Source organism: Vulpes lagopus, chromosome 16, assembly GCF_018345385.1.
Source record: "Vulpes lagopus strain Blue_001 chromosome 16, ASM1834538v1, whole genome shotgun sequence".
Lineage (NCBI taxonomy): Eukaryota > Metazoa > Chordata > Mammalia > Carnivora > Canidae > Vulpes > Vulpes lagopus.
In genome coordinates, this window is record NC_054839.1 from 35,103,015 (window position 1) to 35,175,103 (window position 72,089).

The window sequence follows — 72,089 nt, forward strand, 5'->3', positions numbered from 1 at the left end:
GGGAATAGTGAGAATAGCAAAACGTAATCAGTAAAGAAACAGCAGGATAGTGAGTGACTGACACAGGGTCAGAGAGATTTGTTACCTCCTTTTCAATTAAGGTGGGCTTTGTGGAAGAGGCCAAAATTAAGAAGTAACAAATGTCTTCCAAGAAAGGTGAAATCCAGCACCCAGATTTTTCTTATGTTTTTCTTTTTGGATATTTGTCTCACTATTCCTTTTTAATTCCTTAAAAATTGTTCTTTTCCATTCTCCTACCTGATACTTTTAGAAATAAGAATATGGCTTCTATTTAGCCCATCCCCCCCTTTATCCCTTCAGTTTGGTGTTGTGCCTAAGTGTGTTTATCATCCTTTTTCCATGCTCAATCAAGTGCAAGAGTGATAATGGCAAAAGCAACTACCACCATCATGCTGGAACCAGCTTTGACGAGCCCTTAAGTTATAAACTATTTCTTCCTACCCTATTTCACTTGTCTTCCCCCAAATTCTGTGATAGGGCTGATGTTGCTATCTGTTTTTTAAAATATGGAATTTAGATTGAGACAAGTTAAATGACCTTGGCCAAGGTTATAGGATTAGTCAAGTAAGGTATGGGAGCTGAAGTTCCAAGTGGGTTCTCTAAAGAGAGGGCAAATCGGAGATGGTGTGGAATGGGCTAGACCCAGAGCCAGTACTAAGCCTTCTCCTGTCACCATCCTTGGAGCTGTGCACATACTCTTCCTTGACTAAAATGACTGTTGGGTGGCTGGAGGGTATGGCATTGAGAGAATTCAGAAGAACTGAGCCCCCATAATGTAATTTACTATTTTGTCATGTATCTCCATCGTCTCGACTAGTTATAGGCATTAGTGTGGAGAGTTTTGCTATGCAGAGTTGTATTCATTGATCTGTATAAATATATCATGTGTATTGACATACATTTTTTGGCCTGTGAATCAATCTTGTCATAGTATTTTTTGAATTTCAAGAATACATAGGCTCACACCAAAGTATCATAGATTCACTTGCTAGTGTGATCTTTGATACAGCCTCAACAGAAATGAAGATTATTCTGCCTTAAGTGGAGAGTTTTGGGTGTTTATTAGGACATGACTACACAGGCAAAATGACACGGAGAGTAAAGAAACCCTAAATATCATTCCTACTTAGTAGCTTCTCCCATGCCCAGAAGAATATACTCAATACTTTACATCTTTACTCTTTTATCACTTCGGTTGGTCCATGCATCATGTTATTTTACAGGTAGATGTTCATATATTTACATATACTTTCTATGTTACTATTTAAAAATACCATCCTCAGTGTTCCAGTGCTTCCCTTTTATACTCTTGTCTTGGTTCCCCTAATTGTCTTACTAAAATGTTATTTACAAATGAAGCTCTCACTTTCACCTCTCTGATATAGAAGAGTTTGAGATATTCTTGAATAATTGAGGTACTTAACTCTTGAACATGAGCTGTCATTGAGGATAGTCTTATTTTATATTAACTTCTTGAATTTTAGTATATTGTTTTTCTTCCAACAAACTGTGATAAAATATAAACATTTTCTACAATTTTAAGTGACCTTTCAGTCATCCAGTATAGGAGAAATTATTTCATATTTTCCCATTGTAGAAGTAGTTTCCAGTAGGATACACTGTAAAGGAAGCACTGTTATCTGCATTCACTTTAAAAAGAATTACTTGGTAAGTACAAAGCAATTAAGCAATACAACATGACAGGCATTGCATTTGCGGGGGGGGGGGAATTATTATACATTTCAGATGTCTTGAGAGGTTTGGGCCAAAGGCTGAGTGGCTTCAACCACCCAAGAAGTATAATAAACCCTCAAGAACTGCACCACCTGTCATATCTTATTGCTATTATGAAATGGAAATCACAAAACCAAAACAGGGGGAAAAGGTTAGATCTGTGCCCTTGCTGGGGATTACTTACATGCCTATGACATCACTGACAGTTCTATCTGTGTCCAGAGAATTCTAAAGCCATTGCATAATTATTGCACAAACAACACAACTCATTTGAAACTGCTGCTTCAGCATTCTACAATGCCAACTTTGTCATATACCAGTCCCCCAATGCCCTCTTCTTGCAGAAATCATATTGGTGCTCTTAATCCCTAGCTCTTCTCTTTCACTGATCATAGAACTTCAGGGGCAGGGAAGGGTAAGTGGGAGGAGATGGAGATTGTTATGTAGAAATAATCTTGCCCCCTAGAGGATCGGAGGCATTTGGTTCCTTGTATGCCTTGCAACACCCCAAGGTCATTATCTCATGATAATCACATCTCCTGGAGTTGCCTTATTGCTTAAGTGTAACACTAAATTTTAATTACAATGAAATAGAGCTCTTCTGGTAGTTTATACAACATCTTGTGTTCTCATTGCCAGATGGAAATAATGCAGAGCTTTTACTGTAATCGTATGTAGTGGTCCTGGGCTCCAATGCAATAAACACATATTGTTGGTTTGTTGAGAAAAGCACTTTTCTTTGCGGAATGATCTCCTTTCTTTTGGAGTATTTCAAGTCGACAGTTTATGAAAAAATTTCCTCTTTGTTTAAAAATATTGAAAGTCAGCCACACTTTTTCCTCCTGAATTTGACTGTAATGGGTGAACTTAATTAGGAGAATCAAAATAGAGTGTTGCCTATTGATAGACGAGACAGATTGTTTTACATGTAGGATTTTATTTTCATGGTTTCTTTTTAGTCGTTTGTGTCATTTTGACAGTTGATGTGCCTGAATGCACTTTTTTTTTTCTTACAACCACGTATTTTCTCATGGATTTACCACATTTTTTCTAGTGATGACTATGCATATTTTTGTTCTAGCATTTGGTCAGCTTCTTGGGCTTCCCTATCATTCTGGCAGATGGTAAAGAAACAATTATTTAAGGCACTTGTTATAGGACAGCAAGGCAGATTTTTATCCAAGTGATGGTCATCATGATAGACGTAGCAACTGTGGTAATGGGGTCTTGTAGTAGGGAAGAGAGATGGGACTCAACTCTGAAGATGACAAGGAAAAGTGGAATTTATAGCCAAGGAGCAGGGAGGGGGGTCAGTGGATGGAAAAGGACTCAGAGGAAGTGTCTGGGGAAGGCAGGATTCTGGCTCACAGACAGGATCCTTGCTGAAGGCAGGTCATTGTGATCAACACATTGGGGGATGGTGGAGGATGGAGAACCTGCTTTGGTCTCCAGAATGATCAGATCTGGAAGATGAGGGATTCTGGCCAACTTATCTTATCAGGTCTTGGACTAAAACTAGACAATGCAGGCAGCCTGGGTGGCTCAGTGGTTTAGCGCCACCTTCACTCCAGGGCGTGATCCTGGAGACCCAGGATGGAGTTCCATGTTGGGGCTCCCTGCAGGGAGCCTGCTTCTCCCTCCTCTGCCTAAGTCTCTGCTTCTCTCTGTCTCTCTCTGTGTCTCTCATGAATAAATAAATAAAATATTTTTTAAAAAACTGGACAAGGCAAAGATGAAAAAGGAAGGCCAAAAGTTGAGGACTAGGTTGAAAAAATTCTTTCAGAAGCCGGTTAGAGATTGGTCAAGGAGAGAATCTTTGTCATTGTCTGTTGACCAGTTTTGGCTTGTTAGATGGAGGCACGGTCCTTGGAAACCAAGCCTGAGCACTTCAGGGTTGCTGGGGAGGTGGTGATATAACCATCTTTAAATAATAATAATAATAATAATAATGATAATAATAATATGAATTCGGAATAAAAGAATCTTTAGAATATTTTTATATTTTTCTTGATCTGTGACAAAAATTTTAAGTAAATCACCATGCTTGCTGTCAGTATGCAAATTCAAAGTAAGTCTCCCAACCACCATTCTTTCTTTCTCTGTTGCTGCTCTGAATTTTCCTTTATTAAAAGCTTCTACTTCATGGGCCCCAGAAAGTATGAAATTATTCTTTCCCTTGCTCATGCTTCCCCTGCCACTCAAGCCCCTTGCTGTTCTTCCAAAATACCAGGCCTACTTTCCTTAGGGCCTGGCTTGGAGTGCTCTCCCCTCAGATGCTTGACAAAACTCACCAATTTCCAGTCAAGTCTTTGCTTAGAAGTCATCCTTCCAAGGGGGCTCCTGCTGATCATTCTACTTAAAATTGTAACCTGCTCCATGCCTCACTCCTGGGGGTCCCTTACCTTGCTCTGCTTTGTCTTTCTCCTATGGCATTTACTATTTCTAAACTGCCATATCACTTATTTATTTCGTCTAACTCTTAGTTTGTCTCATATGGATAGACAGGAAACACTCTGAAGGCAGCTACATTCTGTTGTTTTGTTGACTGATGAATATCAAGTGTCTAAGACAGTGCTTGGTATACAGTAAGTGCTCAATAAAGAACTTTTGAATGAATGAACATATAAACAAGGAGACTGGAAGTGAAATGTCCTAGGGCTTTTGGCATTCTCTAGGACTTCAAAGTAGAACCGAGGCTGGCCTTTTCACTGCTGAGGCTTGTCTTAAACAATGTATGGGGAAAGGTGAGTCTGATTCTTGTTTCTTACTTCAAAATAGTAAGAGCTCTGGCAAGTGGAATCAGAGGGTTGGGACAAGTAAGCTTATTTGAGAAAGAGGAAAGAGGTCCAAATCATTATGCCCTCAATATTTGCTTATCACAAAATACTTTAAAATATCAATATCATATCTATAATATTGTTTTGCATTCAAGTATTTAAATATTTACCATTTCACCCACTTTCCTGAATGCTGGTTATTTTCTCAGATCCTCTTGCATACGTAAAAACACACTACTGCAGTATTACTGTAAGAATTTCTATAAATCTGTAATAATTCTATTCCAGGCTAACCTATACTTGAAAGATGTTTTTGTATTAAGTTATTCACTTCAGATGTTGAATACAGGTATAGACACCCAAATATTTATTAAGCAGTATGGAAAATAAACACCATTTTATTCTTACAGTGTGAATAAAATATTAACAGTATGTCTGAAAGCAGCGATTTAAAAAATTCATTTAATAGTTCAAAACAAATAAAGAGATTATATACAACATGTTGTGTTAGCATCCAATTTCATTCCCTTGAAGGTGGAATTTCAGTTGTTTTATCAAAGCTGTGATCGTGACAAAACTGTCTTGGAATGTTTAGGATTGCATGTTTTTAATCTTACCGCATGTATGAATATGATTGAAACTGCAATTTTTTGTATTATTGTTATGTGCCCAGTGTTTTTTATTTTTATTATTATTATTATTGTTATCATTATTATTATTACTGTGGGCATTTTCCATGACAAGTTAGTAATATTTGCTACAGGGATAATCTACCAAGTTTCCAAGATACAGGTTTGGTTTTCACTTTTTTAAGATTCACACACACTATATATATATGTATATATATATATATATATATATTTAAAAATATTCTTTTACTTTGAATTGTTTTTTCTCTTAAGCACTTCCTTGTTTAGTGTTTTGCAATTGGACTTACTCTTATCACATGCCATCCTAGACTGCTTATAACTCTTGATGACTTTAGAATAAAATCAGACTCTTCCCAGGACTTTAAGGCCTAAGCATTTGGGATAATTCTCCCATTTCATTTTGTGCACCTTGTCTTTGTCATTAAGTGCTCAGCTGCACCGGCTTTTTCTAAATTTCTAAACTTCTAGAATTTTCCAAGTACTTGCTGCTTCCTCAGCAAGAAACACCTTTCTCCTGGTTTTCAGATAATCAGCCAATCCATTCTCTTTCTAGGTATTAGCTTAATATCATCTCCTCAGAGAAACCTGCCCTAATTTGTTTGTTTCATTATGACATCAAGTAAATTTTATGCCTGTCATTGTTTCACATTTAATTTTTGTTCATTATTTTTCTGTCCCATCATAATATAAGCTCCTTGAAGGTAGGGCCTTGTCTGTCTTGTTGATCAGTGTTTCTCCAACAACTCATATATATCAGGAGTTCAGTGCTTGGTGAATGAATGAATGAACGTGGATTAAAAGTTGGGATAGATTTACTAAATATACAGATTGCTGTGAAATCTTTTTGTAGATTATGAACAGTACTTTCTTCCCCCAGGACCATTGTTTATATTACAAGCTAGACAAGGACAGGATATCTGGGCAATATATGTATGTGGAACATAGAGGTTTAAGATTCAGTAGGATTTTTTTTAGTACTGTCTAACCCCTTCCTGGCAACCACCTACCTCCTTAACTGTCCCTCATCCCAAACAGTAGGGTCAAAATTTGGTGCTTTTAAATGCCCTATACTAATTTCACTGATAATAATATTTTGATATATTTTGGGTTATATAGGGTTTTGTTAATATAGTTAAGGCAAACAACAGAATTTAAAGAAATTATCTCTTAGCTATTGCTTCAATCAGTGCACAATAGGATTTATGCAAAGGGATTCTTCAGACACTAGCTTCAGTGAGAAATCATTTTGGTCCTTGCCCAGCTTAATAGTGCTTAATACTGTCTTTAAAGCTGTCATTTGTAGCATGAGAACCGGGATTACCACGCTATCTGACACCGTGAAATTTGATCAACTTTGTTTTTCTAATTGGCCATATGAAATAATACAGGGTGTGTAGGATGCCTCAAATTTATTGTTTCATCCTTGGTAGTTCAATATTAACTAAACTGGATTCTCCCCTTAGCATGACCAAGTGAAAACATAAAGAAAACATTCAACCTCATTTAGTAATTGTCTGGAAACAGGAAGCCAAACCATGATCTATAGTACAGGGCGATCCCATTGTGGAAATTTCACCCTGGCTGTAACCTCTTATCTTGTTCTGCTCTTACATGTGGGTCATATTATGCACTGCTTTGTGCTAGTTTGACAAGAACTAATGTGGATGCTTAAATATTTTAAAGGCTGAACGCTTCAGAATGATAAAATACAGAGCTGATCAACCCTTCCTGTTGCGTTTGTGGTTAATGATAAAGTAATTTAATACTTTCTTTCTTTCTTTTTTTTTTGAGGGGGTCTATTAGTAGTTTCAATAACAAACATTAAAGTTCCTTGAAGGAAAAATCTTCAAATAAGGCCATGCAATGACACTTTTTAACTACAGTTGTTTTTTATTCAGCCATAAAATCTATCTTTCATAAAGAAACCCACTTACATGTCTTACTTCACTGAAGGTTATTTGTAGACTGAAGGTCTTTTCTTGTCAAGATATGATGAATACCATGTGTGAAGACAGAAGAGCATCAGACCTGTATTAGCTGGAAAACCTACTGATCTGTGAATAACCTAAAAAAGAAAACCTGAAGATTAGCAACGTCGCTTTTAAGAATGATCCATCAAATTCAACAAGCAGATTCACAGAGATGAATCATCTGGCTCCTTTTATACCTACTATACAGTAAAGGTTATTTCCTTTCCCTACAAATAGAAGTTTGAGAATAAAGGGAAGGGAGACTTTTGAACATCACTTGGTATAAGTCAATAATCTTAAAGTGTTTCTGATTTTTTTTAGATGTAAATCCTTACTAATGACAATTAAAATGCTGTAGTCAGTTATTTCAGTATGGGGTTCAATATTTTGGGAACTCAGTCTTTATCCTTTTATGAGTGTGTTGCAAGGAGGACAAATTCTCAAATTCTTCGCATCAGACTTGAATTTTATGGCATGTTGGAATATCTTTTTGAGTTCTTTTTAGGAGTTTCCTACATAGCTTGCATAGTAAAGTAGTATTTAGGTAAATGAAAATAATTATTTTAGGTAAGTTATTCTTTTGCATGTTAAGTTGGGTGGTTAAAAGAATAAAAGATTCAAAGCATCTGCAATCAATACATGACCCACAGAGTTGTTAAAAGTAAATGCTTTGTTTTCTAATTTTTTAAATTTCAAAATAGGTTAAGAGTGTAGGTTAACAAGACACACTTCACAGTCTAATTTTTCTCAGTATTAAAGTATTATGTTTGTAGTATTTTCATTTGCTTCCTTCCACATTGAACTTGAATGGTCAGAGTGACTGAAAAATATAAAACACTAAAGAGGAATCAGTGTAAGGATTTTTCAGATTTCATTCAAATCAGTGTTTTCAGTAGATAAACAAATCCTAATACAATTAAAAAGCAATTAATTTTTTTATTGAGATATGTTAGCATTAGGCAACAAAAAGGGATCCTGACATGGTAACATAGTTACAGAAATGGAATTTTTATGCCTTCCTAAAGAAGATTTCTGGCAAAATATGCCTTAATAATTCAGATTAGCCATTGGGTGATTTGTTGTTGTTAAATTAGCAGTAATTTAGATTTCAAATTTATTTTCTTTAAAAATATAGGTCTCATTTGGGGAGGATGTCTTTTGGTAAAATTTTGCCTATTTAATTAGTTTCCAACATGCCCAAAATAATGAAAAATAATTTTTATAGTGAGTGAATGACAAACTTTCTCTGTGGTTAAGCAATTAATAATCATTTAGGCTTTGATATTAAGTACTCCGATAATGTTATTTATAACTATTTTCATTATGTAAATTAAATAGGAAAACAGAAACACCATTCCTTAAAGAGTGAGTTATAGTTTCATGAATGAGAAGTTTGCTGCTAGAAAAATTTTAATGTTTGAAACCACTTAAAGGCATTCAAAGTCTTCATCTCTCATCAGATTATCTCAGAGTAATGAAGACATAAGGAAGAGCTAAAACTCTTTATTCAAGGACTACGCTGATTTTGGTTTATATGAAATTTGAGAGCATATTTTCTAGAACTACATTTCCCCCCCTAAAAGTCAGATATTAACTATTTTAGAAAACAGGATAAGCTCTGAACTTCTTAAAATTCTATTTTTTTTCTGACTTTCTGAAATTGAGAATGGCAGTCTCCATTCAAAAAGAGTAGGAAGAGAAAACTCCTCTGATTATTAGAAGCTTAAACACTGCAAGAGGCCTTGAAGCCTCGTCCCACCTACTAGAACAGCCATAAATCATAGATGAACACAGGAGAGAAAACCGTCAGTGATGTTTAGATATGGGGCTGCAGCAAAGTGAAAAACATGGAGTTTCAGAATTTAGCATCTAAGGCCCAGCTAAATATTATTGATTTTAACTTGAACTGAAATAGTCACCCATTCAATTTAATAATCCTTTTTGCAGATGATAAAACAAACTTTAACTAAATAAAACATGGCTTTAAAGAGATGTGGCATTTATGATAGTCAAAGAGTGAAACAATTTAATTAAGCGATAATGTTCATGGCGCTGGAGCAATAAACAACATATGCAGTTGATTAAATGCAGGAGGGAGTTCAGGGTGAAATCCTCCTTTTGGAAATTGCTGTCCGCAGATCCTCCTCATCCTCTCTTCTGGAAGAGCAAGGAAAATGTGGCTGCAAGAGAACCTTTCTCATTTGCTTTTTCTCCTTTTCCCTCTGCTGTGCTTCCTGGTCCTGTCTAGCCACTGTCTGAACTTAAGCTTGAGTTTTAGACTAGAAAATGACTGTTCCTTTCATTCAAAACTGAAAATTCATCCTTCTGCTTCTCTTTAAAAAAAGTCTACTGATTCTCCTATGGGAGCTGCTGGCTTTACATGGCATTGTCAGTGGCCACTGGGGAATTAATATTTTATTGCTTAGACGGTTTTAGGGTTTCTGTAGGAATTCATCTCTGTATGCCAGTTGCTTCCAAAAAACGACTTGAGTAATCTGGGACAGGAACTAGTATGCAAGTGTATCAGTAATGGAGTTCAATTCCAGAAAGAACACTAGCTTATGGCAAATTTCAGAAGGCAAGAAAAGAAACTGGGTGACTTTAAGACCAAAGGACTATGTGCTGATGCAGTAGCAGAAGGTGAGAGCAATTAGAGAAAGCTCTTTTTTGCTTTTCATAATCTCCCCTTAAATTTTGCTTTTGGAAATGTGGAGGTATTGTGTTGGCCGGTGAGTGGACATTTCAAAAAGCAGTTTTTTTTTGTTCAAAAATATGTGTATTTGCTGGTGTGTATAAATGTCTGTATTAGTTCAGGAAAACACAGCAGAAAGATTAGAATGCTGTGCAGCGAAATCTTAAGAGCAGTAGACTGGCCAATTCTCATTTAAATTGTGAATAATGTAGCAGCCCGAGTGGCTCAGCGGTTTAGCGCCACCTTCAGTCCAGGGCCTAAGCCTGGAGATTCGGGATCGAGTCCCACGACGGGCTCCCTGCATGGAGCCTGCTTCTCCCTCTGCGTGTCTCTGCCTCTCTCTCTCTGTGTCTCTATGAATAACTAAATAAAATCTTAAAAAAAAATGTAAATAACGTAAGTAAGTTATGGGTAATTTTTATACATGTGTGTTTTTTATACATGTTTTCAAATAATGGATATTTACATGCTTGAAAATAGTTTATAATGAATAGTATATATATTTTATATTTAAAATGTATATTTTATTATAAAATAAAAAAGTGAAAAAAAATCCACACAAAAAAACTCTTCCGAGTTTTGCCACTGCAATCAACACTAAATGGTATAAAATTTGAATTTTTATTTTTATTTTTACAAAAATATACATACAAATAAGCTAAAAATAAAAATTAGAAATATTTACTGTTTATAAACACTTATTTTGGTCTAGCAATTTAAAATTATCAATTAGGGATCCCTGGGTGGCGCAGCGGTTTGGCGCCTGCCTTTGGCCCAGGGCGCGATCCTGGAGACCCGGGATCGAATCCCACATCAGGCTTCCAGTGCATGGAGCCTGCTTCTCCCTCTGCCTGTGTCTCTGCCTCTCTCTCTCTCTCTCTGTGACTATCATAAATAAATAAAAATTTAAAAAAAAAATAAAATTATCAATTAAATTTGAAGAGGTACCTGGGTGGCTCAGTCAGTTAAGTTCTGGACTCAGTTTTGGCTCAGGTCATGATTTTAGAGTCCTGGGTTCAAGCCCCACCTTGGGCTCTCAGCAAAATGCAGCATCTGCTTGAGATTCTCTCTTTCTCTCCCTTTGCCTCTCCTCCTATCCACTTGCTCACTCTCTCTAAAATAAATAAATAATTCTTAAGTAATTGAAACTAAGAATACAAATTATTCATGAATATCAATAAAAACATTTAAACAAAGGGGATCCCTGGGTGGCTCAGTGGTTTAGGGCCTGCCTTCGGCCCAGGGCCTGATCCTGGAGTCCCGGGATCAAGTCCCACATTAGGCTTCTTGCATGGAGCCTGCTTCTCCTTCTGCCTGTGCCTCTGGCACTCTCTTTCTCTGTGTATCATGAATAAATAAATAAAATATTAAAAAAATAAATAAAAATATTTAAACAAAGCTGAAAATTTCAATTTAATATTTTACAATATTGATTTAAATCTTATTATTTTTATTCAAATAAAATAATTTCTAATTCTAGTGTTCAATGATCATTTTATAACCAGTGTAAATAATTGGTATGTTTACTGTGACCTCTAAAGTATTAATTGTCATATGAGTTTCTTAATATGGCAAAATATTTTTCAAGGGCCAACTATTGCAAACTCTATGCTAATTTATGAAAGTCCTCAACTTTAGTGTAAAGAAAAACAAGGAAAAGGCTGATGGACAGTATAGGAAACAATACTTCTCACTCAAGTATCTGTTGTATTCATGTTTTTTGAGAGGAATAATTTAATTTAATTAATATGTCTTCTTTCTAAATGTAAGTGCTTCTGCAGCACAACCTACAAAATTTAGGACATTGTAAGACAGTGTCTTATCTTCAGGACACTGGGCAAAGAGACACAGGGAAGTATTTCTGTGGAGCCTGAACTGTATTAGACACAGAGCAGATGTTTAAGGCTAGAAGTTATGTTGTGCTAACCCTAAGTGATGGATCCTAATGATAAAAGTACCTGCATAGGTTTTTATTTTAATACATTTACTTTTGCATGTGTGTTTGGGATATACAGGGACCCCTAAAGCATGACATCTACCTAGGGGACAGTGCTGTCCCTCTTACCTGTGTCTAGTGGACACACAGTCTATTGACTATCTCAAATCTGTAAATATTTATCAAGTACCTGCTATGTCCAAGGCACTGAGCTATAGAGAAAACCTGAAAGCATATTTTAAATTATGTTCCTACTGAACAGATTTTTAATATCTTAGATATGGTGTGAATGGAGAAGAAAGAACTTGTATAAATTGTCGCATAAACAGGTGGACTGGAAAAGGAGCTACATGAAAGATCCAAAAGTGAATTCTAGTTGGGGATATCTTGGATTAAACTGCATTTAAATGAGACTTTGTAGAACTGGTATAAATTAAGTAAATAAGGAGAAGAGAGCATTCTAGGAAGAGATAGCTGCTTCTGAGAAGGGTAAACATGGGGTGTGGGTTTAGGGGATGGTAGACTAGACCAGCACGCTAGGCTGAAGAATTTATGTTTTGTCCTATATGTTGTGAGGAATAGAGCAGGTTTCTGAGATCACTTGACCAATTTAAGTATACATTTAATTGAAAGTGTCCTGCTTGTTTAAATAATACCTACCTACTAAAGGGCTTGTCAAAGCACTGAATACGGATGGATTTTGATGAAATTAAATATTCAGTAGTCACAGGTCTAACGCCATACTGATTTAAGTATAGGCATTTCCCAGAACAAAAGATGAATTATAAAAGCCAGGTATTTTATTCCTTAATTGCTATGGAAGCTAGTCTCCAGTTACAGCTCTAAGCTTTAGCTGATGTAAGAGTGTTTCAGCAAAAGTTAAATTTAATAGAATGCACTAATTCTTCCCCATAACAACCAGAACCTAGCACAAGTTTTAGAATGCATTTACAGCATGTTAAAAGGGCAGACATTTATAAGGATATAACAAACCACCTTGCTAAGTTTTAGCTAGATTATAGGAATATAGGCTACTGTACTATAAAATAATTGACTTCATAGCTCTTTGAAAAAATAAATGGCAAGTGCACTTATAAGTAACCCATTTTATGGAGAAATTTTCAAAAAGTGTTGGCGACTGCTAATTGAGTCATATTTAGGATTTTACTCTTTAACAAGTTTTATATTTTGAGGCACAGAAGATAGACTCCTGGCAAGAATTATTTTTTCCTTATATAAGGGGTATTAAATACCCAGGTTAAAACTCTTAGATGATAAACACAAGAAAGAAAAATAACCACAAAGACTTAACCAATACAAAATGAGAAACTGGACAAACTTTGAGAAAAGAACTTGAGATACAGTTTTGTTTATTTCAGTTGTTTTCTTTACATGTTCAAGAAATACCTGGAAGGTCACCAAACACTTCTCACTCTTCCAGCTTACTTCCCCTGTTGCAGATCAGCTAGTTAACATATTCCTCAGATGAACCCTACCATCCAGAGTGGTCACCCATTCAGTTTCAAGGAGTTTGGAGACTAGGATTTGTCTCAGATGGAACAGGAGACATTGAGATGAAGCAGCTTTGGGCTCTCTGCCATTGGTCTGCCTCAGGCCCACAGAAGTAACTTTGTTGTGCCTTGAAAATAAGTTCTTTTCTTCAAACTATGTGAGAGGGAAAGTTCTCACAGGGAGTGCGGGGCCAGCCATGAGTTCCATCTCGTATGTGGATTGAGGAGGATTTATAGGGACATCTGTGATGCATCTTGCTGAACGAACAGGGTAGAAACATATGGCAATAATAAATATTGTTATACACTGTATGATCATACTTTAATATAATTTTAGTAATCTGCTTTCCTTATCCAATGTTTGCCATTCTGAGGTGAACTCTCACTGCTCTGCCCTTATTTTCTTTTAAAAAGATTAATTTTCTTAATTGCTTATTGCTGTGGTATTTAGCCCCTTGTCATAGCTCTTTAACTAGAGTATATAAAACTATACTGCATTCAGAACCAGGAAATATTAAATGAGATCCAGACCTCAGCAAATCAGAAAACTAATTAGGAATTTATCTCATTCTATGAAGAAAAACATCTTATTTTTATTGTTCTCATTAAATGAATAATTTATTCTTTAAAAAAGCTTTTATTTGAAGGCATTCATAAACACAGAAAGAGTGGGACTTTAAGCTAAGTAATGATCACCTTGATGATCTTAAGTTTTTCCAATTTCTGTCTAACTGAAAATTCAAAAGTGATTTATGAATATTCTAGATAAAATCTGATAAACTGTCTCATGTAAAGAAGAGATCCATGACTGTGGGAGTATACTTCCTCATCTTGGATATATGTGTTACCAGAAAATATACAAAATTTATTTTGTGTCACATAACTTACCTAAAACAAAACCTGCATAAGGCATTAAGTGAGTAGTTAATACCAAAGTCTTATTTTAATAAACATTACATTATAAATTAACTCTATTGAGTCAATTATATAATCACTGGCTATGTAACAAATGATATAAAAACATATATCCTGGTTCTTACTGTGTCCTGGTAATTCACAATTGTGTGGACATGCCATTGTATACATACAAAAATCAGGTCAACAGGATGAACTAAGTTTAAATCAGCTTGAAAAAGACCAAAGGCTGATACCAGACCATGCTGCTATATCATCGGAGATCTTAAAAAGTAATTGAAAACACTCACCTTGTTTTGCTACTTTGGAGGTATACTGGCAGATTATATAGCTATCACTGGAACATTAAACTGAAGTATGAGAGCCAATGTATCCCTTAGGAGAGAAAGATTTGTTAGAAGGTGTTAATGGTTTAGCATAAAACCTCAAGGTAAGTCAAGCAAGTCAGTGGCTCTGAAGCATGGCTTTGCTCCCTGTGTTATCCTGCTGTTTTCTTAGTGGTGTCACCAAAATTCTTTATATTGATTGAGAAGGTTCCATAAAGTTTGAATGTATGAGATCTCCAGCCTTAGGTCACTGATATTCACACTCCTAAGTTCAAGGTACAAAAATACCATAAAAACAGCAACTTAGAGGGAGATTGCAGATATAGTAAGAGAACGGAATAGCTTCTGAAAGAGTATTTGTAACAAAGTTTAAACATTAATTCATTGACTGATTAGGTCAGTGTAATAGACCAATCAGTCAGCATTAGCTGGTCAGTAGTATGGTGGTTTCCTCCACAGGTCCATGATCTTTTTCTCTCTGAGTTTTATTCATTTTGCTAATACACAAACTACACAGGTTTTTAATACATCATTCTTTAATGAAATATCTGGAGATTAGAGCCCTTCTGCTTTATAGTATTTGTTTGGTATGTAGGTTATTTTATTGGCTGTTATTTGTCTCTTGTAATATACCTACTCTTCTGGTTTCATTTTTCTTTTCTATACTGTAATCTTCTTCAGGGGAGAAAAAAAAAAAAACTTCTAATACCAAGGAAAGCATTGAATAAAGAATTTCATTGCTTCAGATTTCGAGATAAACTTTCACCATCATTTAATGATGACTATTTGAGATATAGCCCTGAAATAATATTTATATCCTTTTTTTTTGGAAAATATATATACTCTTTTCTAATGATAATAGTATATTTCATACTATGTTGAAATTATTTTTCTATTGTTTAAAAGTTCTATCAGAAAATCATTATAGTAAATAGAAACTCATATTTCAATCTGATCTTCCTTCCTTCCTTCCTTCCTTCCTTCCTTCCTTCCTTCCTTCCTTCCATCCCCCTTTCCTCCCTCTTTCCCTCTCTTCCTTATTTCTTGCTCATTTTCTTTGTAATACATTGAAAAATTACTTAAGTAATATACTTTCTTTTTTGGATCTAAATGAATGATCCTGTAAAATATAGGCTAAAGAGCTGTGCTGGGATTTTCAATTTCTCTATTGAAGATTTCCTGAGATTTGCAAGAAGTAGGACAAGGGTGCTATAAAAAGTTAATCTAGAGTGGTCTGAATGGAAAAAGACTTAAAGTGATTCAATTGTGTCAAATAAGCATCTGAGATTTTTTTAAAGGATAAAATGTTAGATTTTTCAAGACCGAAATTAGTTGAAATTCTCCTCTTCCTCTATAATTAAGTAATAATATGTGACAAAGCATGAGTTATTACATAATAATTCATACCTTTTGCTTTGCTAAGAATGAGGCCATAGGATGAGTGCTTGTTTAAATGCACAAGTTATGAGTTATTATATCATAATTCACACCTTGAAGTACCATATTGTGATTATAAAATGGCCCTGTGCAAATATTATTAATTTTTAAAGTTCAGAAATAAATTATTAAAAATAACACATTATGACTTCAAAAGAACCTTTCTAATGTGAATTCATTAAAAATGGAATGAAAAATAAATTAGTGTACATTGGACCAGAATTATATATAACCTTTCTTGATGAACTATTTCCATTGACATAGCATTGTGAAGCATCTACTTTATAATTTGTAGCTGTTGTGAAGCTGTTTATTTATTTCTTTTTTTTTTTTAACGTCCCAACAAATAATGCATTCTAACTTGATTTTTTTCTCTCAAGGCCATAACATAATGGTGGGTGTAAGTCAGACTTCGCAGTCAATTTTAGTACCATGTATTTTATCAGAGTTGTTCGTAGAAATCACAAAGGGCAACTCTCTTCAGCCGTGTAGTGCTGACCTCCAGTCTTTGCAGCCAGTCCTTCAATGGTTTCTAGGACAATGCCTAGAAATGCCTAGACCTTCCTGGACTTCCCCTCCCGTTTTTCCATATCTTCCACTAGTTTCTGTTTATTTTTCTCCTCACTGGCTAGTGGAGGTAGTCTCCAAAATGCTTACTATATCTATTTTTTTTCTCTGTTTAGTCCTACTCCAGCAAAATATTATCTACTCCAATGATTCCCTCTCTGTAGATAACAATGTAGCTAGCTCAGTTTCTAGAATTTCACTCATACTTCAGATTAACATATCCTGTTATTATCCCAGTTAATCCAGTTATTATTCCATATTTTGAAACACAATATATCAAAAATGGACTGCTGTCACCTCCTTTCCAAGCCTGCTCCCTTTCTCATTTCTCTCAGTGCTGCTACCTGCTTCCTGCTCTGAGATTAGAAGCCCTTCTATCACTTTACCCTTTTTGTCATTTTTCAACTGTTGAGCATCTATTTTGTGCCAGCTATTCAATGAGGAATAATGTAAGGTGAATATTCTTTAAAAACCTTCATTGCAACAAAATAACCAATCATACAAGTAGATAAATTTAATATGAGAAAGAATGTGATAAACACAAAAGGGCAGGTAAGCACATTCCACTGTTACTACACATTTACCATGAAACCCTTCATGGAGAAGTGGTCCTGGAGGTGGTCCTGAAGGATGAATGGAGTTTCAGAGGATGTGAATCACTCCAGGGCAACCAAAATCATGAGCAGACACCTGTAGCAGAGAATGTAGAAAAATCTTCACTACCTTTTAGTGTCAAAATATCTTCTCTTTTATGAAAACCTGGCAATGGTAAGTATTGCCTTATTATTTTAATGTTCTTACTTGGTAAAATAAGATTTCACAAAACTGTATCAGTCCTGTAAAAACTTTACATGATAATAAATTTGAAAGAAAGGGAATCACTGCTCTATATACAAAGAATTACCAAGTCCTTATCTGATATGCTTATCTCATATTCCATTTATCTCATATGTTTCAGATTCATCTCTAAAGTCTCCATTTATATGGCTGTGACCCTCATTTAGAAACTCACTATTTCATTCTTAATTACTATGGTGCCTTTTTAGCTAGTCTTATCCAATCTCTTCTTTATTCTGGGACATACTCTGCTGCTAGATTAAGCTCCCTAAAAATCCTAACTTCTTTCTTTCTCTCCTCTGATCCCGAGACTACTGTATTTTCCTATTACGTCCCTGTTCAAAGCTCTATGCTCAACTATCTGGCTCCTGACATATCTTTCACCCCATCTCCCAATCATATTTCCAGTGCCTTTCCCAAATGCAACATTAAATGATGTTGGCCTTCCAGTTCCCTGAACACATAATTTCTTGCCTTCATACTTTTGCAAGTCTTGTTTATTATTCCTCAAATCACTCTCTATAGCCTCTCCTCTTCCTTCAATTCCAGCTGAGGTTGAATTTTCTCTATGAAATGATCTTTGATCACTACAACTCCCATCTTTGTCCTCCATATTATTTTTCACACTTGGATTATACCCAGTATGACTGGTTATGTCTTCCAATATCAAGTATTTAAAAATGCCTACGAAGTTAGGAGCAAAGACAAGAAATAAGAAAAGGAGAAGGACAAAAATTGTTATCGAGTATTTTTTAGGTGTCAGACACTGCTCAGAATTTTCACATACCTAAGTTCTGGTCCTTAAGGAACTTTCAGTCTGATATGAAGGGTCTGTGAAAACGTGTTATGTAAAGGAGACTATGCAGTGTCAAACAGTAGGTCAAAGAGTAATGACGTTATGGAGAAAGGACACAGTGATTCTTAGAGGTGTAAGAATGGCTCAGAACAATGTGACATGAACTGGCACAGGAGCAAGAATAGACTTTGGAATGTGCAGTAATGGGTGCAAGTGTAGGGAGGCAGGAAAATGATCAGTCCCATTTGGTATATCATGGTGTTATCTATCATTGATCTCTAACTGCTTCATTGGATTGTTTACTTATAGCTGCATTAAAAACCTCCAGAAACACAGAATGCCATATCATCTTTTAAAAATGTTCCAAAGAATGTAGCACAGGTCAAAGCTATAATATTCACTCAACAAATGCATATGTGATTTATTTAATTTTATTAAGCACAAAAAGTATTCCCAATCATGTTTAGCATTTATGTGACATTTTTATTCTTCAAATCTTTATGTAAAGTCATTTGCCCGTTTAGTCTTGCATAGGGATTGCTGAAATTTGGAGTCTTTTTAACTACTATATTTTAAAAGATTTTATTTATTTATTTATTTATTTATTTATTTATTTATTTATTTATGAGAGAGAGAGAGAGAGAGAAAGAGAGCATGAGCAAGGGGAAGGGGCATAAGGAAAGGGAGATGCAGACTCCCCACTGAGCAGAGAGCCCTAAGTGGGGCTCAATCCCAGTACCCTGGGATCATGACCTGAGCAGAAGGCAGATGCTTAACAGACTGAGCCACCAAGGTGTCCCTTTTAAATCTACCTTTAAAGGTTGTTTAAGCAATTAGCTAAATGAGCAATTATTAGGATTTCATGCTTCAAATGAAGACATTTACATTTTACATATACATTTACATATTCATTTTACGTTGTGTAATTCTCCAACACTCAACTTAAGATTTCTGATACTTTATGGCTGCCAAATGTTTCACATTTATTCTTCTTTGTTTAGCAAACAATTATATAATGCCAATTTTATGCCAAGTTCTAGAATAGGAATTGGAAAATCTAGGGGGAACCAATTTCTGTGATGACTAATGTGGAGGACAACTCAGACTGAGAAAATAGCTTGTTCACTAGGTAAGAATGTGCATTGAGAATTTAACAAGCACTAGGGAAAACATTCCATCACATAAAACAAATTTCCCAAAGTTCAGTCCAGTCCTGTTCAATATACATACATTGAAAATCAAGTGGGTGCCAACCATTATAATGCATGAGACATAATTTCTTGTCCTCAAGCAATGAACAGTTTTGAAAGGGCCTAGTAGTGTAATGTTAGTCTAATTCTCTCAATGTAGATTTGAGATTGCTCTTACTAGGTTCAATTCTACTTCTTAATATAAAACCTGAAGCTTCCCACAACATAAAAGCCATAATGGTCTATATTAAATGATTTTCTAGCATTTATACAAGGACAAAAAAGTAAACCTTTATAATTCCTGACATATTTTAGCTGGACATAATGCACAAGAGGCAACCAGCAGCAGCATTATTGGAATCAGCAGAGGATCATCACTAGAGTTGGACTCCTGTGACTGTAATCTACAGCTTCCAAAATACATGTCAAATTTTGCGTGCATCAATTAACTGCTTCATTATCAAACTTTGGCTAGATAGCAGATCAAATGTCACTCAATGTTATGGAGAAAAAATCCCTGACTCTTGGAACTGCCTTTATGGTTTAGTGAAATGTATCTAGCAAGACTCTTTTTATTTCAGCCACTAAAAGTAGGTCCTTGCTGAATTACTTTTCCTGCCTTTAAACTCTTTTTCTAGATAAGATGATGGAGGAAGGGCAAGAGAAAATCAAAAAACAAACTTAATAACACCATACCTTCGAAGCAGCTTGATTTATAATGAGTTTGTGGGAACATTCTGAACCTATTTCATGTTGAATTACAGTCCACCTTTACAAGTGGCTGCTAAAGGAGTTCATGAACATACTCCTTGTACTACTTCAATCCTCTTCCTGCTCAGCCACTAAAATTTAAAATGCGATACAAACAAAATGCATCTATAAATTTATATAGTAACTACACAAACAAATGCAAACTCATTCTTAGTAACCATAAAATTACCTTCTGTTATCTATCACTTTGTGAATTATAGTTTCATCGTGGGGAACAGCCAACAGCACAGAATTACACTGCTTCTCTTCTTACCCCTGTGTCACTGCGGTTCTCTTTGCTGGAGCAGCAATCAATAGTCTCGTGGATAAACAAATGATTAAAGGCCAAGATGAACTACTGTAAATAGGGATCACATTATCTATTTTTGCGCTGAATATAATTAACAAAAAATCAGTGTCTACTTTTGGGCACCTGGCTTGAATAATAATCTAATCAATGTCCTTTTGTTTCTCTGATTTTGCATTCAAAATCTCTAGAAAGAACAAGTTTGTAAACAGGTACAAAATAGACAGTGAAATAAAGATAGATTTCAATGAATTTCTTATTGTAGAGTATAAACTGGATATATGCAACCATATGATGAAACATCATGGAAATTTTAGCTCCAAAGTCAATAGAATTTTAAAGCCTTTTTAAACTTAATACTAGTTGAATATCCAAACAGTGTCACTGTTTAAGTGAGGTCTATAAAATTTCATAAGCTTGGTAATTTTCTGATAATATATTTCAAGTGAAATAAAGATGAAGACAAATTTTTTTATCTTTAATTCCTCATAAATATAAGTAAATTGATTTTCCATAGGTTATGAGCTATGCAATATTTGTCATTTTTTAGATGAAGAAAATAAATCCAAGAGTAGAAGCATATTCCCAATGTATTTTCTTCGTTAAAATTTGGATTGTAAAGATAAACTTTTCTGATTTTATTTTTATTTCATCAGTCCATTGCTGTGTAGTGTAGTGAAATAAAAGTAATCAGAATGGTTGATGACCATTCTACTTATGCTTTACTTGAAATTTGAAAAGTTGTCTTTTGCTATATAAAATATTGTAATGTTTATTACACTCTAATGCTAACATTTATCTAGATTCATTCTTTGATTATTTATTATTTAGTCAACTGCTGGCTCTAAATGAAGAGACCTTGGAAATGCAATATGATTGCAGAAGTTGGAATTTTAACATACACTTTGACAAAGTCAAAAAGGCAAGGACATCATTCAAGAAGTAGGTTAAAATGGCAGAGAGAAGAAGGATATTAGGAAAGAGATAAAATATCTACAAAATCCATGCAGGTGAGCCAATATATAACTAATAGTACCATCAAAGATATAAGATACAGTTTCCTTAAACAGAAGCATCAATGCTCGACATAATGTGTGTGTGGTTGGGGGGAGGAGATAGCTACAGCTCTAGACCTTCATAATTGTGAAGTTTTTACAACACCAACAATAATGTAATGACTTAAAAGATTTCTTAAAAGAAACAGTTAATTTATAAAATAACAAATTAGCATCAATTGTATATCTGTATAATTGGATGCTAGAAATTAATACAGGATTGCATTTGAAGCTTTGAGAAATAATTATTCAATCCAGAATTACATACCCAGCTAATCTCTTGATCAAACCTGAGTCCAGAAGAGACATATTTTCATAAGTGAAAGACATGCAGATTTATCTTCCTTTCTTTAGATGCTACTGGAGGATAGATTCTAGGCACTTAAACCAGAAAAGTGGAAGACATGGAATCTAGGAGCATGTTGAAGGATTGACTCAAGATTTACTGGTGCAGTAGTCCTGGAGAGCAATGAGTTCAGATGAGAATAGGACTGGGAGGCAGGTATGGAGGAAAAAGGAGAACCCCAGAGATTTAATGTTATCCTTGAAAAGATGGACCAATTTAAGGAAGCAATAAAGACAGTTAATACAAGAAAAAAATTTCATGTAGAAACTCAAGAAACAAAACAAAACCCAGCAAAACAAAGCAAAACAATAAATCTGTGTACAAGAGGAAATGCAATTACAGTGTAGTATTGGTTACACAGTACATAATATTTACATAGTCATAACAATAGAGCCATTGATTTTTGTGTATACAAAAATTATGCTGAAGGACATAATTATGCTTTACAGTACAGAACATAAATGCCATTACTCTTATTAAAAGAGAAGTCCATATGGCTGAATTTGGAAGTTGAAAGGAGGAAAGGAAAGTTACAGGTAAAGAAAGGAGGTCTGGTATCCTTATTTTTCACTGCAGGGAGTCAGGAAATTGGCTTACTGATGACTCAAGAAGTAAGGCCATTTACATATTATTTAACGTTATAAAAGTAACCAATAAAAAGACTAAAAATGAGTGCTATGGGGGAAAGAATGTAGAAGTGGTACAAAGGGTTTAAATACCAATCAATTATATAAGAAATAAATATTCTTCATAAGTTTTCACTCAATACATATTTGCTGACTGAAGGAAGAGAGGAACAAAGAACGATGACTTGGCAGCAGATTTTGTGGTCTACAAATGATGTTGGCATGCCAGATTCATACTCTCCACCAGGAGCTGAGTGGCTATTATGTGCCATGCACCGTTCTAGCTGCTGAAGCAATATAGGTGAACAACTTACCAGAGATAATTGTAAGATAGAAGAGAAGGACATGCTAAATAATTGCAATCAAAATTCCAAGAAGCACAACAGAAGTATGTATGCATTGATGCAAGGCTACCAAGGGTGGAAAGAGGTTCTGCAGCTTGTGGAGAAGTATCAGTTAACATTGCCGATGGCTAGTGAACTTTGAGTGGAATCTGCAGGTTAATCCTTGTAAACTATCTACAACATCATGATATGATGGTAAGGACGGAGTTTAGGGAGAGCATTCCACAGAGAAAAAAATAGCATATAGGAATATGGCCTGGAGTGCCATAATTTGAAGTGGCTGCAAATAGTAAGTTATGGAAATTAAGATGCAAACAGAAATGATTGTACAGAGTAAATCAGGAGTAATAGAAGGCTATATTTTGAACGGTTTTACATTTTATAGTAACAAGCTTGCTGCTCTATCCTAAGTGTAATGGGGGGTCATTGAACAAGCCTAGCTTGAGAAGTAGCATGGTAGCTGACACCAAGCTCTGATAATAGTTCAGGGAACAGTTTGACTGGGGCCCATCATCATGGCATGGCAGGCATTTTAGAAGTGATTTAAAGAGAATATCCTTAAATGTTCACCAGACAATATTTATATTGCTAAAAGAATGCTTTTCATGGAGGATTTTACAACAAGCTTTGGAAATTTTATGAGTAAATGAAAGTAATTTTGGAAGAAGGAGCAATGAGAAGGGAAAAGGAATAATAAAAACTGTCCATCTTATAAAGACTGGTAACTCTGCACAAAAAGAGAGAGGAGAGAGAGAGATTTGCCCTCTGCAGGCACACAGATGTGTGAGTAAGCCAAATGATTTCCATTAGACCAAAGTTTACTGACGTTCTCACACATAACAGGCCCACATGTAAGGGCCTCAGAGGAAGTTTGCTAGGTCACCATTAACAGGCAGTTGATGACATGGGAAGAGAAAAAAAACTATCTTATTATAGTTTCTAATGTGTAGTAGTCTTAGATCTTTTTCTTTTTTTAAGAAACAGAAAAAGTAATTTAAATTCAGGATAGTAGTAAGGACGTTGAATGTATTTTTTTAAGGCATTTGAGGTTTTTCAAAGTAAAACTCTTTTTTTTTTAAGTCACCCCAGGACTGGAAGGCAGCTGCTGAACCAACAGAGTCACCCAGCCACCCCACAGTCAAAATCTTAAGGTAAAGAACACTGCATATCATTTCAGACTCTTCAAAAAGTTTTTTCACATCTATCCTTTGAATGATGAGCCATTGTCCTATCACAGGGATTTGCATAGTACAATCATTTGCTAATATCACTAATTTTTCTTAGTAACTTTCATTCACAGTCAATAAACACTCTATTCAGCAACTCTGCCAAGGAAATTGATATTACTACTTCCAAAATTGATTATTTTGACCCAATGCTTCTTAATTTTTTTTAAAGCTACGCTATGCCTAAGAGACTTCCAGATAATAACAGAGGAGAGGAAACATACAGCTCTGAATTTAAAATATTTTTATTTTTATTATTATTATTATGAAAATGTTAATTTCCTAAGGGAATGGAGTTTAAATGAACATTCTGGAGTCCATTTCCTAGGCCAATCAATAATGACCTCATTTGTAGGAAAAAGAGAGTACCTGTACATTTCAAAGTAAAATTTATGACACCCATATAAGTAAAGGGATAAGAGTTTCTAACACTTTGAGACAGCAGATTTATGTTTAATTACTTAATTCGGCATTTGATAAGTCCTCTTATTCCTATACAAATGTGTATTTTCACTAACTAAAGCATGAGATCAATTAGAAATCTACGTCTCCGTCTCCTATCATTAACATTTGCAAATCATCTGCCCCCAAACTCATGGTACTCTTCTTACGAGGTCAAATGGCTGGTGTCTCATTTGCAGAGAGGAACTAGAATTTGCTGGCTAGGTAAAAATGAAAGTAATTTTAACTGACCCATTAGCAAGTAGCAGAAATGATTTCGCATAATAACAAAGCATTTCATAGGTTTGCCAACTACTTTTATTCACAGAGGGGAATTCTCAGGTTGGTTTGGGCAGCAGTGTATTGCGAGCACTTCCTTTTTGAATATTTGTGTGTATCATCAAAATAACTTCCTTTTGGTCACTTAACAATGTTCATTTACACAGGTAAAGGCAACTGGCAGAGTGGAGATGTCAATCAGAAGTTAGGCAGAATGGACACTCTTAACTCTTTTTGGATGGCGTGTCCTTACACGCATCTCTGGTTTGGCTGCATAGCTGCTGCACGGTTATTCACATGTATTATCTACACAATAATGCTTCATTTACATAACTTTTTATGTGCATGCTACAACTGCCAACGTTTCAGAGTTAAAATAATATTGGAATTAAATATGAACAGAAGAAAAGAAAATTTAATAGTTGAGATGGAAAAAAGATGCTCTCATGTGTGATTAGAAAATGATGAGGATTTGATGAAGTGGAAAGATATGGAAAGCTGTTCTGGATGCCAACTACTTCTATAGGATCTTGCATTGATGACAGTGACAAGTGATGGCAGTCTGCATCAGAAGAGAGTCCCTCTGCGATTTTGATAAGTGTACAAAGTATGAAAGTCAGAATCCACTGATGAATTTAAAGAAATTGTTGATGATAAGAAAGGAAGTGAAGCTATTTATTTGTTCATTTAAAACAGAGATGAGATGTCTATATTTCACCACTCACCTTTTATGGAAGAGTTAAAATAGAGAGCAAACTGAAGGCTGAAATGAATAGCTAGTTTGTTTGTGTTTTCTACCATTTTGTTGTATGTAAAATTCCTTACCGAATGTTTCTTTTCAAGTTATCTAAATAATGGGAAATGGAAAGGCAATTTCAAGTGCGGGTGAGTTCTAATTTTACTGTTTGGCAATCTCGTGTGGGAAGAATAAAAGTAAATATACATGAAATTGAGGAGATTCACTCATCAGTTCACATTTTACGTGGTTTCTATTATGTGGCAGTAATAGTGATCAAGACAACTGTTCACACAATAGGATCAGAGAAGGTTCAAGAGAGCCTGTTATTTAGAATAAGAAACCAGAGCAAAGAAAAGGTTTGTGCAATCTTGTGCAATTAAAGATCAAAGAATGTGGCTTAAAGTTTACTACCAAGTTTATTAAGATGATGAAAGTGGGAGATATGCTCCTATTACTACTAAATATATCACATATAGGAAATATATATATATATATATATACATATATATATAATTTCAGTCTACTGTACTTTGAAAAATGGAAGTCTGGTGGTGTGAATTCGGATTTTCTTTGCTGAAGATTTCAAAGGCAGAGGGATATTGCAAAGGATTTGTTTGACTTTTTTGATAATAACAATACATTTTTTAAAATTAAGGAGTAAAGCAGTTATGCTTTATAAAGTTTGGGCAATTTAGAAAAGCATAATGAGAAAACAAAATACAATTAGATGAATTCTTAACTTGACTATTTTATAAATTCAAGAGAATGTTTTCAGGTGAAAAATTTTATACTTCATAATTTTCCCACCTATCACAAAATATTCCAAATGGAATCCATCACAATTCATATTGTGATTATAATTTAAGCTATGCTGCCTTGATTTCCACTCTTAGTGCTTTTCATATAATTTCTATGGTATAGAATAGTTGGGACAGATGTTATATTATTTTACCCAAGTATAGAAGACTTAGGTTGAAAAATTCATATGAAATTTGTTTCACAATTTAATATTAATAACTTAATGTATGAGGAAATAGATATGCTGAAGCAAAAAGCAAGCAATGCTAATAAAAAATGGGCATTTCAGAGAGGATATCTCACAACCAAAATCATTTGCTATTTTAAGAGAACAGTAAAAAATTAAAGATATTTACTTCCTCCTGTAACAAGTCTTTACTTACAGATCACAACGTTTTAATATAAAATGCCTTCTGTACTTGTGGTCCTTTAATAGGACTGTCCTTTCTTTTCTCCAGTTTGCCAAGCACATTCACATCAAAGGGTTCATATGTTGAGAAAATATTTTACATTGAAAGACTAAGGCAGTCAAGTTGAAACTCAAGAGTCATTGAGTTTTAAAAATATGATCCGGTTTACATATTTCTTACAGAAACTTCTACTTTGTAGGTGACATCAATTTGGACTTCTTTTTAATTTGCATTTGGAAAATTTTAAGGAACAACAGTCAATTATTTTTGTAAGGGGCAAATCGTCCATCATTGCGGCTCAGAATTTGCGGTTTCAACAAATGAGGACTTGAGGCTGACCACTGCAGGAAGCTGCTCTCCACAGAGATCTCTGAGGGCCTGATGGTGGGTGGTGTTCATCAGTGCAATCTTGTTCCTGTTCTGGTGGTCCAGTTGGGAGGCCGGGCCCTATGGTACAGGGTGTCATTTATACGAGCCAGAAGAGCAGTTCCATTGCTTGGCCATCAGTCCCCTCATCTCTGCTCTGCAGGATGTACTTGGAAGTACTCTTCTAACCTGGCTAGATTCTGGCCCAGCAGGTAAGGCTACCCACAGCCTTCATTTCCTCTCTCCTGGGGCATGAAGCCACACTTGGCTATGCTCCTCTTTCCAATACCATTTTCAACAATAATATATTAACGAGGACTAACTTCTATGGACAAAATATATCTTGATTTTCTGCTCTGATGATTTACGTGATTTTATGTGCTCTCTATATCTCATGGACTGAAGGAAAAAGCCTGAGAACAAAAGGGAAAAAGTTTGGTTGGGGCTTAAGAAAGAGTGGATTCACTGAGAATGAGGGTTGGAAGCTAGTGGGCTTGACTGGCCTGGTAGGAGGAGTTTTACGCTTCCCACACCTGCTCTCACTCTTGAGGTGCAGCGTTCAGTTTCCTAAACAGTTTTCTTTAGTAAAGCTTTTGCATAACTAATGTTGCCTGCCCCACAGGGCATCATTTAAAGATGAGAATCTTTAGACTTTCGGCCTGGGTGTGTGCCAGAAGTGTAGACTCTTCACCATTTCTTCTTTTCCTGACATCCAAAGAGGAAGAGCCAAGCCTAGTAGTAATAAAAGAGAAAAATAAAGAGATCCTTTCTGATTGTGGTGTTATAGCAGCCTTTGGAAATACCTCCCTTTCCACCCTGCTCTGCTGATGCCAGGTTGGAGGATGGTAATCCTCAGGATCAGATAACTATTTAAAAGAAACAAACAAAAAATCATTTCAAAATGAGAGTCACAGGAAAGGAAAAGGAACCGTTAACTTTTAAAAAGAAAAAGGTGGGTGATTTCAGCCAGCAAAATCAAGTTTAATCAGGAATAGCAGAGGAATTGCTACTGGGGACAACCATATGCAAGTCCAGAGAACAAAGGAGGAGAGCCTCCTTTTATGGAGGTAAGGGGGAAGTTAGGAGTGATTGTTTTCAGCAAAAGTTTGTGGAGGAAAACGGGAATTCGGGAATTCGAAGTGGTGGTGGTTTCTCATTGGCTGCAGACTGGGGAAGCTTGCTGCTGCTGGACAGAGAGAAAATCTTCCTCCTCTAGCTGGACTCTGCAAAAACTGCTAGGAGTGGTACCAGTGGTGCTCTTGAGAGCCCTCCCTTCATGCCTTCCTGAAGCCAATTTTGATACAGATTTCCTTAACATTTTTTTATGCAACAAATCTCTCGTATTTTTTTAGACTAAATTAAAATGCTAATTATAATTATAAGGATGGGAAACCAGGTATTATTGTCACTCTTCACATTTCTTGGGTTAAATGCCAGTAGATGTTATTTCTTTTAAAGTCGTACTCATACGGGGCAAAAAGAAGATGTACCTAAGGGAGGGATATGCTTGATTAAGCAAGAAATAACAAGAGTAAAGTAGGTCTGTTCATGGTGGTAGAGAGCACTTTGAGATTAGGGAAAGGACTTTGAACTAGGTGCTTATTAATGCAATCTCTTTGGAACTTAAGCAATATTTAAATAACTTTATACAACCCTGGAAGCAAAAGCAGAAGAAGGACTGGTCAGTAAAAGAAAGGTCAGAGGCATCAAAGCACTGTGGGTAAACGCAAGGACCTGGGTGCTCAATGGCAGGATTGGAAATGCAGATTTACGACTTACAGTTGTGAGATTGTGGGCAAGTTACTGAACCTCTTTGCACTTCATTTTCTTCATTTGGACAGGGGAATGATGACAACAGGAGCATATCTCATAGAGTTGTGAGGATGAAAAATATGGAAACTTCTTATAATGTAGAAAGCAGCACAAAGCAATTGTTATTGAACTTGAAGTTTTATTAACCAATGGAGGGTAGGTGTGTAAATGGAGTAATCATATCTGTAAGAATTTGTTTACTAAAGGATAAGCAGTACAGGGTCAATTTGAGCTATAAATCAAGGGTATTTCCTTTATATTTTTAATTGTGCTCTATTTCCTAAAGTAGCTCAAGTATTGTACTATTATTCGTCCTTATGCATGCATAGAACACTAATACAGGCAAGCTTATCAGAGAGAAGTTGGACACTGACCTGCTTATTAAAAAGATGAAATTCATACGTCATTGATGTTTGTATTTTCTCACTTAGAAATAAGGCATAATTCAATTGCTAACCATCTGGCAATTGACAAAGAGTTTTTGAGAACCCTGTTGATAACTGTCCTGAATATTCCCCACATCTGTAACCTTAACATTTCTAGTATTTATTGAAGCTCATAAAATATAGGTCAGTGTACACAAGTCATTTTTAAGGTAATATGAGAAGAAGAGCACATAACCCATTCCATCCAAAATACGAGCACCCAATGCAGAAATGTGCATTATTGCCATTCATGTACCTGACCGAACTACCAAAAAGTTGAGAATTGTTTTAAAATTTACAATGCTGAACCTGTATTTAGTATTCTGTAGATTAAGTCAAAAGTACACTTTGCCCTTAAGGGTGAAATGACAATCAGTATACAAAGGGAATATTATATGAGAAAAACACGCTTTGTCCCAAATGTAGACCGGCAGCTTCTAAATGTGTTTCATTTATATGATCAGGGATAAGACTACAAATTACTAAATAAACTCCCTGAAGAATACTGAAAGTTTTCAGCTTGCGATTGCTTCCTGTGTCAGTCAGGGCCCTGTGGGGGAGGGTGTGTGTGTGTATGATGCCATTTTTAATGTATGCTCTAATAGATCTTTTTCATGACTCTAAATCATCTAATATTATCAGTCAAGCTGACTTATTCTCTTGATCTTCAAAGAGAAAATAATTCAAACTCTTTCTTTCCCTGAAATTTTCATTCAATATTGTCTATAAATGACTTTTAATGCACTTTTAATATCAGTAACTTTCACAATATCAGATGCAAGTTCATAGTGCATTCAACTTGTGAGTTTTTATTGACCATTAAATCAATAAATATACTGTTTTCCCCCTCATGGGATTATGCACATGTAAAGAATAAACATTTTTAGGGAGTTTAGCTCTTAATTTTCTTAGAATGAAACTGAAATTATTTTACACTGGGTATCTTTTTTATTCTTGTTTTTATTGAATAGGAAACCTAGAAAGAAGGCACATTCAGCTGAAAGATAAATGAATGGTACTCAACATTGACATTGAACAAAGATGAGAAAAGACATCATCCTTTGTCCACCTTCTTTGTTCCTAGTTGAAACCAAAAATGGAATTAAAGCTCTGCTTTATGGTGCATGCAGAACTCCAGATAAATGCTGATTGCTAACATGGATGTCATGCTTGTGTCACTCGGGCACCCTCTCACACATAAGGACATCTCCTTAAGAACAGGTGTGGTGCTGAGAACTCTGACGAATACCTGCTTGTGTTCACTCCATGAACAGTAACTGCGTACCAAACCAACTCTGAGTGCACACCCTTTGATGACAATGTTTGAACCTTGATATACTGCACAGTGGAGGATCAAAGATCTTTTGGAAGCTGGTGCATGTCCGTAAGACAATAAGAGAAATAGGCCCTCATCGAGATTTAGGTATCAATATTCCAATAATGTGATTTAAATTCTATGCCATTTCAGCCAAATATAAACTCAACATAATTGTAAAACTCTAGACAAAACAATCTGTTATTGGGTAATCTTGTTTTTGATGATTTAAATGCATGCTAATTTATCAGAAATGTAGAGTGCAAAACTAAAAGCTCTACTATCAGTTAATAAAAGCTTCCACATGTAAAATGTCTGCAAATCTACACCCTGTTTCAATAGATTGCTTGTTCTTTACATTAATTATGGCTCAGATTTCATTTTACGTACATTTCCATTTCCAGGCATGGAATGCCTTAAGTAACTCTTATCAGAGGATATGTGAATAAGCAAGAGATTTTAGTTAGTTTATCTTGCTCTTTGGATGTTTGGAAAATACATAAAGTGATTTAATTAATTCTTTCAACATTTCATTTTATATGGAGGGGCTCCTAACTTGGTCACCTTGAGCAGCAATTACTTATTTCCTGATTATCTTTCCTCATTCCTGAGGTTTGTCTGCCTTGCACACAGATAAGGTCACATTTTGTCATCAAGACTGCTTACACAACTTCTTCCTCAGATTTCATGTTGAATAGTGATCCCATTATATGCTAACTGATTACCTATTGGATTTTTCTGGGAGCTGCTGAAAATGGTATACAAATGTTTCAAACATAATTTTATAAGCATAAACTGAGCTAATGCACTATTTCTCAGTATGAGATTTTAGTCCACTTGACTACTTGTAAAGAATGTGTCTGGACAGTGACTCAAAGAACCTTTTTAAAAAAGCATATGAATCATACTCAATGATTTATTCACATATCTATTTAAAAAATTCCATTGGTCATGCTAAAAAAGGTTGCAAGCCCTTTGACTTAAGTATTTCTATAATGGCTGTTAAAATCAATTCTGGCATTAAAGTCTCCAAGAATGAACAATGCATTGAGTGGAAAATTGATTACATGGTCAAAGAACAGTCCTTTGTGGCCTCGTTTGCTTTTTCGATTAGCACAGCTGTCATGGCTGTTGTAGGTGGTCCTCAAAACTTATAGGGAAAAAAAATCTGTCCTTGACACTTAATGTTTGTCTATGGATTTTTGGGAAAGAATTATGTTTTTGCTTGCTTATTAGAACCTACCAATGTAGGTACCAATGTCAAATGGAGTTTTGCAAAGATAAAGGAGAGATACAAAGGAGTCTGGTATGGAGGAAAATAAACTGGGTAATGCAGAAAACCACTGCTAGGATTTTTATCTAGTTTATGGGAAATATATTCTTTTGTAAGGGAAGTTGCTCTGATTCTCACTACAGCCATATCTATAGTCAAGTATTTTACTTCTGGTGGAAAATCAGCTAATGTATGGACTTGTGGAAGGGAGTAGCTAAAAGTGGGAAATCGTCATTTTGATTTTTTATCTTTGCCTTTTCTCTTCTGCCATCAAAAAGCAGCTTTCGGGCCTGGCCTCCTCCCCAGCACTCAGGGAGGGACTTTCCCACCTACATTGATCTTGTGCACTTTACCTTGAATCACAGGCCGCGGGTGTTTAATAAGTGCTTATTGAAGTGTGTTATCGATTTATCTTGGATTTATTTATTTATTTACTTACTTACTTGTATTTAACTTTCCCTTTCTAATGAGCAGCTTTCAGATCAAATCCTCTTAGAGTTCTGGAATGTTGATCTGCTCTGCTTGCTTTGAACCTTCCCTAGAAAAGACTCATATACCAATCTCTCCGGGTCTCCAGCCCGGCAGCCCAAGGAGAATTTCTACTTTTCTCCTTGCCTGTTTGTTATTCTCCTATGGCTGCTGTAACAATTTTCCACAAACTTATTTGCTTAAAACACTCCAAATCATTTGTCTTACAGTTCTAAAGGGCAGAAGTCTGAAATGGGTCTTCACTGGGCTAAAATGAAGATGTTGGCAGGACTGTGTTCCTTCCAGAGGCTCTACAGGAGAATCTACATCCTTACCTCCTCCAGCTTCTAGAGCCCATCTACATGCCTCAGCTTCTGTCCTCTTTCCATTCTTCAAAGCCAACGATGACCAGTTGAGTCTTTCTCACACTATAATACCCTGACACTGACTCTCCCTGTCTTCCACTTGTGCTTATATATATATTTTTTTTTAAAAAAATATTTTATTTATTTGAGAGAGAGAGAGAGAGAGAGAGAGAGAGAGAGAGAGTGCACACCTGAGCCAGAGGTTGGGAAAGGGGGAAAGAGGCAGAGAGAGAGGGACCGGGAGAAAGAATCTGAAGTAGGCTTCATGCCAAATGCAGAGCTCCCTGTGGGTCTCTATCCCATGACCATGATCATGGCCTGAGCTGAATCAAGGGGTCGAATGCTTAACTGACTGAGCCACCTAGGTGCCCCATCCCTCTTTCACTCATAAAGATCCTTGTGATTACGTGGAGAACCATCTGGGCAATCCAAGATAATCTCCCTATCCGGGAGTACAACCTCATTTCCATCTACAGCCCTAGTTCTCCATTGCCAGGTGAGATGACATATACAGGTTCCAGGGAGAACCTGTTTGAGATAGGGGTCATTATTCTGCCTATCAGACTTATATTCAGTTCAAGTAAATGTACTGCATCTATTGCATTTCTAATAACTACACTATCACAGCCAATCTTTGCTACAGGAGAGATACCACAAGTCTGGAGAACTCCAGTGGCTTTCCCACTTGCCTCCATATAGCTGGCCTTTTCATCTGCAAAAAAAATTTTTAACCTGAAGTTTATCAGCTCCTATTGGTTTCATACTTGTATGAAATCATATGTCAAATATTTTTGTAAGGGCATTTCTTGCTTTCAGAGAAGTCAAGGATAAAGTTATATGATTATATATAATTCTATGTATCCCTTCAATTATTATTGCTCCAAAATTATGTTTTTTTTCTTTATTCTTCAGAAAACTAGAGGGGCTTTGAATGGTTTTATTTATTTATTTTTTAAAGATTTTATTTATTTATTCATGAGAGACACACAGAGAGAGGCAGAGACATAGGCAGAGGGCAAAGCAGGCTCGCTGCAGGGAGCCCGATGCGGGACTTGATCCCAGAACTCTGGGATCACGCCTGAGCCAAAGGCAGAAGCTCAACTGCTGAGCCACCCAGGTGTCCTAGCTTCCAATGGTTTTAAACTTACATGTTAAAATTTAACAAAAGTTTGATTCGAGACATATCAGAGTCTACTAACATTCTGGAAGGTGAACATGGAGGGTCTGATATTTTACTGTGTTCTTAGAGTTGACTAGGTACCACTGGTGACTAACTGGTAACATCTTGAAGTGAGGTCTTCTGTTTCTAAAGCTTAGCTGAAGCTACTCAAACTAAAGGTTTGAGGGAAAATTTTCGCGTCAGCGCGGTCAGTTCTGTTTCTCTTTATTCAATTTGGTATTTTTTGGTGCAAAACCCTAACACCTTTTGCTTGTCATGTCTGAGATGGTACTGAGATGGTTTTGATGTCACAGGTAAAATGTAAGGAAGAATTGTGTTGGATACCGAATTTCTCTCAGAAACTCTCTTCATAACCCTATATATCTCATTTCCCCCTCCCTTGTTTGTCAATGAAAACCCTGTGCATTCTTCGCTGGAAATTAAGACTCAGGCTTTTAGAGCCAGATGTTAAAGGGAACATGAAGATATAGGGAGAAATCTCTTAATGTTCCCCTTTCTCCCTCCGTGGTGACTCTGGGTGTTTAAGTCCTATGAAGCTTTTATGTTCTTTGGCATTCCTCTGCTAAGAGACTCTCAAAGCCGTTTCATACCACAGTGGCCTCTGTTGGGGCAGGTGGGCAAATGATCTGTGAGACTCTGCAATGCTTCCTTCTCCCAAAGGCAGTGACATGTATCTGACCTTGGGAAAGAGTGGGTGAATGCAGTTTGGCACAACATCTCTGAAAGATTGCTAAGCCTGGAGACATCCCACTGTTTAGCTACCTATCATGTCTCATTCTTCAAATCATAGCTCATCAATTTAATCAAGTCTTTGCAGATACCTGCTAGGCCTCCTGTATAAGGTTGTTTTTCAACTCAACTTTTTAAGTCAACAAACTTTTTTTTTTTTGATGATTTTATTTATTTATTTGACACAGAGAGAGTGCGCAAGCACAAGCAGGTGGAATAGCAGGCAGAGGGAGAGGGAGAAGTAGTCTCCCCATGGAGCAAGGAGCCCCATGCGGAATTCGATCCCAGGACCCTCCGGGATCATGACATGAGCTGAAGGCCGACACTTCACCGACAGAGCCACCTGGGCACCACAAAATCAACAAAATTTATCAAGCACTTACAGGTGCAAGACACAGTATTGTGCGCCATGAATTAATGTGTCATAACGTGGGAGTTTACCACTTACTTTCTCCCATAAAAGCTTAAAACATAGTTTAAAAGATGTGAAAGAGACACAGAGAGTGAGTGAAAGAGAAAAAAAGACACAGGTGGTAGAGGAAGGGGGAGAATAGAGAGAAAGATTAAATAATATCAATTAAAGAAATATCACAGGTCATTACATGATTAATTACCAAATGAGTGCTATAAATTTTAAGTGCCCTGGCTTCAGAGAAAGGAGAGATCACTGTGAATTGGAGGGTGAACTTGAGATTGTTTTGAAGGGTAGCTAGATGGAGAGTAGAGAGTTGGCATTTTGCGTAGATGGGCCCAGCATAGAAGGGAATAATCGCATACAGATGCTTTATGAAAATGATCATGATCTTTTTAGTTTTATTCATATCTTACAAAAGCTCATAATTTGCTCTTCTTATTTCAATCTGGTACAGCTCCATTACATTTGGTAGCCCACCACAAAAGAGAATGATGGTTACCTTACCATGATTATAAATGTAAATATATATTTTTTATTCACATATAGAAAACAACTATACATTTGATATTAAAATCCATAATTAACCTGGTCAGCAATATTCACAAAGACACATGTGGAAATCTTTTTAACCCCAGGAATGGAATGGTTTTTGTCGAGATAAGTTAAAAAGCTTCTGTAGACCACATTAACTTTTCACAGTCAGAAACTTTTTGTGGGCTTCTGTTTGAGGATTGCTTTTTCTTTGATGCTGTGATTGCCTTACTATATTTACTTGTGATTCAATGGAACCCTTAACTAGTTGATAATGACTTTTGGCTTGTAAAGAGCAATAAAGAATTTAAATCATTTAAAGTATAGCTCGTCTTTGATATCAACCATCCAACATTATTCTAATAAAAGAATGCCTAACATACTTTTAATGAATTTCCTTTTATATAAGATAAAATATTTAGCAAGAGAATTTGAGATGCCCATTAGAGCATCTCATTCATAAATGTCCAGGATGTTCATCTTGCAGGACCTAATGATTCAAGTGAAGGTTTATGTGCTGGATAGAATTATGCATCAAGTACATTCCCTTTGGAGAAGCAGCCGAAAGACATGCCTACAAAGTCTTCGCTAGGATTATTTATTAAAATTTGACTATCTAGGAAAAATATCTCTTCTTTTCCCCCTTCTAACAAATCTCTGTAAAGTGATGAAGCTTACATTCCACCCCCCCCCCCTTTTTTTCCCCATAGGAAACACATAGATGATAGAAAGGAATTTTCGGCTGATTGCTAGTTAGTGACTTTGAAGGAACTTTTAACAGCTGTTCAAGGCCAGAATAGATTACTTTGTTTTATGCAAAACCTATCAGCATTTTTGCTATTGCGCATTTCTTTATTTCCTTGGAGTTAATTGCTAAATGTCATCCACTCCTGCTGTTCTAGTGAGCTTGAATTTTCTCAAGATGTTTCATAACTTTCTCCTTAGAGATTTCAATCTCTGTCAAATATTCTAATTTTTCTTAAACAGTACCTTTGAAGCAGGAACATTCCAAATGTCCTTTATGGTAGCAACGAGTAGAAATATCAACGTCCCTTTGTTCTCTCTATTCTGGATTAGAAATTTTAAAGGTGTTTCTAGATATTTAAAAACCAGGTTGAGATTTAAAAATTCCATTCATGCTCCTCTTGTCTTTTTTGTTTTCCAAATTCTCTTCCTTTAGAGTAGCTGAGTTTTTCTAATTCTTGTGTTAAATGATCAAATTGTATCCACTATATTTTTCTACTTAAATCTGAGAAAATGATTTAGCAGTGAGCTCATAGTTTCTAAAATATCTTTCTTTTTGAAAGCAGCTACAGGATGTCATCCGTATGCACTTTAGCAGGAGTCTCTTGAGCTCTTTCAAAAATGTCTGAGTTGAAGACATTTGTTTATATTCCTTACCTAAAGGGTACTCTCCTCTCTTCACAATGTAACTAGGTCCTTTAGTCAAAATGTCACATACCAGCCTGTCAACAAATCGTGAAATAGGTAAGTTTTCTCTGAAGGTCATGCATACAATTGCTCATCAAAGAATCATACCAAAGGTCTTGTAGCTTTACCACTTCTGTTTGCTCATTTTGCATTTTTTTTTCCTTTCCTTTTTCCTTACCATCATCCTGTCTGGTATTCTCCACCCTCTTCGTCCTTGCAGGACTCTGAAATTCGTATTCTTTTGATTCATAAAATGTGCTCATCTAATTAACCTCCAGTGCATTCAGTATGTTAGATAGATGAATTAAAAGAAAAAAAAAAAGTCCCTAGGGGCTTGGGTGTCTGTTTTCCTTGGTTGAGGAGGAACTGGATGGAGTGGGAATGGGAGACAGGAAGACAGAAAGAGGGAAGGATGTAGGGAACTCTCCAAAAAAGAAGACTAAAAATAAAATCAGCAAATGCTAACTTAAAAAAAAAATAATGAAATTTAAAAAAAGACATGACCAAGCAGCTGTAAATTTTCACAGGCAGTCTAGATGGGAAATTTCAGCCGCGATTTTATCTCCTTATTCAGGGCAAGGTATAGGTTGCAGAGGGGCCTATTAAGATATAAATTTTTATAAGATCTTTTAATGCTATTAACTTCACCTATTATACCTGAATGTAGATTTCCCTACAATGAAGCCTTCCGAGTAGGCATCCCACATTAAAAGCTTTTTTTGTTATCCTACTCAAACCTCCTGCCAAGGTGCCTCAAATCCAACTACTAAACAGGGGTGTTGCTTCAGGAACATTCTTTGTCACTGGAAGCCAAGTTGAAATTCTTACCAGTTACCTTGGAAAAGTGACACACTACTCATCTGCAGCGGCGTGAATTCAGCAGACAATAAAATATATGGCTAGTTCCGAAAGTGCAGGCCTCTGAGTAACTGGGGTTAGGAAATGGATGTAGTCTGCAGAAGTCATGCCAAAATGTCAGTGAGATTACTATAATAAGCGGTGATAAATTTTGCTTACTTCACGGTTTTTCCGGTCTTGGAGCAATCACCCCCAAACCTGAAGTTCTGAGCATACGTCGTGTATGAAGAAATTAGACAACTGAAGGAGTCTCCCAGAAAAGGATAATGATTCCATGACTTCCATGTGTTTTTTGCTGGGCTTAAATAGAATATGAAGTCTCTGAGAAAATTAAAAAAAAAAAAAAAACAATTACGTTAGGTCTCAACATTTACAAAAGACTTTTAAAAATCACAATGCCTAAAAAAATGAAGGAATTTGTTTCTAGTAGACTACCACTATTCTACTCTGGTTATTTTTGTTTGTTTGGTTTTGTTTTTTTGTTTTTCTTCTGTGGTTGCCACTGAAGGTGGTGCCCACCCAGAGTCACCCCAGGGTGATGTTTTCTAAACACAGAATTATTTATCTGGCTTCTCCACCAGCCCCCTTGGATTAGTTACTGATGGCACTATTTTAGTCTTCTGTTTTTCAATTGAAAAAGACGCTATATGCTCCAACATTATTTTTAATACTTGCATATAATTCCATTGAATACAGGCACTGTAGTTTATTTAATCAATCCTCTATGGTTAGATATTTAAGTAGTTACTGATTTTTCAATGTTATAACCATCCCTGTGTTAAATATCCTTATTGAAAGATATGAGAATGTCTCCAGTTTCTTTAGGAAATATTTCTAGAAGTAGAATTTCTTGGTGAAAGAAAGTACATACTTTAAGTCTTTGGATGCATCAAATTTCCACCAGTCATAAGCTTATCAGCAGTGTGTCTGAGGCCCCATTTTCTCCTATCCTCATAAATAGTGGGTATTACAAAAAATCTTTACCCAAAAAATCTTTACTTGATGACTTTGCCTTAATTTGCATTTCTCTAATTATCTGTGAGATCAGACTTTTTTTACTTATTTAGAACATGGCTCTGTAAACAATAGCCCACATGCCAAATCTGGTCTATGGTCTTTTTTTTTTTAATGAATATTTTAAGGATTTTGTTTGTTTGTTTGTTTGTTTATGGTGTCCAAGAGGTGGACACTCAACCAACTGAGCCATCCAGGCAACCTTCCCTCCTCCACACCACCCCCCCGCCCCCGTGGCCTGTTTTTTAAGCACACTTTTGTTAAGAATTGTTTTTTATATTTTTACAGGGTTGTAAACAAACAATGAAGAATAATATAAGTAAGGAGTTATGTAGCCTGGAAGACTGAAATATTTATCACTTACCCTTTATAGAAAATGTATAAGACTCCTTGGCCAGAGTGAAGTAATAATAATTACAATATCCAACATTATTAATCCCTAGAGTATAGACACATGCTGAAGATATTACATGTACCGTTTTATATAATCTCCATAGCAATCCTACCAATATAGATATCCCTTTGTGACGATTTTAAAGCTGAATAAACAAGCTCAGGGAGGTTAAGTAACTTGCCTAATGTCTCACAGTAAGAGGTGGATCTGGGATTCTAACTCAGCTGTCTCCAAAGTCTGTAACATGTTACTATTATGCTAAATCACACATGATTTGGTTACATTTATACATCAATCTTGAGCAACTTGAAATCTCTCCAATATTAAGATTTTGTATCAGATACATCGTGTCTCAATGTATTTACATCTTCTTTTATATCCCTGAGTGAAGTTTATAGGTTTTCTTTTTTTTTTTTTCACAAAAATTCCATGCTTCTTAAATATTTTCCCCTCGTCATTTTATATTTTGGCTTTATTGTGAATGGAAGCATTTTACATTTCCAGATTCTCAAAGGTTATTAACTAGGAAAGGAATTGAGTTGTGTATGTTAATTTTGTAACTAGGTGTATTGTGAACTTCCCTAAAAGTTGTAGTCAAATTTCATGTTTCCCTTTGTGTTGTCCAGGTAGACGATCGTAATGATAGCTTTGCTACCTCATCTCTAATATTCATAAATTTCCTCCCTGCTTAACAAGTCACTACTAGTACTTCCAAAACAATGTTAGCAAGCATCTTTGTATTTTTTTGGTTATAGAAATATTTTTTTAAAAGATCTTATTCATTTATTTGAGAGAGAGAGAGTACATGCACAGAGATAGTAAAAAGCAGACATCCTGCTGAGCAGAGAGCCTGATGTGGGGCTTGATCCCAGGATGCCAACATCATGACCTGAGCCAGAGCCAGACACTTAACCAACTAAGCCACCCAGCCAACCCTATTATTCTGGTTCTAATAAGAATGACTACTGCCTACTTTCAGCAGGATCCAGGATGTTGGTTTGTGATAGATTTTCACATTTAATTATCAATCGACTATTCAGTTCCATTATGCTAAGAAAATGTTGTCATATTCTTATCTTATTAAGACTTTATATTCTGAATTTTTGTAGAGTTTTATTAAATTTATTAAGTTTTGTAGAGTTGTATGCATCTACTGAGATGATATCATTTTTATCAATTGGTATATTAATTTATGAATTCTATTGCTAGACTTCCTAAGATCAAACCATCTTTGCACTCTGGAAATAATCTCTATTTTAAAATACTGCTGGATTCTACTTGCGAATTTTTTTTTATTTGTTAATTTTTTAAAGGGTATTTTATAATTGTATTCCTATTATTTATTTCCCTGGTACTTTCTTCATTGGGTAATCTGTTGAAAAATGGGATTGTGATATTTTCTTTGCTTTCATATGTTTTTAAAGTATCTTGTTAAACACAGATAAGAATGATTTGTCCCTTGAATGAATAATCGGTAGAACATTTTTTTTTAAATTTTTATTTATTTATGATAGTCACAGAGAGATAGAGAGAGAAGCAGAGACACAGGCAGAGGGAGAAGCAGGCTCCATGCACCGGGAGCCCGAGTGGGATTCGATTTCGGGTCTCCAGGATCGCGCCCAGGGCCAAAGGCAGGTGCCAAACCGCTGCGCCACCCAGGGATCCCCATTTTTTTTTTTAAGTAAAGAAGAGCCCATCGTCATTTTGAGGGGTGGTTCTTTGGTAACCATTCTAATTTCTTACATTCTATGTATCCAATAACATTTTGAGCCAGTTTTGGTCATCCATTTTCAGAAATTTTCACAACTTAGTGAAAAATTATCTAAAGTTTTTGTTTATAATCTTTAATATTTGTATAACTGATTTTAACTCCAATGTTGTGCTTAATGTTTTACCTACGTTATTGTTTTTAGTTTTACCAGAGATTTTTCTAATTAATTCATAATTTTTAAAGAACCAAATCTTGGTTTTATTTAAAACATTGTTGTTTTTCTATGTTTCAGTTAAATCATTTCATGCTTTTATTTTTATGAAGTCACATGTTTTTTCTTTACTTCTTTTGTTTTTGTTTCCTAATTTCCTGATTTTATTGCATAGATCATTTATATTCATTCTTCTTAATTTGATAATAGAATACTTAAGATTTTGAATTTTCCTCTGATAAGTACTTTGTTAGCCACATCCATGTTCCTATAGGCACTATTATCACTGGAATGAATTTCTAATTATTTTCATTTTTTTCTTTGATAATTCTTTAGAAGACTGTTTCTTATATTAATGAACTTTTTGTATCCTCACATGATGGAAGAAGGGTGAGTGGTCTCTCTTAAGCTTCCTTATGAAGGCACTAATCCCATTCATGGAGGTTCTATCTTTATTACCTACACCTACAAAAGGCTTCACCTTTTAATATCATTATTTTGGGCATTAAGGTTTCAATATATGAATTTTGGGAAGACACATTCAGACCATAGCAATTACGTGCCCAAACCCCCAAATAATAATTTGCTGATACTACCTTATACCCATTTGTATTCAGATTTCCCCAATTTACCAAAAAAATTTTTTTTATTGTTGGTTTGTTTAAATCAGGATTCAAACAGGTTACATACCTAGCATCTGGTTGATATGGCTCTGTCTCTCTTTTCTAATCTTTGCCACCTTGTCCTTTTTAATGCCATTTATTTGTAAAGGAACTATGGCCATTTACCTGTAAAGTATCCCTCAGTTTGCATTTGGCTGGTGGCTCCCTCATGGTGTCATTTAACCTGTTTTTCTATTCCTCTTATTTAATGATGGAGACTTTATATATATATATATATATATATATATATATATATACACATTTTTGTTAAGGTTTTATTCTTAAGTAATCTCTGCCCCCAGTCTGGAGCTCAAACTCACAATCCCAAGATCACAAGTTGCATGTTCTACCAACTGAGCCAGTCATGCACCCCTAATGATGGAGACCTTTAAAGCAAGTTTTATACTGGTTTACATCATGAAACTGTGGCTCAGGGATGCCTGGGTTGAGCATCTGCCTTTGGCTCAGGGCATGATCCCGTGGTCCCAGGATCAAGTCCCACATTGCACTCCTTGCAAGGAGCCTGCTTCTCCCTCTGCCTCTGTCTCTGCCTCTCTCTGTGTGTGTCTCTCAGGAGTAAATAAATAAAATCTTAAAAAAAACACAAAGAAACTGTGGCTCAGAGAATTTAAGTAGCTTGCAGGTGGCTGAGTTGGCATTTTAAATACTCATCTGACTAATTTTACAATTCATATTCATTTTACTACTTGGTGCTACAGAAGTTGAGAAACTTAGAAAGGGAAATGAAGTTGTGGAAAGGAAGAAGAGGGAGTTTAGAAGAGGCTACAATATTTTGCTTTGATCATGCACTTCTGTTTGTGGTACAGTATGAGGTAAAGAGAAAGTAGAATACCTCACGTGTCTGCTGTCAATTTGTTTTTTATTTATTACATATTCATAAATATGCAGAATTCAGAAGCTCTTTACATTCCCCAGAAATGATTTCTTTGCACTGGTACAAGAATGCCAGTAATATTGGATGAGGGCCCACCCTAATGACTTCATTTTAGCTTAATTTTTCCTGTGAAGACCCTACCTCCAAATAAGGGCACATTCTTATGTACTGGGGTTTAGAAGTTCAACAATGAATCTGGAGGTGGGGACATAATTCAGCCCCTAACAACATATCACACAGCACATGGCTCCACAGAGCTTGTGTATTTCCTCCAGGTCTTTCTAGCTTTGCCACTACCCTTCCACATGAAACAGCGAGTTTTATACAAATGCATTTCTCTTCTTGTTTCCTGCAAGAAGTTCCATACATTTTTCTCTGTCTCAGGTACTAGGTCTTGTCTCTGAGGGGGCTTTCAAAACATTCAACCTATAAAGTATCCTCCTTGGGAAAATATGCATATTAGCTTCTGGCTGAGCAAGAAAACTTGACAGTACAAGGCTTTTAAAATCCAGATACATAAAAACCTAGATTGAGAACAAGCTTCAGGAGCACCTAAATTTGAAAGTATTATATCAATTGAAAAGAACCCTTCTCACTTGTTATAGACTGTGGTTTAATCAATGAACTTCAATGAACTATGGTTTAATCAGTGTGAGGTTTCTCTTTTATTTCTTTAGATCTTGTTTTACTTCTTAAATGTATTTCTTGGCAATATCATTCATGTTCTGGTGCTTTTATTAAGGACTTTAGTTCTGATCTATATAAAACTGATTGAGTGGAGAAGTTTACCATCTACCTCCGTAAATCATGACTATAATCTAAACCATATAATATTAAACTTACACTGTGATACTTCTCCTAAGTGTATCTCAACTCCACATGTAATTCTTTGAAAGTGATAAACATTTGGAATCTTGAACCAAACATTCAAAATAAAGACAGTAAATCACACACTAGTGAAAGAATATAGAGTAACAAATGATCTAATACAATACAAAATTTCAAAATATTTTAGAGTGGGTTATACAACCTTTAAATTAGAAAGATTTGCCCTCTTAATTTGGTTTTACTTAAGCTGCTATTTCCTGAGTTTATGTTGGTGGACAGGAAAGGAGGTTGAGTCAGAAGTGGGTCAGTTAGGTATATACAAGTCAAAAATTAAAGTGAATGCTACTAATAACCCACAAATTGGATAATCTGCACAAATAATTTGGAGTTGTCTAAAGATAGAGTTAGTGAAATCTAGTGGCCTATAGGAAAAATTCTAGATAATTTGTCAAGGAAAGAAAATCTCCTGTGAACCCGAAAAATCAACCATTTTTGATCTGTTATTTTCTTTTAGGAAACCTCGCACATCGATGAAGTCCCAGTTAAAAACATCACTCTAGGAATAAAGCTGCTCCATTATCTTGAGCTCTGCCACTATCTTGCATGTCAATATTCAGACCAGAAACCTTTTTCTAAGGTTGATGGATGCACTGTGTCTCAGTGTGTATGTGCCTATAGTTAGATTTTGCTTTTAAAAAGGAGCCATTAACCATGCCTATTTCAAAGTGTTTTCCCTTTTTTATCTACACAATCAACCTAATGTTTAACTATTTCACAACATATACTTCCATAAAATGTAACAAAGGTAAACCAAGATTCTCTTTAACACATGACTTATTTTGTGTGATATAGAAAGCAACTTTAGTTTGCTCAGACAAGTCAACTATTATAGAGGATGATTTTTTTCCTTAAGTCTGATAACTCAGAGGATGCAATCTGAGGTCTAGAAAACTGCAATTGGAGCCTAGAGATTATGGGTCTCTAAAGCTAGTTCGTTTGGTTGAACTGCACGAAATTGCGGATATTATACCATTTTGTGTCTGCAACGATAGCATTTTATATGGATTATAATAATTTGCATAATTTAAAGAATTTTATCTTGAATGCAAAGAGGAAAATATCATCAAAAGGCAAATAGAACAAAGAAAGGTCTATAACAGATTTTTTAAGTTAAAAATAGAATATATTGAGATGCCTGGGTGGCTCAGTGACTGAGCATCTGCCTTTGGCTCTGGGTGAGATCCCGGGATCCTGGGATCAAGTCCTATATCAGGGTCCCTGCAGGGAGCCTGCTTCTCCCTTCTGCCTATGTCTCTGCCTCTCTCTCTGTGTCCCTCATGAATGGGTAGGTAATATCTTTAAAAAATTATATTAACTATTTCTATGATTTAGGTTTGTGATTTTAAGAAGCACATCTTAAAAGACAGAGAGCAAACCTTTGCCTGAGGGGTCTAAGTGAAATATATAGGATTCTGTGATAGTAGGGAGTTTTTTGTTTATATCTAATAAATAATAACAGGGGTACCTAGTGTCCAACTCTCTATTTCAGCTTAGGTCATGATCTCAGGGCTAGAGATGGAGCCCCATAGGGGGTTCTGTGCTGAGCATGGAGGCTGTTAGAGCTTCTCCCTCTTTGCCCCTCCCCTCACTCATTTTCCCCCTCTCTCAAAAAAAAATAATAATAACAGATAATTTTGAGCCCTTATTAGTGTTATGAAGAAGATTACATATTATGATATGGTGGGGACTAAATGGGGAACCACTGTGACATGGTCTGGTAATATCTCTCTGAAGAGATAGCATTGCATTGAGGACTTAGTCCTGAGAATGAGACAATGATGTGAAGCCATGGAGGAAGATCCTTTTAAGAAGGAACCAAGAGTGGAAACGTTCTAGTACCAGAATGAACTTGGACTCTGCCAAGGAGAAAAGAAAGACCAATGTGTTTAGCCAATTGCTGTATATTTGGAGGAGGATTCAAGAGCAAAAGGCAGATTCTCAGTAAATGGCAATTGCTAGGCTCAGTGATGCTGCAGCCCTGGGCACATGACTTAATGTTGCACAGTCATGGATTCCTCATCTGCAAATGGCAATAACTCATATTCATCAAAATAGCTCTTTTGGGCAATGATTACATATAAAGGGCACATGCTGGATACAAAGTAGATCTTCCATAAATGCCAGTTTCATTTTAGACATGTTATTTTCAGGCAATCAAATTTTTATTTTTATTTTTTTTAATGATTTTATTTATTTATTCATGAGACACAGAGAGAGAGAGAGAGAGAGAGAGAGAGAGAGGCAGAGACACAGACTGAGGGAGAAGCAGGCTCCATGCAGGGAGCCCGACGTGGGACTCGATCCCAGGTCTCCAGGATCACACCCCAGGCTGAAGGCGGTGCTAAGCCACTGAGCCACCGGGGCTGCCTGCAATCAAATTTTTAATGAACACTTTTAGTGCCAAATGCTAAACCACCAAGAGAAATGAATGGTATAAGTTTTGCTTTATAATGTTTACAATTTTCTTGGGGGTATAAAATACATTTCCAGGCTGTATGGTATCAATAAAACATAACACAAGTGCAAAGAAGGTAGGGGTAAGTAAAGACAAGTAGAGATAATCTTGAAGAGATGAAAGAAAATTTTTGGAAAACAGGCAGTTGAACTGGCTTTGGAAATTGAGTAAGACTTCTTCTTTTAAAGGGCCTTCTAGGAGGATGTGATAGAACAGGAAAAAGCATAGTAATGAGACTAAGAATGGCCCATTCACGGCACTGTAGTGCAGTAGCTGGGTTTTTCCCAATAGTAGAAGCATGTTTCAGGGACTGGGATAAACTGACTAGATGTGTAGCTACAGAAATCTGTGGTGAAAGAAGCTAGGAAACTGGAACCTTTGGAACTGAGGAAGTGGAGTCTGACCTTGAAGCAGGAGAAATCAGTATTTCCTTAACAACACACCAGGAAGGGATATACAGAGCAATCAGAAGGGAAGAGACATTGGAGTGGATTATTTACTGCCTTATGAGGTAAAAAGGATTTGGTAGGGTAAGAACCAGAAGCCTAAAATGGAAGAAGTGGGTATGGAAGATAACTTGAAGGATTAAGTAACATTTAGTAGCAGAATTTTAATTTTTGGATATAGTTATCATGAGCTAAAGGTTATTATTTTAAGAACTTGCCTAACTGCTATACATTTGTCAACTCTATTAATCTAATGACCAGGAGACCGTTACTCAGGTTTTTCAGATGAAGAACTAAGCATCAGGGAGATTAAGGGATTTTATGTATATAAAATTATATATAATGGTGGAGTTACTTCCCCATTGCTAATAGTTACCTACCTCTAGATTCTAGAATAAACTAAAATGCTTCTTTGACCTTCAAAATCTTAGAAGGTTACGGTGGCTTTGGGAGGTTGAAGATGGGATGCAGAAGTCACAGCCACAAGAGTGCTGGGCAATTTTATAGCAGCCAGGTCCCTCTTGCAATTTATCAGTTCTTCCTTCTGGAGCTCCTCTTTTCTGACCGGTGGGTACGAGGGAAGAAGAGTACTGAGAGATAATGTCCAGGGATGTGGCTTGCTGAGCTATTTCTTAATTACTTTTGTTGGGGTGGCTTAAATTATTTCCATATAGGTAGATATAGGTAGATCAATACATATATTGATAAAAATATATTGATAAAAATATTGACTAAAAATATATCTCATGTAGGTATTGTCATTGACTAACTTCCTTTATCTTAATGCTTTTCTATCAAAATGTGACAATTGTTTTGAGGGAAGCTTATGTGCGGCAAGGGGGGTGGAGTTATTTAGTTTTGGGGTTCACTGTGGATTGGCTAATTTGAATAATTTCACAGGCTCCAGAGCCTAGGTGCTCTCCCTGGTTGTTTGGTACGTGGTAAGGTGATTAGCAGTGATGGAGCGTAAGAGTGTCATGCTGGAAGTAGGTGGGCTGTGGTTTTAATCAGCTCCTGGGGAAGAGAAACTGACCAGCCTCCAGCCAAGGCCTCAAAACTAGGTCAAGATAGCATAAAAAATAGAAACAAAACTATATTACAACTAGTATACTACACAGTACAGTTCTCATGTACATCTGTAAGGCTGTTTATCCCAGGCCATCCTGAGGGATCTCTTGCCTTCCAGCTGATTCTCTTTTGGGTAGAATTTCTTTTAGTAAGTATCTAATACAGTTTTGCTGTAGTGGTCATGGATAATTCTAGTGTATGCATTCTCATTGGTTTGGCACTTTTGGTTTGATCCACTGAAAGCAGAACCTCTGACATTTCCAGAACAAATACTAACTAATTAGTGATAAATTATGGGATGTCACTGAGGAAGGGCACTCTGCTAGGCACTCTGAAAAAGAAAAGCTGGTCTTTAAGAAGCTTAAGTACTTAAACAGCTGAGGATTGTGGCAGTCAAATTACCCAAAGGAGAGGGAGACACCCTGCTGTGATGCTTATCCTAAGAATATCCCTCAAAATACACTCTAAATCCTGTATGTTCCCCATTCTCTTTTTCTTTTTCTGCTCCATTTGCTCGAACCTTTGCCTTTGTCTTTTTACTTTCATTATTTAACTCCTATTTTCTCTCCCTTACAACTTTTTCTAGCCCTGACTCCATTACTAAGTGTGTTTCTTAGTACTTACTAGATTTAGGGAGTAAGCTTTCTGTCTCTAGGTATTAATTTTAAATGGCCAGCAACGAACACCTTAAGTTTCTTTCAGGGAAAACTTGAATTTAGTTAGTTGATAGACCTTTTTTCTGTCCATTGAACTCTGATTAAAAGAATGCTTTCTTATCGCTTACCAACTTTATTTGAGGTTTAATTTCCAGGTATTTTATCTTTTATTTTCAATTAGTTATGTCTAATAAACCCAATCATAGACACATGGACATACATAGAAATCCCAGGAGTGTTAAACTAAATTTTTAATTTTTCTGGGCATTCAGCCCAGCTTGATTTAACTTTTTAAAAGTTCTCATTGTGTCCTAGATCTTATTTTAAAATAGGCAATTTATAATTACTAATTAGGCAGAATCAGAAGATAAGGAAGATGATTAGCCTACGTAAGCTTTAGTTTTTTTTCAAAGAACTATTGAAATCACAGCAATAGATATATGTAATGTAAACACTTTCCTATATAGTAAAAGCTTGTTTCTCCTTCAGTAGGTCCAGATCCTCTTCATTATTACAAATGAATTAACCCTGTCAGAAAATTCAATCATCTTATTAGCTTACTAAATTTTATCTCCTTTTATTTTCTGCTGATCTCTTTTCTTGAGCAGTGAATTAGTTCTAACAGACTGACATCTAATTCATGTGGTGTAGCGCTTCTATCAGAGCGTTCCCATAAAGTCAGACATGTTTTTAAAGGAGGAAATGCATATTCCACTGTAGCTTTACTGAGGATGTATTAAGTATCCCCTGAAACCTAGAAGGATGTTTTCTTCTGAATACAACCTCTTAAGCCTTTTTCGTTTTTAGGCTTAAGGTTTATGTAGCTTCCACAGTGATTTTAAGAGTAGATGGCAGGCAGGTGCTGGGAACAGTTTTTTACAAAAGCCCTGATTTGTAAAGTATGCCAATTTCCATGGTGTAAATACCTCACCATGCCCAATTTCAAGTGACTGCTGTGATATCACTCAATGCAGAGTTTGAAAGAGATGTGTTGTAGCCCACATCATCACATATGATTTCCATCATATAGACATGATGAATAACCCGAAGAGAAATGAAATAAGAAAACCTGGTACAATTACTATGAACTGATGAGCTTTGGTTGTTTACTATTGTTGTTTTAAATACAATTTCTCTAATTATGAATGTATGTACTTTACCTTTTCATGATGGCTCTGTTGAATGACCAAAAAATTCCTAAAAAATTAATAATTGACTCTGTGAGCCCATATGAGCCAGCTTCAGCACACTCATTGAGTCAGAATATTAAAATATTTAAATGATTCCAGGGGCAGAAAGGAAAATATTGTAATATATGATAAAACAAGGCCTTTGCAGATGTGATTAGGTGAAGGATGTTGAGGTGGGGAGATTATTCTGGATTATTGGGCTGGGCCTGAAAGGTGATCACATATACCCTACAGGAGGGAAGAAGGGGAAGATTCAAATGGAAGAGGGGAAAGCAATCTGGAGACACAGGCAGACATTGCAAATCTGTGGCCACAAGCCACGGCTGCCAGCAGTCACTGGAAGCTGGAAGAGGCAAGGGACAGATTCTGTCCTAGAGCCTCTCTAGAAGAAGCACAGCCCTGAGGACTCCTTGATTCAAACTTCACTGGTACTGATTTAGGACTTGGTCTGTACAACTATAAGAGAATAAGTTTCTATTGTTTTAAGCAACCAAGTGGGTGGTAATTTGTTATAGCAGCCACAGGAAACAAATACAAGCACCAAGATTAAGAAATGACCGGGAACCAGGTGACAGTGCTCAGTCACAATAAGGGTGTGTTCAAAGGAGAGCAACCAGGAAGACACTGGGTATAAGACTTGAAATAATTTATAAATCAAATTCACATAATTATAAACCATCCTCATGTTTGAAAGCAGGAATAGAGATTACTTAGAATTAGATAGAACTTTCCAGTCTTCTAATTTTGCATATAATCCCACCCCCACCCCAGACCTACAGATATTATCAGGTGAGTTTCCAGTTTTGAGAGGACAGGAATGTTCAGACCATAGTGGATGGTTTGGGGAGGTCTCCGAGAAAAAAAATATTAGAAGTGAAATCTGAGTGATGAGAGATCGATGGAAAGATCTAGGAGCATAGTGTCCTAGGCAGAGGAAACAAGTTTAAATACCTTGAGAAGGGATGCTCATAACGTAAATGGTTGAATTAGCTAACTGCTAAGATCCCTGCAAACTTAAGAGGTGCTCTAGTATTGGGTGTTTTTCTGGAGGTGAAGATGTGGGGGTGCGTTGAGGGTGGAGGAATAATCCAAGGAAAGCTGGCAGTGAAGGCAGTGAAGGAGGGAAATCTTCACTATCAGTTCTTTGACTCACCTGCTGTTCTTCCTCTGTACCTTCCTTTATCACTTCCCAAATATCCCCGACTCTGTCATTACAGTAATAACAGGCTTACAATCTAGTGCCCTCCGGAAACTGCCCAATACTTCCATTGCCACTGTGGCTTCCTATTCCACTGGGTTAACAGAATCAGCCTAAACAGAACTTTTCTAAAGCCCACCATCATATCCACCTCCGTATCTGAACCTAATTGCTCTGTTTACCTTCCTGATACTGTGGAGTCTCTATTCTCCTGCAAAACCCACCCCCTTTACTTGTTTCTGATCTTCTACCCAAAACCTTGAGGTAGCAATTTGCCCTCTTTTCCATAGCAAGCACTTCTTGCTTCAGCAGAGAAAAGTGTTGTAGTTTCTCCCATATCAGAATGCCTTCTGTTGGGGTGCCTGGGTGGCTCAGTCAGTTGAACATCTGCCCTCAGCTCAGGTCATAATCCCAGAGTCCTGGGATCCAGCCCCTTGTCAGGCTCTCTGCTCAGTGGGGAGCCTGCTTCTCCCTGTCTACTTGTTGCTCCACCTGCTTCTGCTAGCTCGGACTCTCTCTGTCAAATAAGTGAAGAAAATCTTAAAAAAATAAATAATAAAATAAAATACCTTCTGTTGGTTGTTGTCTTCTCTTGGTTCTTTCTTTTCAAGATACCCCCTAATGTCTCCGAAATCTTTTACTGTGAAACTCTCTAAAAGTGTAGTTATATTCCCAGTCTCCAATTTCCCTGTTCTCATTCTTCCTTAAACTCCTTCATTCAGCCTCCCCACCCCTCTACCTACCTCTACCCCAAACACACACAATGACTCCACCCTTCTTGTGGTCACCAGTGCTGTGCAATCACGACAGTCAGTTTCTTAGTTGTCCTCTGACTTGACTTAGTATCAGCATGTAACAGAGCCCATCACTTCTGTTCACTGAAATCCTTTCTCCACTTGTTTTCCAGGACTCTCTACTTGCTCCTGGTTTCCCTCTATCCCCCTGGCCCTAGTCTCCTAGCTCTGAGATGGCACAAGGTTTAGACTTTGGACTCTGTCTTTCCTCTATGTTCTTCCCTTGATATTCTATTCAAGCATATGGCTTTAAATACCAGTGGTATATGGATAATTACCAAATATATATATTTTAACCTAATCTCTCCACTAAAGTCCAAGTGCCTTTATAACATCTATACATGGGTACCTTAAAAAGCTGATTTTTGCAGAACAGCAAATCCTGTGGCACTACCTTAAAGATAGAGTTAGGCTCTGTCTCTGTCTGGCACATAGTAGGGGTTCAGTAAGTATTGGTGGAATGAATGAATATGATGCATAGTGTTCTGACAATCAGTAAGATGCTTATCAATAAATATGAGGTATTATTATTAGGCATCATGCTTCACACTTGGAAACACCTTTTTTTGATTACATATTCCAAGGTTGGATTTTTTTCTTTTATGTTTTGAATATTGTACCTTTTGGCTATAAAAGGAAACACAGTTAAGAGTGATATAACATCACATGGACTACTTCCATAGTATCACTTGTTCTCAATCACATATTTTCAACAGTAAATAGAATGAGTACACTGTTTGGGTACAGGGTACTTCAGGGAGTGCTGAAGAGGATCAGGTGGACTGGAGAAAGACTGCACAGGGGAGGGTTTATTCTTAGGAAGAACAAGACGGTAAGATTTTGGCAAGATTTTAAGAAAGTTATTCAAGGCAAAATAGACTTAAAGAAAGCAGAGGGATAATAATCGAATTGATTGCTTATTTTATTCATAAAAGTCTGCTGTTTTCTCATCCTTGCAATGATTACTAACATATTCATATAGAAAGAGAAGACAGTGGTGCAGAGTAATCATTTATTACTTTCTCTTTCCAGTAGCTACACTCCCTCACATACAGTGCTCAGGTTGCCTATTGACAATGACCCTGCTGCCTAGTGTGGTGTCTTGGTGGCATCATAACCAGGGTACCATGTCCTACACAGGACAAGCAAGCAGGGTGAAAAGAGAGGCTCCCTGGGAGTCTTTTCTGCCAAATACTTCCCTTTCTCAGGCTGATACAGGCAAAGGCAGACACCTGACAAAGAAGTAGCCAAGGGGACCCTTAGGGACTGGGAATCTTGCACAGAGTGATACAGGCGGGGAGACATGATTAGAGTTCCAACATTTCCATGACACTGACCAGAAAAGATATATGAACTTGCATCCAGACTTCCAGATGAGCCCCTGTTCCTGCCAGCTGCTGTATTTTAAGATTTTACTTATTTATTCATGAGAGACACACAAAGAGAGGCAGAGACATAAGCAGAAGTAGAAGCAGGCTCCATGTGAGGAGCCCAGTGGAGTACTCAATCCCAGGACCCTTGGGATCATGACTTGAGCCAAAAGTAGACGCTCAACCACTGAGCCACCCTGGTGCCCCTCCTGCTCAGCTTCTATGCCCAGTTCTTCAGCTTCACCTTCTTTCTGTGAGCCACTTGATACTCTTCTATTCAGTTCTTCTCTTTGGAAATCTGAAGTTACTCAGGGTTGTTTTCTATGGCATGTAAACAAATCAATTAGATCACAACTAGATCAAAACATGAGAAAAGATCATTTCTATGACTCACTCAATGGTCCCGGATGCTTTGGATATAGTCATAGGTCACTCTCAGCCTGCTCTGTCAACATGTTTTTCTTCCCCAGCGTTATGCAGCTGATGGTTTCGTATCACCCATATACGATTCCTACTTTACAAGTTCATGAGACAGATGTTGTTAAAAAATGATCATTATAGTGTAAAAGAGCAGTATGTTTTGTGGGTGACATTTTCCCAGGAAAAGAAGAAACTGCACAGGGAACATGTAATACCTGTAATTCCTCACCAATTCCCCAATTGGAAATATATTATTATTTAAAATTTAGGGAGAGTTCTGGGAATAGGGCTTTGTTAACATAAAGAAAAAAGTCAGATATAGAAAAGGAAATAAATATAGGGAAAAACAATGTTTTCCTTATGCCTGTTCTCTAATGTAATTTTTCTGACCTCTCCTCATTGCCGAAGAGGACTTTGCGAGTAGAGTCCCACCATCATCACATGGAATGTGCTATCAACTTAAGTATCAATGCCCAGGTAAGAATGGCTTACACATTAATGTGGGGGTGTACAAGATTAGCTTATACCTATTTATTCCTGAAATTAACTAAAATGAAAATAAAGGAATAAAAGAGGTATAATTCTATAAAAACAAAGAAAATAGCAATGATGAAACAATATGAAGAGATGCCAACTAAATTTTAAAGATGAGAGTTGTAGGTAAACAATAACTATGCTTTTATACCAGAGAAAGCCAACTAATGCAAATGAATTTCCACTCAAGAATTGATGAATAGAGAGACGCCAGATACTTCTGAGTGCAAAATGAGAGACACCAGATACTTCTGAGGGTGGGGGGCACAGAAAAAAGTAAAAGTCCTTAACTTTGGTTAAATGTCTCTTAGGAGCAGTTAAACTCTCTAGATCCCCACTGGCTAGGTTAATTATTTGTTCACAGTAGACACGGACAAATATTTTTTATCAGTTGAAATGACATGCCACTGTAGTAAGTTTTCACTGATATCTGAAAGATGAAGGGCTCTTTTTTAAAAAAAATAAAAACTTAGAAAGTTTTGTTTTTATTTTTTTGAAATTTTATTTATTTATTTATGAGAGACACAGAAAGAGACGCAGAGACACAGGCAGAAGGAGGAGAAGCAGGCTCCATGCAAGGAGTCTGAAATGGGATTCAATCCCTCACGCCCTGAGCTGAAGGCAGAGGCTCAACTGCTGAGCCACCCAGGTGTCCCTAAAGGGCTCTTTTTTAAACCAAAGAGACAATAACACTTGGTTAAAAGTGCATTGGGGTTTATGGATTATGCAATATGTTTGTGATACATATATATATATATATATATGTATCTGCATATATATATAAATAAAACATAATATAGTGGTGGGAGAGATGGGAGAGAGAAGAAACAATTGGTAAAGCTCTGTGATGGATACATAGATTCATTTTACTCTTCTCTTTACTTTTTCATATGTTTGAATTTTTCCATAATAAAAAGAAAACCTTTAAGCACTTAAGGAAAAGCTAAGACATTGGGAGAGCCTATTTACTGTTTTGCTTCTTCTCCTCTGAAGCTAACCTGCATTTTGGTCTTAAATGAGTAGCCCATTTAAGAGGAGAGCTAGATTATTCCATCTGGTGCTATTGCTTCCCACGAATCAATATTTCTACTGTATTGTTTGAGGTGGAGCGTAATATGTCTCACAAGTGGTTTAACACAGAGGCACTTGTGGCTACACAGGAGTGGAGGGTGGTGACCCAGTGATTGAAAGAACCACTGAAATAAGGTGAGTCTAGGAACGGAAGAGGAAAAGAACAAAAAGTGACACCTTCCTGCAAGTGATAGAGTGCCCTGATTAGGGTCCATATGAAGATTTCAGATTATCTTTGGGTGTTATGTCTGTTTAATTCTGGATTGTGAACGGGCTTTCACTTCTTAAGATATACAGATGTTATTCATCATTACACATCTGACTCTTTTGAGGACTGAAATCTGTTCTTAACACATCAAATTACATTTAATAAGAAGCATAAGTAGTTCAGGATAAGGGGATGAATTTTACTGTGTTTAGACAATTATGAAATCAAGGAAACTGCAAAATAAGGGTGGGAATGAGAAAGACAGACATCAAGTAAAAGAGACAAAAGATGGATGGAAGTGAGATGGTGGGAAAGAGAAGGAAATGACATATTTTCCTTTCAAGTCTGTGCCTAGCTCTTATTTGAGTATAGTAATTTGATTCATGCTTATACTCTGTGTCTGATTTATTACTGATTTCATCATGAGTGCCCAGCTCTATTGGCTCTTGCCCATTTGTCTCCAAGGTAGTGAAACCACCATCCACACAATGACTGTACCAGTTGACCCTGTTAGCACTTTTAACTCTCAACTTAAACGTCTCCTTTTGCTAGTTATTTTTAGATTTATTGTTGTATGGGATGTGTACGTTGTATAGCAATATGATACCTATGGAATGTTCTGCACTGTGTAAATCCATCACCATAATAGCATCTCTGGGTGAAACCAGGGGCAGAGAGGACAGGATGAAATGGGACAGAGAACGGAATACAGGATATGGGCAACAAAGAGTGACACAAGGGTGACAACGGGGCTGGAAAAAGTATGTAGGAATTAATAGGGGGATTATTAGGAAACAAACAGGGAGACAGGAGAGTAAAGAAATGACTTCCTAATGAGAGAACAAATTAAAAATGAAGATTTAAGCATGAATAGAGACAAAAGCATAATTAGGAGAGAAAATTATTCTGAGGAGTAAGGAGCATCAGAAAACAAATTCAGTTAGTGCATTTGGTATATATTTGTACTGGTACTTTGAAAAAGTGATAGACTATTAAATCTTATTTATTTATTTATTTATTTATTTATTTATTTATGAGAATGAATCTCAATAAAGAAGTCCTTTGTGATATCTTAAAGATATGTACAGGAAATCATGGAAAAATGGAAAAATTTTTTTGGGGTAGTAGAGTTTCTTGGTTCCCCAGGGGCCGGTGAAAATGGCTTGAAATGAAGAACAGAAAAAATGGAATAGTGAGCAAATGTTCTTGAGAAGAAATAGAAAAAGAATAGATTTTGAAGCTTTTATCAGGGTAAACCAAATGCAGAAAGAGTCCTCAAGCTAAAGTCTTGGATGAGAAAGTGCACTTCTGATTTCTCACTGGCTTACAATTTTCTCATTGTTTATAAGTTATGGAAAAACTCCATTAGGTGTTTGGGACCTATTTGTGTATTTGGTACCTTTGCCTAGGCATTCCTTACCTCTGTTATGTCTCCCATTAGGTTAATAAAGGGCAAAAGTTTTGACCCGCCACCAATACCTTGTTGTAGCATATTACATGCAGGGATGCACTGCCAAGACCCTTTTGATGATTTATTTTACCCCTTCAGAATAACTTGATTTAAAAGGACCTGTAATTAAAGGTTAGCCTTAATTATGAAATAATCTTTGCTTTGTCATTTTCTTCTTGAAGACATTCAACAATTCTAAGTGTGTTTGACTATGAAACTTTCATGCTTGGTTTTAAGCAGAATTATAGTAATTGTTTTGGAATTTTTAATTGGATGAATAATAATTGAGGTGAAGGCTCTTTAGCTAATTTCCCTAAGAGTTGACTTGCTACTAAATAAGCATGAAAGATACTTTCTGTTTCCATTATATTTTTATATTAATAATTATACCACTTAAAGTTTAAACAGGCTTTAAGAGCAGAATGTAACATCCTAACATGAAATCAAAAAGATTTAGCATTTTTCCTTGTCATTAACTTTCTTTATTTAAAATGTATGCCTTACTAATCTCCAAATGAATTACTTTGTTTTAAATTCACATTTAAAAATCAAGTTAGATTACAGATGTAGTTTTTAAAGCTATAGCTATATGACAGATATCTGAGATAAAATAATTAGGGTGATCCACTTTGAGATGTAAGTTAAATAGTGCACTGATAATCCATTGATCTAAGAATGATTAAAGTGAAGTTTGGTTATATGTGTGTTTCTCCACCCCCCCCATAACGTAATTCCCCATAGAAAACAAATGAGAGAGAATTGAAGCCAAACTCTAATGTTTGCAGATTTTCTTTAACCAGAGGTGTAATTCTAAGTTAAATTTAAATAGAAGTTTAATTATTACTGTACTTGAAATATCAAGTGATTTTTAAAAACCAAAATTGTTAATACAATTGATCTGCTATTATACTGAAACCAGATTTTACTGAAAAACTGTTGTGGAATGATTGTATTGGTTGAAATACAAATTACAAAAATGAGTCTTGACTTTTTCAAACTTTAGTTGTATTAAACAACTTCCTGTAAGACAAGTTTCAGCAGATCAGCATAAAATTTTCTTAATTTCATTACAGTCTGTAAATTAAAATTAATGAGTCTGACACCCACAATTAACAATGAAAAATGCAGATTGTTATAATTACTTAAGCAATAACATTGCTTTACATAGAAGACTTAAGGTGCTCCACAAATTATTTACAAGTGTTACATAAAACACAAAAAATGACAATTTCAATTTATTTTGTCAATGCAAAAAACCAAAATCCTTACTAAAACCTTTCTCGTTTGGGAATCTCTCGCCATGCATAATTAAGCAAATTTGATTGCAATTAAGCCTGGCTTCTACAGTAGAGTTTTAATTAATGCAAATCTGGCATCTACATCTATAAGATTAATTTTAGTGAATTAAAAGAAAACAACAAAGCACATTTGAAAGTGCAGTTGTATTGTTGAAAGGACAGAATATAAAAGCTGGTTATTTTTCAGCCTTCCATGTGTATAGCCTTTGACTTAGACTTTAAAGAGTGGATATTTTATTCAGATTTGTTGTTTTGTTTTTAAATGCCTTATTACACAAGATCATCAAAATTACACAAAGCCACGTCAGAAAGATATCCTTAAAATTCAGTATACATTAGAAATCAGGTCTGATCATAGTATATTTAGGTATGTACTTATATGTATATACTTATATATAAATGTGCACATACACACATCTACATATACTCATACACACACAATCCTTGCTACCTTTGTAGAATTACATGTAAAACTCATCCACAATGTATATAGATTTTATTTGACTTGTTTTAAAATTACATTTTGTGTTTACATCTCAAATGTCAAAATACTGATTGAAGTGCCATTGTTGAAAAATTTTCCCTTCAATAGAAGTTCTGACAGTGGAATTTCAGCTAATGTGCAAAAATAACTTCTGTTATCACAAATATATGTGTATACATATATATGTCTTTTAATACAATTTGATGTGATTTTATTTACAATTGAAAATTTCTCACTTCTCATGTTCTATTTGACAGGAATACAGGTATTCTTGAACACATGTTAAAATGATTAAGTATCTTAAACGAATACATGACGTGATTTGGAAACTTAAAGATTTTTGTCTTTTTAAATTTCCTGGATTATTTAATAAAATCACTTGCCTAAAAAAGACATTGCTATTAACAATAGGATTCCTTGATCTCCAGTGTTTCATGCTCTGTTTTCACAGGACAAACTGATGCTGTAAACATGGAAGTGAACCCTAATACCATGCATGGCAGGTAAAGTGGGACAGTGCAGAACTGGCAAAGGAGCTGATAGACCATGGATTTTAAAGACTCAACAAACAGCCTCTTCAAACATATTCAAGTGTTGAGATTGGAAAGTAGAGAGGCTACTAACTTTGGAAATTGTTGGAACAATGTGACATGTCTCTCTTTTCCTACATCCAATGTGGAACAAGGGAGGGCCTCTTCCCTCCTGTCCTCAGTCTTTAGGTAGGCAAGGCTTTGTATTTGAGGAGCTGAATAATGATCCTGATGTTTGGGTCTGGTGTTGACCCTTATGAGGGCTCAAAGGAAATAGGCTGTGCTAAAATCTTAAAAAAAAAAAAAATAACAACAACAACAACAAAAAACAAAACAAAACAAAAAAGGGATACCTGGGTAGCTCAGTGATTGAGCGTCTGCCTTTGGCTCAGGGCGTGATCCTGGAGTACCAAAATCGAGTCCGCCATTGGGCTCCCTGCATGGAGTCTGCTTCTCACTCTGCCTGTGTCTTGCCTCTCTCTCTCTCTGTGTGTCTCTCATGAATAAATAAATAAAAGCTTAAAACAAACAAACAAAAAAGGCAACAGAGTGTGCTAGCGACTAAGGCAGCAGAACAGAGAGAGAAAATGCACTGTACTGAGGGCTAAGGACATTCAGCATCTAGTCGAAGACATGACCCTTGCCAAGACAGCCACCAGGAACCTCCCACACCTTGGGAGCATGCAGAGGTGCCTATGAGGAAGAGAGTCGGGTTTGCAAAGCCCAGGGAGTGTCAGGTCTAAAAACTCTCCTATCGCAGAAGAATCTATTTGTCTATTTGTCATGGTGCCAGTCAAGTAGATTTTGTTCCTACTTATTACCTGTGCTGCCTCCCCAACCAACCTAGAAAATACAGAAGCATCTTGAGGAGAAAGAAGAGCAAAAGATGTGATAGAAGCCTAGTAAACAAGAAAGAACTCTTCAGTTCTCTTTGTCTGTAGCAGCAGACCCAGCTCGGGTGGGGGTCAGGGAGGAATTTAACACTAAGTGATATTGGAATTTTAACTATTATGTAAACTGTGCATCTTGACTACTGGGATGAAACCACTTTTTTGAATAAAAGTGAAGAAGTTAGGACTTGTGTGTGTGTGGGGGGGTGGGTGTGTGTGTGGCACAGAACAGTCCTAGGGAATATCCATTAACACCAAGAGGCCTTAAATGGGCACCCCATAAATTCTATTAGCTAGTTACATGAGTGAGATAATTCTGATAAGTCAAGGACGAGTCAATACTATGTAAAGTTATACCAGAAACTAGTTATCGAGCATATACATGTCACTGGAATTTCAGTCTAGAATAGTGTCAAAACCATATAATCTTTTTAATGGATTTCTGTGGATTTATTCCTAACAAAAGGCTTTGGATTATAAATAATTCAGGACTTACTGAAAGTTGCAAAATATAATACAGATGGAACCCATGTACCCTTAGTTGTATTTCCCCCAATGATAATATCCTTCATAGTTACAGTATGATATCAAAGCTGGGAAAGTGACATTGGTACAGACTTTGTTCAGAAATTGCCAGTCAAAATTATAGTTTCTTTTACTATTTCTTCTATTTTCTGTGCTTAAGTGCATGTACCACCCACTCAATTAGGCAACTTTTTATTTATGGAATACATATATATTATCCGTTATGTGAATTAGAGTATTACAGTACATAAGGCATTTCCAGTCTAGAAAGGAAAGCAGATTCATAATAAAGAACGACCATATTTCATCTAATCTAAGATGCCATCAATTGTAAGATGTACCATTATTTTACATGACACTAAGAAATAAATTATGCCAAATAATAATATTTTTGCCATTATAAGATATGTTCTGTTTTAAGAGATGTTAAAATGAAAAAAAAATGCTCCATCTTGAAACTGACAATATATACAATATAGTAAATACTATAATAACACTATGAATATAATAATGGTGATTTATTTCTTGGGGTGACAGGTTGAAGAGTTTAAGGGATGGCTAAGAGAAATGCACAGAGAAAATATAAAGTAAGAACTTAAAAGACAATAAGTGCTTGCCAGATGGACAAAGGTATGAAGAGCAATCCAGGCTGGAGAATAGCCCAAGGAGAGTGGGCCCATAAGATGGTCAGGTCATTCTCCATCATATGGTTGATGGGGAGTGTGTACGGAAAGACAGATGGGAGTTGGGAATGAGGCTAGAAAGAATGCTGAAATCAGCTGGTAGAAAACCACACATGCTACTCTAAAGAGGATGGACCTCATTATGTACTCGCTGGGAAGCAAATGAACAGGGGAATGGTATAATTTACATTTTAGAAAGAAAAATTCTGCAACAATGCAAGGATGAATTTTAGAGGGAAAGACTGGAGGAAGGAAATACATAACTAACTGGCATCCGGTCTGCAAAATGGATTGTCAATAAGAAATCTGGGTTAGACTTGGGGTTTTTTGAGGAGAAAAAAAATGCTTAAATCAAAAATTTTAAATATGTTTTAGAATCAATGTGTCATAACCTTATAATGTTAAAATGAAAATGGAATCCTTAAAAAAATAAATAAAATGAAAATGGAAAACCTTACCCGACCCCTCCCCTCCATCAGTTACAATTAAAGATGTCTTCCTTTTGGGTCCTACAGCATATTATTGAATCATTGATTTAGCATGTATTTCAGTCTCTCTTATTTTGCAGTTACTTTTTTTTTTTTCACATTCTCCATTGATTGTGAACTTCTTGATAATGGAAGATCAGCAATCACTGTACCTGCATTTGGGAGAGAAGTACGGCAAGGAAGCATGGATGGGAAGATGGAGTCATTGAAGTAGTGCACACAAGGAAAGATGGCCATTTGATGGAGGTGGTAGCAAACAGATTAGAAAGAATTAGGTGTCTAGAGATCCTTAGGACCTAAGATTTAGGCGAAGGACTGGTCGTCTGTGGTGTGAGGAATAAGTAATCAAGAAAGATTAGTCCTGACTCTGAGAAGGGCAGCTGAGTGAAAAGCTGCCCTTTATTGAACCAGAGAACACTGGAAAGGAGGTTTAAGGGAGAAAGTTGACGTAAGCATATAACACTTAACTTTACTTTGAGACCAGGACTGGCTTTATCGTTTGTGGGACTCTTGTTTAAATTTCAGGATGAGAACAGCAGAACATTCAGCCAGTGACTGCACCAGTCACAGGTCCAAGAAGCTGTTCCTAGCTGAGATTTTCAGCAAAGTTTTTAATTAAGCAGATAGTTGTATACATGAGTTCATGTTTGGATGGCAACTTTGAGTTGAAAAACACATTTACAACTCAAAAGATTATAGAAAGTAAGTATAAGTGAATGATGACTGATTCCATAATAGGAGATAATGTGGAGTAAGAAGAGAGAAATTGACATTTCAAAACAGAGACAAAGGGCACCTGGGTGGCTCAGTGGTTAAATGTTTGCCTTTGGCTCAGGTTGTGATCCCAGGGTCCTGGGATTGAGTCCTGCATCCGGCTCCTTGCATCTCCCTCTGCCTATGTCTCTGCCTATCTCTCTGTGTCTCTCATGAATAAATAAAAATCTTTTTAAAAAAATAAAAACAGAGATAAGAAAAGGGAATCAACAAACAGAAATGCACAGCAGTAGTCAGAGATGTCAGAGGAAAGTTGTCCTTCCTTTTCATAGTATTCATGTTATATTACAATTACCTTGTACTTGTTCTGAATACAAATTCTGGTGCAAACGGCTGCCTCTCCCCCTGCCCCCACTCCACCTTCTTCATCTCTTCACACTGACATTTGAAGAAAGATTTTCAGAGATTACCAGATAAAATCAGCCTGAAACAAATAAAGAAAGAAACTTGGCTATCCTATTTGTTATGGATATTTAAAAAAATAGAGAGCCTATCTCTTACACACTATTAATGCATGCAAGAAATTGATGGCAATTCTTGGAAATCAGTTGGAGATATCTTACACTGCCCTGGGTTGAGCATGCTGTGCCATGTGCCTTACATCATGTGCAAAAACAACAGAAGCATACCAGAGCTGGTGAGAAGTGTTGGTGTGGTGAACACTGGGGTGATGTTGGGCTTGAACAAGTAGTGGGATAGTTCAGACTCTGAATATCTTTTCTCCCCATTTCCTTCCAAACATCAGCCTGTTGCTAAGAGATGACATGTACCAAAGGCAACTCTTAGGAACAGTGCAAGTACAGAGAAATTCACTGAGATCTGAAGTCAGATTCACCTGTTAGTAATGGGGGAGAGGAGTCTAAATGTTGTACTCTATCCCCTTCCTGCACTTGGAAAGGCACAGGCTTTTCCCCAGACTTTCAATAGCTAGTTCCTCATACTCCTCACCCAGGGAAATAGACATCAGATGATCACAAGCATTGTAAAAGAAGGAAAACAAATGGAATAACCAAACCAGATGAATTAGAATAAAGTGATAAGATGGAACCAGAATTTGAAACTAGGTTAAATAAATACTCTCAAATATATATAGGGAGATATTTGAAATATGAAAAAGGAATATATGTATTGAAGTAAATAGTCAACAGAAAGATTCAAGAGCCATATGGCACAACTGAAAAACGAACTGGTGAGCTAAAAAAATCGGGTGGAAGGATTCTTAGAGAAGACATCAGGAAGGGACAAAGAGGTGGAAAATATAAAGGAAAAAATAAGAGAGAAAACACGAAGAGTAAAAATGAGGATTTAAAATGTCTGTCTCAGAAGAGAAGAACAAAAAATAATTATTGAGCTTTTTAGAATTGAAAAAAGTAAGGTCTCAGACTTAAAGGGCTTGAAAATATGAAGCAGGATGGACACATATAAAAAATTATAATGAAATTTAAGTACAGAGTAGACAGATAATTCTAAAAGCTTCTAGAAAAGTTAACTAAAACGAGGAACATCAAATTTCCAACAAACTTCTCAACAGCCATTCTATTTGCTGATTATATTTCCAAGCAGCTTCAAAAAAGTTACTGAACTTATGATTTTATATCTAGCAAAACTATCATTTTCAAGATATTTAAGTGATTCATTTAAAAACCTTTAAATAATTTGAAGAGCCTTTTTGAAAGCATGCTTGGTGAGAATACTTAGTTCAAGAGAGAGGTAAATAAAGGAACAGTTTAATATTATACATAATAGACTATAAAGAGAAAATCAGCAAAAGAGAAATAACAGGTCTATTTCATAGTGAAAAAAAGGAAAAATGTAAATGAATAGCATAAAACAATCACGTCTATATGCACCAATAATATTGTCATAAAGAATGCAGTTGACAGAATGGAGAAAAAAAGGCAAAACAAAAATTTCAATTCAAAGGTTTAGTATGTCTCAGAAATTGACAGATCATGCAAACAAAAATAACAAATATTTGAATGATGTGATTTGTAAGTTGAGAGAATATATGAGTATATATATTATACATATATAGAATACATATATGCACACACACACATACACACACCAAACCATGTAAAATGCAATAAGTAATCAATGGGAAAAATTATAATTGTTGTGTAACCTTTGATGATTATTCTCGGAACATTATAAACTCTATCACTGTCAGTTATAAATGTATAGAAAATGAAAATAATAATAAAACTAATATTTACTTATGACACTGTAATTTTTTAAAAAGATTTTATTTATTTATTCATGAGAGGCAGAGACATAGGCAGAGGGAGAAACAGGCTCCTCACAGGGAGCCTGATGCTGAACTCAATCCTGGAACCCTGAGATCATGCCCTGAGCCAAAAACAGACGCTCAGCCACCCAGGCATCCCAGGACACTGTAATTTAAAGCATTAGAAAATTGGGAATTAGTATTTTCTTTGTAAAAAAAACTTATCAAGAGTAATTTGAGTAACGCTTGCCTTCATCTCATTGCATAACATGATATGAAGGAAGTATCCTTTTTATGCTTTGGAGAATTGTCATACTCTTTTCTATGTTTGAACAGCTTTCAACAGTTTATCTTTTGCATTTTCAATGTTGTGAAATAATCTTTCAGAGTTCTTTTACTGTGAAGTTTTGCTGGCATTGTTTCCTCGGGGACATCTGCATCCTTTTCATCATCCTTTCCCCTTTTATGCCTGTAAGATGGCCTTCATTAAGTTTCTCTGACATCCTAGCTACAGTCTCTCCAACAGTGGCCATGAAAAAATTCCCATGGCCAGCAGTTCTTCTCTAACTCCATTTATTTTATGTTCAATTTGAACATTTCTACCATTGTCTCTTTTCATTTCTTCTCTGCAGGTTTATCTTTGCTTCCTAATTCCCTGTCTTGATTATCCACTTGTGTATATCATTGCATAGGTTTATCACTGGGAGACAAGAAGGCAAGAAAGGGCACAGTTTGCTGTCTGTGAGTAAACTGAGTAACAGACATGCAGTGACCAATTAGACAGATTTTAAAGAAGTGATGTGATTGGTCAGGCCTGTGTGCCTGTTATTTACGTAGTGATTTATGGACTGAAAAGCTAGCAGTGAAGTTTGTACTTTATGCAATTACTCATAGTTAATATGCCATGGTAATTGAAATTTGAACTGTGTTGTTTAGGGACTGCTGGTATTTAACTAAATTGTGGTAACAGAAAGAGGACTGCCTCTTTCTTTCTCTTCTTTTTCCTTTCCTCCTCTACCTCTTTCTCCTTCTCTCCCCATTCCTTTCCTTCCTTCTTTTGTGTGTATGTATGTGTGAATAACATGTGTATGGATATATACGAAACTGTATCTAACAGAGAATACTTCGTTGAGAAAAAAAAAAAAAAGATGAACGCGTGGGTGGTTCAGCGGTTGAGCCTCTGCCTTTGGTTGAGGGCATGACCTGGGATTCCTGGATTGAGTCCCGCCTGGGGCTCCATGCTTGGAGCCTCCTTCCCCTTCCCTTCCTCTGCCTGTGTCTCTGCCTCTCTTTCTGTGTCTCTCATGAATAAATAAATAAGGTCTTAAAAAAAAAAAAAAAAGAAACCCCCAATAAATTCAAGGAATAAATGATAAAATCAAGACTTAATAACAAAACATAATTTTTTAAAACCTTATATTAGTCAGTAGTTTTTCAAGAGCCAATTACTAAATAATTTTTGGGTTATAGAAGTGCTCACCATGGAAAACAGAAAATCTTAGAATTAAATAACAACCAAAGTGCAACGTATTAAATTTCTGGGACCTAGGAAAAAAAGAGAGAGAAAGTTACAGCTTTAAATACATTCATTCAAAAAAACAAGAGACAGAAGACAACTGCATCAAGCATTTGCCTTAAGAATCAAGATGAATGAGGGATCCCCGGGTGGCGCAGCGGTTTAGCGCCTGCCTTTGGCCCAGGGCGCGATCCTGGAGACCGGGGCATGGAGCCTGCTTCTCCCTCTGCCTATGTCTCTGCCTCTCTCTCTCTCTTTCTCTCTCTCTCTGTGACTATCATTAAAAAAAAAAAAAAAAAAAAAAAAAAAAAAGAATCAAGATGAATGAAATGTGAGGGGCAAAAAATAATGAAAAAGAAATGAACAAATAGATAATATTTTCAAATTGCAAAGCTAGTTCTTGGAAAAGTTTAATAAGAGGAAATATTTGGGAAAGCAATTAAAGAAAAATTGAAAAAAAAGAAACCCAAACAGGATAAGGTAAGAGGATATAATTTACAGCAGCCATAACATAAATACAAAGTATTATTAACAACTATACATAATAAATATGTGTAATATGTAATAAATTAAATGCAATAACATGAATATATATATTTTTTAAATATAAGATGCCAAAATCTTGATGAATAGAAAAGCAAATTGGTACTCAAACCTTCAAAATGCTCCATCACACACCAAAGCTCCAGATTCATAAGGTTTTGTGATAAGTTTTATCCAAAGCTTGAAGCACACTTAATACATCCATTTATATAAATAATTTGTGAAAACAGGAAAAAGGGGGAATAATATTCTAGTTATTTTATGAAGCTACTATAAACTTGATACTGAAACAGAATAAAAACTGTAAGGAAAGAAAATTATGGTCCATTTCAGTTATTCATATAAATATGAAATCATAAAGAAAATATTATTTAATAATAAATCATGATCAAATAGGTATATGCCAAAATACAAGATGAAGATAAAGCATTAAATTCAGTTATATTTTAATCTACCAAAAAAAACCCCCTCAAAACTAAATCAAATGTCATTCTGTATAGTTACAATTTATATGCAGTATCTCAAAGTTGGGAACAAGACAAGGATGTCCATAACCACTGCTCTAGTTCAACATACCACTGAAAATCCTGGCCAGAATAGACCCAAAACAGAAGACAAAGAGGACAGTGATAAGATTTGGACTGGAAGGGACAAAACTCATTATTTATAAATAAGATTATCACCATATAAAACACAACCAAAGAACAGATTCTCAGAATTAGCAGAGAAGTTTGACAGAGTTACTGGATACAAACAAATTTAAAGACACTTAACTTTTTGTTATGCTAATATCACTTACCTAAATAATAATAAAAATAAGATACTTTTACATGAGAAACCATAATTACGTTGTATTTAGGAATTAAGCTAGGAATACAAGAAACCTACAGAGATTATTTATAGTGTTAAAAGACAAAAGAAGACCTGAAAAAAATAGTTGTCATTTTCATTGATGGTATTAATTTAGTTTTTAAAATTATCGTTTTTTTCCAAATTATTCTACATATTCAGTATGATTTTAGTAAATATGCCCACAATATTTTTTCCAGGCACTTGGCACACTGATTTTAAGCCATACCTAGAAGAACAAAGTCTACAAATGACTAAATAATTTTTTAAAAAAACAAAGAAGTGATTACCCTACAGATGCTGAATTAGATGAAAAAGCCACAGTACAAACAAAAGCATGGTACTGGTGTAGAAACAAATACATCAAAAGATCAGAAGAGAGAATTTGGAAACAAATTCACTAATAAACCCACAAGACTGTTTGACCAAATATCTGGGCACAGATACAGATATTCTGGCTCAGAATAGTAGGGAAAAGGAGAAAATATTTTTTAGATGATGTTGGGAAAACTGTATTACTCTATGGAGAAAAATAATTGTGTTGTTACATTCTTAAATTCCAAAACATACAAATATCACACTTTCTGGGTGGATTAGTCTGAAAAGGTAAATTCTAAAGCTTGAGAACTGCAGAACTCCATCCAAACCTTTGAGCTAAGAAATGACTAGCATGGCTACTGGCAGCATAAGGCTGTGTCCCTAAGATGATCCCAGCCCCCCACACCCACCCCTTAAAATGTCTACTTGAGAAAGCTCAATAGTGCCAGGAGAACTTACTATTTGTTCCAGCCAAAGCCTGGTAATAGGCAAATAGTTCCCTGTGATAGTTTTATGTGTCAAGTTTAATGGGCCACAGGGTGCCCAGATATTTGGTCAGTCTTATGGGTGTATGTATGAAGGTGCCTTTGTATGAAATTAACATTTGAATCAGTAGATTGAATAAAGTGGATTGCTCTCTATTGTGGTGGGCCTTATCCAATCAGTTGAAGGCCTGAATAAAGTTAAAAGGCTGATCCTCCCTTGAATAAGAGAGAACTCCTCCTGCTTAACTGGTTGGGCTAGGTCATTCATTGTTTTATTCTAGCCTCAGACTCAGCCTGAAACATCAGATCTTCTTGGGTCTCAAGCCTGTCAGCTTTTGAACTAGAACTATGCTTTGGCTTTACTGGGTCTCCAGCTCATCAACTGCTGACCTCGGGACTCCTAAACCTCCATAATCATGTGGGCTCTTCCCTTCCCCCTTCCCTAGCTATGTATATATATGGATCTTATTGGTTCTGTTTCTCTGGAGAACCCCAATGAATACAACCACTGAATCTCATTTTTGAGTAATTACTTCAGAAGACATAGAATTATAAATCTGTTCTTTGCCCTTTGACATATAAAACTATCACTCCAAACTGTTTCCTTAAGGAACCGAGTGCCATCACAGTAAAATGCAAATATTCAGAGAGATAACTCTGGCTCTCTCTCATTCCCTATGGGAAGGATCCTCGACATAGGCTCCTTGCTTCAATTTGTAGCACTGCTTCCTGTCAAAAAGATAAAAATCTGTTTCTCCTCTGGATAATGCCAGTTAACTAATCCAGAGGATCTGGATTCACATGAATTAACTCCCCTTCACATTCCTCAGTGCCTTCCCTTGACACATCCCAGCCTTTAAAAAGTCTGCAGTCCTTCGTTTCAGTAAAGCTGAGTTCAGTTCACACTGAACCGTCTTTCCTATTACAATAGCATTATTGATTAAAACCTTTTCTTACTGCTTTAACTATTGTCCAGCTTTGTTTATCTTGGACAAGCTAATGGAAGGAAATGTAGAAGAATATTTTTGTGATTTTGACAGAGGGTGAGTACTTTTTTTTTTTTTTAAATATAATTGGCACACAATATCCTATTAGTTTCAGGCATGCATCATTGTGGTTCGATATTTTCACACATGACAAAATGTCCCCATAATAAGTCGAGTTACCTCCTGTCACCATACAATGTTATTACAGTTTAGTTGCCTATAACATTACTTTACAGTACATTACATCCTCGTGATTTACTTATTTTATAGCTGAAAGTTCTTAATCCCCTTCACCTCATTGTTAAGTGTTACTTATCTTATCACCTTATTGATAAGTGTTGCTTATCTCTGAACACCTCCCTGGTGTGCTAACCAATAGTTTTTCTGTATCTATGAGTCTATTTCTGTTCTGATTGTATTTGTTCATTTGTTGTTTTTAGATTCCACATATAAGTAAAGTCATATGGTATTTATCTTTCTTTGTCTGATTTATTTCACTTAGCATAGTATCCTCTAGATCCATGCTTGTTGCAAAAAGCAAGATCTCAATCATTTTTTTGGTTGAATAATGTTCTATTGCATATACATACCACATCTTCTTAATGCATTCATCTATTGATGGACACTTAGGCTGCTTCCACATTTTGGCTATTGTAAATAATGCTGCAATGAACATAAGGATGCATATGTCTCTTTGAATTGGTATTCTTATTATCTTTGGCTAAATACCTATAGAAATGGAATTCCTAGATGATATGATAGCTCTATTTTTAATTTTTTGAGATAACTCTGTACTGTTTTCTGTAATGGCTGCACCAATTTACATTCCCACTGTGTATGAGGATTCTCTTTTTTTAAAAAAAAAATTATTTAAATTCCAGCTAGTTAACTTAAAGTGTACTATTAGTTGCAGGTATACAATTTAGTGATTCAACACTTCCATAAAACACTCAGTGCTCATCACAACAAGTGCACTCCCTAATCCCCTTCCCTGATTTAACCCATCCCTTGCCTACTTCCCCTCTGGTAACAGTCAGTTTGTTCTCTATAGTTAAGAGTCTGTTTCTTGGTTTGCCTCTCTTACTCTTTTTGTGGTGGGATTGCATTGTTGGTGGGAATGCAAACTGGTGCAGCTACTCTGTAAAACAGTATGAAGAGTTCTCAAAAAGTTAAAAATAGAGCTGTCCAATAATCCAGCAGTTGTACTTTTAGATATTTACTCAAAGTATACAAAAATACTGATTCATCTCTAATGTTCATAGCAGCATTATCTACAACAGCCAAACTAGGGAAATGGCCCAAGTGTCCTGGATTGATGAACGGATGAAGAAGTTGTATATATGAACAATGGAATATCAGCCAAAGAAAGAAGGAAATCTTGCCACCTGCAGGACGTGGAATGGAGCTAAAGAATATTATGCTAAGCGAAATAAGTCAGTCAGAGAAAGACACTATACGGTTTCCCTCAAATTTAAGAAACAAAAATGAGCAGAGGGTTCTCTTTTGTCCACATCTTTTATCTGGGTTGTTGTGTTTATTAAGTTGTGTAAATTCTTTACATATTTTGGATATTAACCTCTTATCAGATGATTTGCAAATATCATCTCTCATTCAGTAGATTGCCCTTTCATTTTGTTGATGGTTTCCTTTGCTGTGCATAAGTTTTTTGGTTTACTGTGAGGATGGAGAATGGAGGGGGGAAAATAAAAAATTAAATGGGATAGAGAAGGAATCCTGTAAGGTGTTAGTAGGCCAAGATCTGGGGAAAATGACTAAATCAACACCAAGACTGTGCTCCAATTAAAACAACAACAACAACAACAACAACAACAAAGGATGTCTGAGTGAAATCTCTATGACTCTTTTTAAAATGGCTTTATGTAGTTCTGTGCTTATGTAGCTCCATATTTTGTAGATTTGAGAAAATTTTTGCTTGAAACTAGTAATTTCATGCTCCTAATGTATCTAATTATTTTTATAAAACTGACAAAGAATCTTAGTATAGTAATGGAGAATACTTATTATTTACAATGGAATAGATGTTGCTTTCAATAATTCACACACATTTTTCCATTTATTCTTAAATCAGCCTTATAAAGTAAATGATATTACTATTTGTATTTTACACTAAGGAAACTGAGGCACAGAGAGGATAAGTAGCTTGTTTAAGATTGGCTAATAAATGATGCCAACAATAGTAAAACTAGTAGAATCTATGGCTCTCTGAATTTAAAGATGTTGCAATTAACCAGTACACAGGACTGATACCTGGCCACTATGACTGTGTAGATTTTTAATTGAATAAAGTGAAATTAAATAACATGAAAACTAAGCAGACAACACTTCAGTTCACCCCATAGGTATTCCTGTTTTCAAAAAGGTAAAATCATGATGCATTCTTTTTTTAAGAGGTGAACTTTTTTTTTTGTAGCTTTCAGATCTTTCCCCCATAAGCTTGTTAACTATTTCAACAACTCTCTCTCCTTAACAACTTGTAGTATTAGCTTTCTTTGTTACTTTAGCAACGGAAAAATTTGAGGCACAGTTATTCCACTTACTGACTACTTTTTACTACTTTTTCTCTGCCTCCTTTCTTTGAAAAAACATTTAAGATCAAATTAAAGCTGTTTGCTACATCCATCCATCTGTCATTATTTGAGCACAGTGATGAATATTTCCCAAGTGAGGAAACAAGGCTGATATCTTGTGAAATGATAAGATATTGAAAAACTGAAATTATGGCATGCTTTTGTTGGACCTGATGAAACAGGACATTAGGCTAACTTTGTGAAGCACCATCCCCGCCTCCACTTCAGAAAGTTGAAAGAAAAGAAAAAAAAAAAAAAAGAGGTCTATTTTTTAAGGTTAGAATGTGATGGGATGAAAAAAGAAAGAGCTTAAAAAAAAGGAGATAAACACAGAAATAACTCAAGAGGGCTGTGAAATAATAACAACAGTAACAATAGCCATAGTGGTGATGATGACAGCAGCTAACCTTACTGTGCTCTGT

At 35.9% G+C, this 72,089-nt stretch overlaps 1 long non-coding RNA gene across 1 annotated transcript; it reads left to right on the forward strand.

The window, feature by feature from the left end:
* Positions 1-21,253: 21,253 nt before the first annotated feature.
* Positions 21,254-27,140, forward strand: LOC121477038. Its single transcript, XR_005984076.1, has 3 exons — positions 21,254-21,426; positions 23,868-23,938; positions 26,880-27,140. It is a non-coding gene; the product is annotated as an uncharacterized LOC121477038 (long non-coding RNA).
* Positions 27,141-72,089: the final 44,949 nt, after the last annotated feature.